Source organism: Bufo bufo, chromosome 1, assembly GCF_905171765.1.
Source record: "Bufo bufo chromosome 1, aBufBuf1.1, whole genome shotgun sequence".
In the NCBI taxonomy this organism is placed as follows: domain Eukaryota; kingdom Metazoa; phylum Chordata; class Amphibia; order Anura; family Bufonidae; genus Bufo; species Bufo bufo.
This window is the reverse complement of record NC_053389.1, coordinates 763933392-764000951: the sequence shown is the minus strand read 5'-3', so window position 1 is coordinate 764000951 and position 67560 is coordinate 763933392. Positions and strand designations below refer to the sequence as shown.

Sequence of the window (67560 nt, the reverse complement as noted above, 5' to 3'; positions counted from 1 at the left end):
GGCAAACGCAGTCTGATTCTCCCACAGCATGGTTTCAACTGCTCGCAAGCGGTCCGAACTGAGAGCCTTCACATCTATCTCCATTTGGTCCAAGATGGTTCTCCCATTCCATTCTGGGGTCGGCGCCTGTTCTGCGCTGGCAGTAACTGCTAGGGTCCAAACAGCCTCACTTACTGGAGCTAGTCACTTCTCTCCGACTCAGCACTTCTCACCGATGTACGTACACACGAGCCAGTTCCACTCCTGGGGTCAAGGAGACTTCTAGATGTCCCAGATTTAAAGCTCTTATGGGTACTTGTCCATTCTGGACCACTGCCAGTGTCCGGGCCACCAGGGCATCCTGGCATAGATCCCCTAGGTCTACTGGTTCAATAATCACCTACATACCTTCAAGTTTGCGGAAGATTCCCACGGGCAGTGTGAGTACAGTCTCCAGACCAGGAGGGAGGGTGAGGCTAGCCCTTCCCGGCACTTGGATAGTTCCCACAGACTGATGTTCTGGGACACTCTTCTGTCTTACAGAATCGGATCAACCATTGAAATGCTTTCTGGGTGGGTTTGTGCGGAGTGGCTTGCTTCCAATATACTGGGCCCCGTTTAGTGAACATGATCTGGTCCAATTCTCGCAGAATATTCATGCTCATTATCACCGGTACATCCTCTTTGAACGTCTCGGGGACCAGCAGCATACCTTTTCTCCCCACTTTCTGCCCACATAGCCGTACATTCATCCACACGACTCCCGTGACAGGGATCTGCTGTTGATTAGCCACTGTAACCCGGACCAATCTCTCTCGCTCTTGGCCAGCGCTTGAAAGTAACGGTTGAAGTATGACTCAGGCATAGTCATCACTGTTATCAATTGACTTACCTTTCTGTATACAGGTGAAACTCAAAAAATTAGATTATCGTGCAAAGTTCATTTATTTCAGTAATGCAACTTAAAAGGTGAAACTAACATATGAGATAGACTCATTACATGCAAAGCGAGATATTTCAAGCCTTTATTTGTTATAATTTGGATGATTATGGCTTACAGCTTATGAAACCCCAAAGTATCAATTTTGAGGTCCCCTTTGCTTGTGGGGTATGGATTAATTAGCTGACTAGAGTGTGACACTGAGCCTAGAATATTGAACCTTTTCACAAAATTCTAATTTTAAGCTGCATTAATGCAATTCCTTTTAACTTGCATTACTGAAATAAATGGACATTTGCACGATATTCAAATTTTTCGAGTTTCACCTGTAATTGTATTATGCAATTTTTATTGCTATGACATCATGGTTATTCACTGTTATCAGTTTACTTTGATCATGTTACACAATCTGACTTCCTGAATCATGTCCGTGTAGTATATTTAATCTAATTTGTGATTTTGGATATTTTTGGACTTACACTTGCACCGTATTGTATTTTTGCTGTTGTTTGGGGGAGGTCTCCCTTATTTTGGGTACCCCGGTATATCTTTTTTCCCTTTGTGAAAAGTGTTTTTAAGTGACCCAATAAAGTTGTTATTTTTAAAGGAGTGCATCCATTATATTGCCTGTTTTTCTTTTTTTCTTTGGTACCATTGTAGTGTCTTTTGACATGCTGGATGGCACCCATTTATGGATTAGGTGGTGCCCGCCCCATTTCAATGATAATGCCACCCTCTGGATAGGTCATCAGTATCTGATATGCGAGGTCCAAGACCTGGGACTCCCGCCAAACAGCGCCATACACTGTATAGTGGCCATGCTTGGTATCACAGCTCAGTCCCATTCAATTCACAAAGGACTGAAGACAGAACCATTTGGACATGACAGGTTCCTGCTGCAGCAAGCTCTCTCCCACCCAAAAATGAATGCTACCTGTGGTCTTTCAGATGGAAGGTGCCCTGGTTATTTTGCACCCTTTATATTGTGACATGGGACAGAACAGGAACTTGAGGATATCACTAACAGTGTTTCTGGTCCTTTGAGAATATTTAAAGGGGTTGTCCAAGTTATTATTATTGATGACCTATCCTCAGAATAGGTCATCAATGTCTGATCGGTGGGGATCCAACGCCCGGCACCCCTGCTGATCAGCTGGTTGAAGAGAAGACGCGCGCTGTGCCAGCGCAACCTTTTCTTTATTGTGTACCTGCTCGCCATCGCAACAGCAGCTGTGAGCAGTATAATTACAAGCCTCCCATTCACTTCTATGGGACGGCTCGCTCCTATTCAAGTGAATACTACAGAGCCGCCCCATAGAAGTGAATGGGACGGCTTCTTGTAATTACACCTGGTCACCGCTGCTGTTGCGATAGCGAGCAGGTACACAATAAAGAAAAGGTTGCGCTGGCACAGCGTGCGTCTTCTCTTCAACCAGCTGATCTGCGAGGGTGCTGGGTGTCAGACCCCCACTGGTCTGATATTGGTGGCCTATCCTGAGAATAGGTCTTCAATATTAATAACTTGGACAACCCCTTTAAGTAACGTCCTATTTAAAGTGCCCCCAGAAGTAGAGCTACATTTCAGATTAGGATGTCAATTTCCTAATATACATAGTAAGGAACAGGGGCGGGCTGGGAACTTAAAGTGGCCCTGGAAAAAATACTAAAAGTGGCCCCATTTTGTAATTGGGTCCAAATTGATGGAAGGCAGGGCCAGCAATACCATATTGTGGCACATTATAGCACCCCAACAGAGCCAAATACCACAGTGCATCACAAAATACTCCCCCAGCAGCACAAATTGTATCCCTAAAAACTTCCATTGGCCGGCCATGAGGAGGGCCCAGGCGGCCCCCTGGGCTTTGGCCCACCGGGAAATTTCCCTGTAAGGTCTGTGGCCAATCCGCCCTTGGTAAGGAAGCAGAATGCTTAGGGCTCTTTCACACTTGCGTTCTTTTCTTCCGGCATAGAGTTCCGTCGTCGGGGCTCTATGTCGGAAGAATCCTGATCAGTTTTATCCTAATGCATTCTGAATGGAGAGAAATCCGTTCAGGATGTCTTCAGTTCCGGACCGGAACGTTTTTTGGCCGGAGAAAATACCGCAGCATGCTGCGCTTTTTGCTCCGGCCAAAAATCCTGAACACTTGCCGCAAGGCTGGATCCGGAATTAATGCCCATTGAAAGGCATTGATCCGGATCCGGCCTTAAGCTAAACGTCGTTTCGGCGCATTGCCGGATCCGACGTTTAGCTTTTTCTGAATGGTTACCATGGCTGCCAGGACGCTAAAGTCCTGGCAGCCATGGTAAAGTGTAGTGGGGAGCGGGGGAGCAGTATACTTATCGTCCGTGCGGCTCCCCGGGCGCTCCAGAGTGACGTCAGGGCGCCCCACGCTCATGGATGACGTGATCGCATGGACACGTCATCCATGCGCATGGGGCGCTCTAACGTCATTCTGGAGCGCCCCGGGAGCCGCACGGACTGTAAGTATACTGCTCCCCCGCTCCCCACTACTACTACTACGGCAACCAGGACTTTAATAGCGTCCTGGGTGCCATAGTAACACTGAACGCATTTTGAAGACGGATCCGTCTTCAAATGCTTTCAGTTCACTTGCGTTTTTCCGGATCCGGCGTGTAATTCCGGCAAATGGAGTACACGCCGGATCCGGACAAAGCAAGTGTGAAAGAGCCCTTAGTTGGTTTTACTACTAATATAAATTTCCACATAACAACCAGTAGGTGTCAGTGTACACTAAACTTTTCTCATACCCAGCAAAGGCCTGAAGACAGAGCCAAGTAGCATGCAGAATGGACTTCCATATCTTAAAGCAGCCATACACATTTAGAGGTCAGCCTGACTCCTTTATTGAGGAGTCAGGCTAAATTGAGCTGAATATACTCTAGTGCTGGGTTTCTCAACTCAAGTCTTCAGGACCCGCCTACCAGTCAGGATTTGAGAATATGCCACAGAATGAATGTCTGTGGTAAGTCCTGATGCATAGACAGTAATTATATCACCTGCTCAATACTAAGAAATCCTGAAAACATGACTGGCAGGTGGGTCCTGAGGACTGGAGTTGAGGAACCCTGCTCTAGAGCCAGTATATAATGCTCCCCCTCTAGTGCCAGTAGGGGCGTAGCTATAGAGGAAGCAGCTGCTACGGGGCCCGAACTGAGAACAGGCCCACCCAGGACTAGGGCTAAAAGATTTGATTGTCAAGGCTGCCTTAAAAGGGGTTATCCAATACTATAAAAATGTCCCTCATATGGCGGGCCGCTCGCACTGATTCTAGGCTCCCCGCTCCCTGTGCCACTCCTGGTCCCCGTACTGCCGCTTCTCCCCGTGCGCAGATGAAAACATCCGGTGTCGGGTGAGCAGCCAATGGCAGGTGGGGACGGGGACGAGCCTCTCTGGTATCGCACTACTGGGGGCACTAAAGAAAGAGGTGAAAGGTGGGAGCATTATAGATCTGCCTCTACAGAGGGGGGTATTATATATTTACCTGCAATATGGGAGAAGCATTATATATACAGTACAGACCAAAAGTTTGGACACACCTTCTCATTCAAAGAGTTTTCTTTATTTTCATGACTATGAAGGCATCAAAACTATGAATTAACACATGTGGAATTATATACATAGCAAACAAGTGTGAAACAACTGAAAATATGTCATATTCTAGGTTCTTCAAAGTAGCCACCTTTTGCTTTGATTACTGCTTTGCACACTCTTGGCATTCTCTTGATGAGTTTCAAGAGGTAGTCCCCTGAAATGGTCTTCCAACAGTCTTGAAGGAGTTCCCAGAGATGCTTAGCACTTGTTGGCCCTTTTGCCTTCACTCTGCAGTCCAGCTCACCCCAAACCATCTCGATTGGGTTCAGGTCTGGTGACTGTGGTGGCCAGGTCATCTGGCGCAGCACCCCATCACTCTCCTTCATGGTCAAATAGCCCTTACTTTCAAAGTTTTCCCAATTTTTCGGCTGACTGACTGACCTTCATTTCCTAAAGTAATGATGGCCACTCGTTTTTCTTTACTTAGCTGCTTTTTTCTTGCCATAATACAAATTCTAACAGTCTATTCAGTAGGACTATCTGCTGTGTATCCACCTGACTTCTCCTCAACGCCACTGATGGTCCCAACCCCATTTATAAGGCAAGAAATCCCACTTATTAAACCTGACAGGGCACACCTGTGAAGTGAAAACCATTTCAGGGGACTACCTCTTGAAGCTCATCAAGAGAATGCCAAGAGTGTGCAAAGCAGTATTTAAAGCAAAAGGTGGCAACTTTGAAGAACCTAGAATATAACATACTTTCAGTTGTTTCACACTTGTTTGTTATGTATATAATTCCACATGTGTTTATTCATAGTTTTGATGCCTTCAGTGTGAATCTACAATTTTCATAGTCATGAAAATAAAGAAAACTCTTTGAATGAGAAGGTGTGTCCAAACTTTTGGTCTGTACTGTCTATATATACTTGGGGGAAGCAAAGAACTCAAATCTGTGGAGATGTCATCTGTAAGTCACTGGATTTGCCCTTGACTACTTCTTTTCAAATGTGTTTTAATCTCTTTATTAGGGCTTGGCCACATGGTTTCCTGATGCAGTTTTGGTAGCAAAACCAGGAGTGAATTAAAAGAAGAGGAGAATTCGTATCTGTTCTTTATTTCCTTTTATGATTCACTCCTGATTTTGGCTTCCAAAACTGCATCAGGGAACCTGACTGTGTGGCTGTATCCTTAGCAAGTAGCGTCATTTTAAAGGGACACTGACAGGCCTAATAAGCATATTTAGGTATATATATGACAGTACAGGTCTTATAAAGTGTATTAGAATCATCTAAGTATCCCCCCTGTCCACCTTATAAATACAGTAAAATGAAGTTTTATAACCTGCTTGAATCGTCTTCAATCTGCCCAAGGGGCGGCGTTTCATCTCCACTTGCGCCCAGCCAGCCTCGCCACAACTGCCGTTTTGAAGCGCCGCCCAGCTCATCAATATTCACTTCGCTGGGCGGCTACTACTGTCCCCGACGCAAGATCCGGCGCATGCCCAATACAATCCAATGGGCATCAGCCTCCGGCTCATCTTCAGCGCATGCGCCCGGCACCCTCACTGGCCGGGATCACATCGCGCCTGCGCACAGTCTGCATCTCAGAGGCCGATGCAGCCTCTGCTTTATGTGCATGCGCCGGGCACAGTTCAGAGCAGCGCTTCAGAGTAGCCGCCCAGCGAAGTGAATATTGATGAGCTGGGCGGCGCTTCAAACGGCAGTTGGGGCGAGGCTGGCTGGGCGCAAGTGGAGATCAAACGCCGCCCCTTGGGCAGATTGAAGACGATTCAAGCAGGTTATAAAACTTCAGTTTGGGGGGAAGGGGGGGGGCTCAATTTGACTGCTCCGCCTAGGGCACGGAAATACCTCGTCCTGGCCCTAGTGATACTATATACAGTGACATGACATACAGTATATACGTGTAGGAAACAGATGGAGTGGATCCTGGCCTGGTCGAAGGGAGCGATCTTGACTAGCCACAGGAGTTAGGGTTGCATGGGAGGAGGGGGATGCAAAGAAGTTGCTGGGGGGGCTGTTCAAAAATTGACTGTGGCTCCCACTTATTTCTAGCCACTTTGCCAGTATATAATGCTACTGGTCCACTAGGATGGCCTCTCGCTTCACCCCATAAAGCTGTACATTCCAGGCCATGCCCCCAGCTCCACTGAGCTAGGCCCTGACTCTGCTAGGCTGCGGCCACATCTGTAGTGCCAGTATGCATAATGCTTCCAGTCACCCCCCCCCACCCCCAAAATGTTGTACCATTCCAGAATATAATGCCCATCCATCTCCCCTTGTACCGCCAGTATATAATGCTCCTTCACCCCCCACCCCATTCCCCCTGCAGTGCTAGTATATAATGTTCCGGTTTGCCCCCTGTAGTGCCAGTATATTACGCTCCTCCTTCCCCCTGTAGTGCCAGTATGTAATACTCCCCTTGTAGTGCCTGTATATAATGCTTCCCCTGTAGTGCCTCCTGTTGTGCCAATATATATAATGCCCTCCCCATAGTGCCAGTAAATAATGCCCCTCTGCCCCCCCCCCCTCTGTAGTGCCAGTATATAATGCCTCCTGTAGTCCCAGGTATATATAATGCTCCATCCCCCCACCCCCTGTAGTGCCCCCAGTAGTGCCAATGTTAAAAAAAAAAAAAACACTCACATCACTCCAGTTTCCTGCGCCATCCACGATGTCGCGAGTTGCCTAGCAGCCTGAGGCCTATGAGGCTGAATGATGGGGATGGGAGCCAGAGTCTGCACTCATCTCACCTCATGACAGGTGCAGCCCTGAGCATATGGAAGAACATGGGAAACACATTTAAAGATTTAAGGTGTACGGTACACTATTTAACCAAATGTATGTGAACCCTCCTCCTAATTACTGAGTTCTGCAGCCACAGCCATGTAATCCCCATAGACAAACATTTATTGTAATACTCGTACTGAAGACTTAATGAGGAGGGCACTGATGGGGGCAGAATATTTCATTAAAACCTGTGGCTATTACATCACATTGTCATCCCCAGTGTATAAATGGTTAACCTCCAGCAATGCTTTCCTTGAAGCACTGACGTCCTGGGTTCTAATCTGACCAGGGCAGCGGCTACACAGTGTTTGTATGGAGATTATATGCTTCGTTTGGGAATCTATGGATTGCTGATAGCCATGTTGTTAGACGGAGGTGGCCCAGATACAGGGGTGAACTGGGAACATAAAGTGGCCCCAAGTTGTTTTGATAGGTCCAAATTGACAGAACGAAGGGCAGCACATGTAGGCAGGGCCAACTGAAGTATGCGTGGCCAGCAATATCTTAGTACAGCACAAAATCCTGCCCCAGCAGAACCAAATACCACAGAGCAGCACATAGTAGTCAGTCCTCCCTTCAGTAGTTACCGCAGGGCCATCGTGGTGACAGTAAACATGCAATAAGTAAAAATAAATGTTTATGGAAAAAATAAAAGATAATGAATCAAAGAAAGGATAAAATATAAATAAAAAATATATCAAACTTTATATATACACATATATATATATATATATATATATATATATATATATATACAGGACAGACCAAAAGTTTGGACACACCTTCTCATTCAAAGAGTTTTCTTTATTTTCATGACTATGAAGGCATCAAAACTATGAATTACCGTAACACATGTGGAATTATATACATAACAAACAAGTGTGAAACAACTGAAAATATGTCATATTCTAGGTTCTTCAAAGTAGCCACCTTTTGCTTTGATTACTGCTTTGCACACTCTTGGCATTCTCTTGATGAGCTTCAAGAGGTAGTCCCCTGAAATGGTCTTCCAACAGTCTTGAAGGAGTTCCCAGAGATGCTTAGCACTTGTTGGCCCTTTTGCCTTCACTCTGCGGTCCAGCTCACCCCAAACCATCTCGATTAGGTTCAGGTCCGGTGACTGTGGAGGCCAGGTCATCTGGGCAGCACCCCATCACTCTCCTTCATGGTCAAATAGCCCTTACTTTCAAAGTTTTCCCAATTTTTCGGCTGACTGACTGACCTTCATTTCTTAAAGTAATGATGGCCACTCGTTTTTCTTTACTTAGGTGCTTTTTTCTTGCCATAATACAAATTCTAACAGTCTATTCAGTAGGACTATCAGCTGTGTATCCACCTGACTTCTCCTCAATGCAACTGATGGTCCCAACCCCATTTATAAGGCAAGAAATCCCACTTATTAAACCTGACAGGGCACACCTGTGAAGCTCATCAAGAGAATGCCAAGAGTATGCAAAGCAGTAATCAAAGCAAAAGGTGGCTACTTTGAAGAACCTAGAATATTACATATTTTCAGTTGTTTCACACTTGTTTGTTATGTATATAATTCCACATGTGTTAATTCATAGTTTTGATGCCTTCATAGTCATGAAAATAAAGAAAACTCTTTGAATGAGGTGTGTCCAAACTTTTGGTCTGTACTGTATATATATATATATATATATATATATATATATATATATATAATTATATAAACCTGAGTGTATGTGTGTGTGTGTGTATGTCCACTAAAGGAATCCGCACCGTCGCATTTACAATCACGAAATTTGGCACACAGGTACATCAGGTGTCCGGGAAGGTTTTAGACCAGGTCTCGGCTCTCTAGGACGTACCTTTCCTGAGATATTCCCAAAAAAATGCATTAGCCAATAGAAGCTTGGTCACATGACCATTATCAGCCAATAGAAGCTCGCAGTTCCTCCAGCCTCCATATACACAGTTTTACTCCAGGTTTCCATAACAACCCAGCCATTTATCTTCACTGCTGTAGGAGAGCTTTAAAGGAAATCTGTCACCAGGATAATCGCTATTGAAGTAAAGCCATGGCCTAATAACACTTAGTACCTTATTTCAAGATGTGCCTTTGTTCCAGCAATAGATGTTTTTATCCGCTGAAAATCCAGTTTATTTGGTATGTAAATGCAGTGACCAGGAACGGGTACTCTGACGCTACTTATGCAGTGGGCCGGGATATGGGTGGAAAATAGTCTGTATTTGTTTGTGACGCCAATCGCAGCGTGCGCCGGGTACTACCCCAGGGCCCTTCCAAGGTGTTATAACACACGTCCCAGATTAGGAATGCCAGAGTGGTGTAATGGCCGATAATGAATCTATAGGGTGGGGATAATTGTGTCAACGGTGTCTCCTACCTGGGTACGGCTGGACTCTTGGCTCCTGGCTCACTTGCAATAAATTTGAGTGTAGTGATAGTAGGAGTAATAGAGGAATTTTGCAGCAGAAATGATGTCCAGACCTTTAGATGAAGTTCAAACGTTTCTTTACTGAAGATAACTTGTATCCAAGCAGTATACAGCTTTGGTCTCTGGTCCCAGCAGGTTTTAACAATGATTGGCAGGAAATAAATGCTTCTGCTTTAAATGTGGGGAGCTTGCAGGATAAGTCATCTCCTTGGTAGCTCTGTAATTGTGGCAGGAATTAATCTTCTGCACTTTTCTGTAACTTCTGCTTTGTGGGGACAGACTAGCTGAGGAGGAATGGCTTCTCCTAGGTCTCTGGACTTATCTCTCAGATGGTTTCTCAGGGGATGCTTTCTTCCTGGAACGCTGGAGGTTGTCTGTGGTTTCTGCTTCTCTTCATCCAGCTGAGACTGAAGGTACTCAGGCTGGGAATATGATCAAGTCTCAGCCGAGACAAGATCCTTGCTGTCTTCCCTGTGCAGGGGATCTCCTTACACACACACTGACCCTACCCCTAGCAGGGGGTGGGCTACACTAACTCTAACTTCCTTCTCCACCCATGCTGCAGGATGTGGGAAAAGTCCACACCTCCACAGAGGGGGAGTTAAGCTGGAATAATCCATTCCAGCCTAGATATACTAAACTGTAACTAGTACCTGGCCAATGCGTTTGTGGCGAAACCAACCTCGCCACTGGGTTTTGGAGGGGCCTGAGTACTAGCCTCTTGCCCCAGGATTATGGGCCCTCTCATCAGCCAGGCCTCATTTGTTCACAAAGGACTTGGACTAACTTGAACCCTGGTCTAATTCGTGCCATTTTGGGATGTTAAATGTCTATGTGTATTGAAAAGGGTGGGACATTGTATACGTTGAGTAGGGAGGTCTGTTCCATTGTCTCTCTGTGTGTATTGGCGATGTCCTTTGTCCTGAGAGATAATTGAATTACTTCTCTGTTGTCTCCAGGACAGAGGATATTGTGTATTCGTCTGCCTGTGATGATTGCATCAACCCAGTGTGAGGTAATTCTATCACGGACAGAGGGGAGGATTTTGTGTGGGAGTGTCTGAGTGTATTGTACGTGGTTATTGGCTGTTTTTACAAAACCCTGGGGTGGTAACTTTGTTGGAAGATGTGTATAAAATGCTTGTGTGTTAAAATAAAGAGAGTTCCTGTTTTATACCTTCATGAAGTCTTGGCTCATGTTTGGGGGATGGAATAACTACACTCTTGGGGATTGCTATATCACAATACTCCCCTGAGTATAAGCTCTTGTAAGAGCTTGCTCCTGGTTCCTGTCTCTGGATTTAGGAGAGGGTCACCCACTGGAAGCTAAAGCCCAGTCTTGGGTCCAGCGTGGGTGGAGGACGGTGAGACCCCAACCAAGCTGCGGCGGTTCGTGGGGTCTGCAGTGCGTACGGTGTCAAGTGGAGTGCTTGGAGTCCTCTGGAAGCACTAGGAGCATATATCGACGGAGGTACCCGGTCGGGGTGCTAGGCGTTCCGTTACATTGGTGGCAAGCAGTGGGATGGCGTCCTAGTGTGAGGAGAAGCAGCTCGGAGACACCGTTCGTGGAGTATATTGAGGGCAACGCTAGTATCCGTACAGCGCCCCTAGCTACAGCAATATGGATGCCGTTGGTTCCTGCACAGCATTCCATGAGGAAGATCACCCGGATTACAGGGATGCAGAGCGGAAAGGCGTAGGACACCAGGCCCTGGAGGACGTGCAGCGTCGGAGGGGTGAGAGTCTTCCCAGTGAGGAGCAGAGATTGCGAATGCGATTGGCGCTGCGACTACCTCTACTGGGAAAGCAACCATTGACGGAGTGGGTGTCAGATCTTGAGACACTGGTATGGCAGGAAACCTGGCTGGATGACGCTTACCAAGCACTATGGTGGGACACAGTACGACAGTCTCCATGGATGGAGGAGTACGCCAAGCCCGAAGGTGAGGAATATAATTGCCCTGGGTTATTGTGGGAGTCTTTTGAAGACATTGACTTTGGGAGCACAGAAGAGTCTAGATTTTGGGACATTACTTACTACAGGTGGGACTTGCACAATTGGCCTACAACTAGTGGGGTGAGGGCAGATCTGACCTTTCTGGTCCAAAGGGAGTGGGAGCTGGAGCAAGATTATCAACAGTTGTTTCGCTCCATTCAAGCCCAGTGCAAGATACAAGACAGTTGGATACCAGGCCCAGACCTGCAGCCCTACCCCTGGCAAGTCACAGCTGAGGTATCCCCTACTTCCTCACCAACTGTGGAAGTAGGGGACTTCATAGACTGGTACTGGGAGGAACCCCAGTCGGCAGGTGGAGATGGGACAGTAGTCACTCCACCGTCCCAACAGGGTGGCTGGGCAGGCGGCCCAGATCCCCAACTGCCACTGGGAGTACAGGAAGAGGAGATTGTTGGTCCCTCATCTCTGCAACAACCAGAATCACTGGTAGTGGAGACAGCCGGTCTCACTACCCAGCGGCAGTATACTCTACAGGGAGAGGAGACAGTTGGTCTCTCTCCCCAGCGGCAGATGGGGTATCCAGAGAAGGGGGTAAGTGATAGCCCCCCTCCACAGCTCTCTCCCAGCCCAATACTGAGTGTAGTGGGTAAGGCTTTAAACCCCACTGACCCCTCTCCAGCAGAAGAGCTGGCATCAGAACAGAGTGCCGCTGGCCTCTGCCCTAACCATTCATTTACTACCCAGCAGGAGTTGGCACCATGCACCCCAGCTGAAGCGCTGGCATCAGGGCAGAGCGCCGCTGGCCTCTGCCCTCCCCTATCCTCTTCTCCAGAGCCGGACTCCCCACAGTCTACCCCAGCGGAAGAGCTGGCATCTGGGCAGAGCGCAGTCGGCCTCTGCCCTCCCCTATCCTCTTCTCCAGAGCCGGACTTCCCACAGGCTACCCCAGCGGAAGAGCTGGCATCTGGGCAGAGCGCAGTCGGCCTCTGCCCACCAAGTACCTACAGCTCCAAGCTAGAGAACCACAAGGGAGCAAGGAGTTGCAGATGCCCACTCAACAGCTGGGGACATACAAAATTAAACAGGTCCAGTATTGGGTTGTGGTTGGACTGCCAGACTAACTCAGGTACTGACCGTGAGGTCAGGTATCTGGTTAGTCTTCCCTGGGAGGGGAAGATGTGTGGCGAAACCAACCTCGCCACTGGGTTTTGGAGGGGCCTGAGTACTAGCCTCTTGCCCCAGGATTATGGGCCCTCTCATCAGCCAGGCCTCATTTGTTCACAAAGGACTTGGACTAACTTGAACCCTGGTCTAATTCGTGCCATTTTGGGATGTTAAATGTCTATGTGTATTGAAAAGGGTGGGACATTGTATACGTTGAATAGGGAGGTCTGTTCCATTGTCTCTCTGTGTGTATTGGCGATGTCCTTTGTCCTGAGAGATAATTGAATTACTTCTCTGTTGTCTCCAGGACAGAGGATATTGTGTATTCGTCTGCCTGTGATGATTGCATCAACCCAGTGTGAGGTAATTCTATCACGGACAGAGGGGAGAATTTGTGTGGGAGTGTCTGAGTGCATTGTACGTGGTTATTGGCTGTTTTTACAAAACCCTGGGGTGGTAACTTTGTTGGAAGATGTGTATAAAATGCTTGTGTGTTAAAATAAAGAGAGTTCCTGTTTTATACCTTCATGAAGTCTTGGCTCATGTTTGGGGGATGGAATAACTACACTCTTGGGGATTGCTATATCACAATACTCCACTGAGTATAAGCTCTTGTAAGAGCTTGCTCCTGGTTCCTGTCTCTGGATTTAGGAGAGGGTCACCCACTGGAAGCTGAAGCCCAGTCTTGGGTCCAGCGTGGGTGGAGGACGGTGAGACCCCAACCAAGCTGCGGCGGTTCGTGGGGTCTGCAGTGCGTACGGTGTCAAGTGGAGTGCTTGGAGTCCTCTGGAAGCACTAGGAGCATCTATCAACGGAGGTACCCGGTCGGGGTGCTAGGCGTTCCGTTACAGCGTTGCTGCCACCTGCTGGTAAACCTGGAAAATTACAAGGAACAATTGTATTTAACATGGTTTATGCACATTTAATATAAATTATATCAGATGACAATATACAGGCTCTTAGAAGATAGTAGCGGGGTAGAGGCATGTAGTAACACAACTCTGGGGTGTTACACAAATAAACCAGTAAGGTGCCCAGAGGGGCGTCACAAGCCCCCTGCCACAATGTGTCCACCCTCAAAAGACTTAAAATCCAGATAAGCCACGCCCATTATCTGGTTAGGTCACGCCCCCTCCCACCCCTGAGTCGACAGGAATTTAAAAAAATGAAGGTAAAAATCAACTTCAACTTCCGCATTTTGAGGAACGGAACGTCTTTCCCTCTATAGAACGGTCAGATCCTTGTCCATAAAACAGACAAGAATAGGACATTTTTTTTTTTAAATTGCGGGGCCACAGAAAGGACATACCGTGTGCTGTCCGCATCTTTTGTGGCCCCATTGAAGTGAATGGGTCCACATCCAAACCACACAAAATGCAGGAAAAAAATATGTTTGTGTGCATGAACCCTGTGACACCAGCATGTGCAGCGTTAGGATGGCTCCATGCTAGTGACAGCATTGCCCTGTGGTCTGTTATGTGCATCCCCGCCTGCCGTCAGCTTCTGGTGACAGTCACATCGTCCTCTGGGCATCCGCCTGCTGCCACCACTGGCACCATAGATAATGACAATCAGCCCTGCAGAACACAAGCCGCTGGGGCAAGGAGACAATATATACAATTAACGTTATAAAATCCCATCCAGGGGCACCTTCCTGCTGAGCCGCCGGATCTAATCCCATCAAGGACAATACCCAGTACAGCACCCAGCAGCTCTGCCCCCCCCCCCCCCCCCCCTCCATCATAAAATGCATACTGGATTTTGCTATAAATTCTTTTAATTAGCATTTTATTCAGTCCTGTTAATTAGAAATTGCATTTCAACAGCTTGTGGTGAAGAGAGACGTGAGAACGAATCTTTCTGGCCCTTTAAGAACGTTAGGCGTCATGAAAAGTGAAAACATGTTTGTAGTCATAACTTTCCATCCTGCCGAGTCGGCGGTTAAATGCGCATTATGTGCTGCAGCGCTGACCGGTTCTGCTAATGAGCGGATGTAAAATACACGTCAGGCTTCAGATGTAGCAGAGCCGAGTATTAGATGCATTAGAGCTCAGTGCATCAGATATTTCAGAGGGATATGAATCAGAGAAAGCAGAACTGATCCTATCTCATATAACAAAGCAGGGTTTGTCCGGGACAGTAGAGCTGACACTATCAGATGTAGTATCAGATGTATTATGGCACGGCTAACCTTATCAGATATAGCAGAGCTGTGCATATTAGATGTGAAACCGAGTAATGTGTAGCAGAGCTGAGTTTGTCACTGCAACTATTATCATTATTTATGTCACCTATATCCATCTGACCGATGCAGCCAGTTAGTGACTAGTGATTGACTGTAGTGGTCACAGGTTATACGGCAGGTTATTTCTAATGGCATGGAAAGAGACCACCTCCGGTGTCGCCGGAGCAGTGGGGGACTGAACAGGATTCTTTTTTTTATCAGCTCTACTAGTATCAATGAGAAGAGGTCCTTGTCCTCTCCTGGTCAGCACCATTCAGCGGGGGTCCGCCACATTCAATATGGAAACCTCTCTGGTTTCTGCTGCGGAAAGGCAAAATCTGCTGTGTGAACTAGCCCTCAAAGCAGAACTAAGTGCTATATTACTGCCCCCTATGGGACAGAATATGGACCTGCACAAGTGTGGAGGCATATTACCAACAGTCATGAGTTGTGCGTATACATGCAGACCTGCAGGGAGCGCAGATTCCTTCCTGGAGACTAAGGGTATGTTCAGACGTAGGATTTTACTTGCGACAAAATCCGCTGTGCTGCGGTTTCTGCTGTGGGTTTTCATGCGGATCTGCTCTAGGTTTAGCGCCATTCGCTCTGTCTGAACATACCCTAAGGCCTCTTTCACACGAACGATACGGATTGTGTCAGGATACGTTCATTAGACGTTCAGTGAAGCTCGCACCATTCCGCAGCCAAGTTCAGTCAGTTTTGTCTGCAATTGCGTTCAGTGTTTTTCCGGGTTTTTTTACGACCGGGTGCAAAACTGTTTTGATGCGTTTTTCACGCGCGTGAAAAATAACTGAAGACTTACAAACAACATCTCCTAGCAACCATCAGTGAAAAACGCATTGCGTCTGGATGCAATGCGTTTTTCACGGAAGCCCTATTCACTTCTATAGGGCCAGGGGCTGCGTGAAAAAGCAGAATATGGAACATGCTGCAACGCAACGCAGAAATGAGGGGTGAAAAAAAAAAACGCTCATGTATGCAGAAACATTTATCTCAATAGGTCCACAAAAAAAAGGAAGTTACTCCGTGTGCATTTCGTTTTCGTAATGTCCGTATTTCCGTTCCGCAAAAAAATAGAACGTGTCCTATTATTGTCCGCATTATGGACAAGGATAGGACTGTTCTATTAGGGGCCAGCTGTTACGTTCCGCAAAATACAGAATGCACACGCACGTCATCTGTAGTTTTTGCAGATCCGTTTCTTGCGGACCGCAAAATACATACATTTGTGCGCTTGAGACCTTGCGGAAACGGAATGCACCCGGAGTAACTTCCATTTTTTTGCGGACCCATTGAAATGAATGGTTCCGCATACGGTCCCCCCCCCAAAAAAAAACCAGAACGGACACGGAAAGAAAATACATTCGTGTGCATGAGCCCTATACTGCGGATTTCACCCTTTCCAATGGAGAGGGTGAAATCCACTGGATTTTCCGACGCAAAAACCCCATATACATGTGGTTTTTCATGCATTTTTGCGGCGGAAACCGTTACGGAATTTTCCGCCATATTTTCCATCAGGTGTGTCTCTGGCCCAAAGGTTCGGCCACGCGCGTTTTGGAAACCAAAACCAAGAGTGAATTCAAAAAACAGAAGATTTATCTGTCTTTTATAATCCACCGTAAACCCGACCGTGTTGGCGTACCCTTGTAAATTTCTCTTTCTGCCTCCTGCGCGTTTAACAAGGCGCATTGCCATGGAGATGGAAGGTGGGGGCAGCACAGGGGATAATGATCGCATCTAAGACACGGCTTATTTGTCATATCTATCGTAGAGAACAAACACTGCCACCTAGTGACGGCAGACGTGAACTGAAATGCCCTGTCACCTTGAGCAGGGAGGGACAGGGGCTATAGATTATAGGTTGCTCCTGTGTGTGTCATTTTTGTCGCTGTGTGATATTACGAGGTGACACAGTTGTCTGGATGATCCTGTTGTGTGACCCAGTTCTGAGTGCGAGGCAGAGGTGGAGCTGGGAGTGAGGGACGAGACGTGTTTGCTGCGCTGCACCTGAGCTGTGTTTACCTGGAAGGTATTGCAGTATAAGAGGGGGAGCGGGTGACAGGGTTGGCGCATATACATGGATGCTTCTCTTATGGGTGGGGGAGGAGGGGGCTGACATCATGTCTATATGTGGTGGTGGCTCCGTCAGTGTAGATGGGAGTGGGCGGTGGTTCTCTTGATGAGGTTTTATTACATGGCGTACTATTTGTCTGGGTTGTATTGCTGTATTGCGTATGATCGTTATATGTGCAGTCTCCAAATTCCGCCATTCCCTTTACATTTACGTATTATTACCGTACCTTTTTATATAAAAGATTACTGTGATGTATATGTGTCAGTGGGACGGGCGTTGGCACCAGAAGAACATTAACCCCTGCCACAAATTGGGTTCCACGTATCCGCAGTGCTGTACCATAGGCTTCATGTTGCAGTATATTCCTTACAACATTATCTTACATTTATTACACATATGCTACGATATTCCAATGAATTAGCCCCCGGCCCTTTAAGGAGGTGAAAAAGAAGGCTGTCGGTAATTGTGGTACCGTATAATGCAGAGCTTTGATAAATGTGGAGCATATTTTACACTCTGTGAGGGAGATTTATCCAACTGGTGTAAAGTAGAACTGGCTTAGTTGCCCATAGCAACCAATCAGATTCCTCCTTTCATTTTTGACAGCTCCTTTGGAAAATGAAAGGTGGAATCTGATTGGTTGCTGTGGGCAACTAAGCCAGTTCTACTTTACACCAGTTTGATAAATCTACCCCCTATATCTTTTTACGTACTTGCTTAAATGTTATAGAAATTATAATGTTTTTATTGTCATTTTTGACAAGTGACGTGAGCTGCAGTACCAGACACAACCTCTAGAAAAGAGTGGTGCTATTTCTGAAAATAAGAACAGACCCATATTTTGAATACAATCCTACTTGTATTCATTATCAGTACTGAATAACTAATAATTATTACATTTGGTCCCTCATACTCTATGTTGTCCCCCATGCCCCCAATCACCCGTTTTCAAAAAGTGCCAAATCCAATTCAACTCCCATATGGTCAGACAGACACCCAACTTTCCTAGACTTCTGAACAGCAGATCTACCTACTAAATCGCAGTACAGACACCGGGAACGCTGCTGTACAGGGCAAACTGCTAACAAAACTGTGATTGAAGTACTGGCGGACATATTTGTTGACGCACATCCTTTCCGGAAAAGAGAGAAAAAAATGACAATTTTAAAGAAGACGACAACTTAATGGGAAGATTTATTAAAACTGGTGTAAAGGGAAACTGGCATCTTTCAATCTTCAGAGCTCCTATAGAAAATGAAAGGTGGCATCTGATTGGTTGATATGGGCAACTAAGCCAGTTTCCCTTTACACCAGTGTTGATAAGGGTGCATTCACACGACCGTAATTCTGGGTCCGCATCAATTTTCATTTCAATGTGGCCGCAAAAGATGCGGGCAGCACACCGTGTGCTGTCCGCATCCGTTGTTCCGTTTCGCGGCCCCGCAAAGAATATAGAGCAGGTGTTATTCTTGTCTGCAATCGTGGACAAGAATAGGCATTTTCTATATACAGTTGCAAGAAAAAGTATGTGAACCCTTTGGAATGATATGGATTTCTGCACAAATTGGCCATAAAATGTGATCTTATCTTCATCTAAGTCACAACAATAGACAATCACAGTCTGCTTCAACTAATAACACACAAAAAATTAAATGTTACCATGTTTTTATTGAACACACCATGTAAACATTCACAGTGCAGGTGGAAAAAGTATGTGAACCCCTAGACTAATGACATCTCCAAGAGCTAATTGGAGTGAGGTGTCAGCAAACTGGAGTCCAATCAATGAGATGAGATTCGAGGTGTTGGTTACAGCTGTCCTGCCCTATAAAAAACACACACCAGTTCTGGGTTTGCTTTTCACAAGAAGCATTGCCTGATGTGAATGATGCCTCGCACAAAAGAGCTCTCAGAAGACCTACAATTAAGAATTGTTGACTTGCATAAAGCTGGAAAGGGTTATAAAAGTATCTCCAAAAGCCTTGCTGTTCATCAGTCCACGGTAAGACAAATTGTCTATAAATGGAGAAAGTTCAGCACTGCTGCTACTCTCCCTAGGAGTGGCCGTCCTGTAAAGATGACTGCAAGAGCGCAGCGCAGACTGCTCAATGAGGTGAAGAAGAATCCTAGAGTGTCAGCTAAAGACTTACAAAAGTCTCTGGCATATGCTAACATCCCTGTTAGCGAATCTACGATAAGTAAAACACTAAACAAGAATGGATTTCATGGGAGGATACCACAGAGGAAGCCACTGCTGTCCAAAAAAAACATTGCTGCACGTTTACAGTTTGCACAAGAGCACCTAGATTTTCCACAGCAGTACTGGCAAAATATTCTGTGGACAGATAAAACCAAAGTTGAGTTGTTTGGAAGAAACACACAACACTATGTGTGGAGAAAAAGAGGCACAGCACACCAACACCAAAACCTCACCCCAACAGTGAAGTATGGTGGTGGGGGCATCATGGTTTGGGGCTGCTTTGCTGCGTCAGGGCCTGGACGGATTGCTATCATCAAAGGAAAAATGAATTCCCAAGTTTATCAAGACATTTTGCAGGAGAACTTAAGGCCATCTGTCCACCAGCTGAAGCTCAACAGAAGATGGGTGTTGCAACAGGACAACGACCCAAAGCATAGAAGTAAATCAACAACAGAATGGCTTAAACAGAAGACAATACGCCTTCTGGAGTGGCCCAGTCAGAGTCCTGACCTGAACCCGATTGAGATGTTGTGGCATGACCTCAAGAAAGCCATTCACACCAGACATCCCAAGAATATTGCTGAACTGAAACAGTTCTGTAAAGAGGAATGGTCAAGAATTACTCCTGACCGTTGTGCACGTCTGATCTGCAACTACAGGAAACGTTTGGTTGAAGTTATTGCTGCCAAAGGAGGTTCAACCAGTTATTAAATCCAAGGGTTCACATACTTTTTCCACCTGCACTGTGAATGTTTACATGGTGTGTTCAATAAAAACATGGTAACAAATAATTCTTTGTGTGTTATTAGTTCAAGCAGACTGTGATTGTCTATTGTTGTGACTTAGATGAAGATCAGATCACATTTTATGACCAATTTGTGCAGAAATCCATATAATTCCAAAGGGTTCACATACTTTTTCTTGCAACTGTAGTGCCGGCCATGTGGTGTCCGGTATCTGTGTTTTGCGAATCCACAATTTGCGGACCGCAAAACACTTACGGTCGTGTGAATGCACTCTAAATCTCTCAAGCGAGCTTGGCTATTTTCCGAAGTCCCATTGAAATGAATGGGAAGCGCACCACGCAAGTGCAACTACCGCTCCATTCACTTGTATGGGGCTTATGGAATTAGCCGAGCCAGCGCTCGGCCTTCAATGTCCCAGGTGGAACAACTCCAACGCGGATGACTGATGGGCTTCTGTTTACTAGTGTTGTGTTTTTTTGTTTTTTTTTAATCTTTAAGTGGAAATGAAGAAAACCACAGAAATAAGATAATAATGCACTTAGTAAAGTAGATGCAAGCATTATATATGGACAAAGTCCTCACTCTGATACGATAATATCTGAGACACTTAGCCAATATATTTTGATCAAAACACATCTGAGCCCGCCTACCAAGCGCCAAGGTGGTCTCAGGTCAGGCGGGTCCTACGCTAAACCTACCTAAGCCATTGGGCTTCTATGTTCAGGAGCGCAGACGCCGCACATATGGTGTGCTGCTCCTAGTCACCTCCATGTGCATGAAGCAACCAATGGGAGGAGGAGCACGCACAGCTATATGTACCACCTAATCAAGGTGCTCTATTGGATAGGAAGGGCAAAAGTGCAGAGGAATGCTATTCCCAAGATAAAATAGGTGCGCATTCACACTTGAAGGTGCCACTCCCTCAAGCAAATACTACATAGACAAAAAAATCACAGAAAAAACTAAGATAAAAACATCCTGCACGGTATGATATACAAATGTGCGGATGTCCCTGGCCATATTATTGAAGAAAACCACAGAAATTAGATAATAAGTGGAAATGCCCTTTAATTATGACACAGGCCAGCTCGGATACACGCCCTAATGCTTATTTTCAGATTTCAAGCTTTTAAGTGCCTGTGATCAGTATATTCAGGGTTGGGCCTCACTGTTCTGCTCCCCAAGGAGACAGCTATAATGGTTCACCTCCCATCCTGTATATAAACTGCCATAACTACCTCTACCTGAGAGGTTCAGCAAATCCATGAGTAATGGAGGCGTCTTCAGATATTATAGCGCTGGTCATCACGTTAACACCACTGATGAAGATGATGTAAGGCATGGGCTGCGGCACAGAACCTGTTTAGTTTTTGGATGTTTCACTTGTCATATTCTGCTATATTTTCCCATTTTAGTAAATGTGGCACAACAAAAAGTTCTTGAAAATAGCAGAATTGTTATTTCATGGGTAGCGCAAGTAGTTACTAAAACATACAGCAGAGAAGTCAGGTCCTAAGGGGCAGTTCAGGATTTTGTTTCGTAAAGGCTAAGGACACTGTTGGGACAGTTTTTGTTTTGATTTCATTTTGGGCTAAAAATCATTTTTGCAATTGGTCTTTAGTAAAACTTTTGAGCAGTTTTTGTGATGCAGGGATTACATTTCAGTCTATTTGCTGACTGTCACTTTCTGATATCTCTGATCTCCTGACCTCATAAACACTCACCAAACTAATAGCTAGTGATGGCCAGTTCGCATTGTTCGCCCGCGAACATATGCGGGCTGCCATCTTTTTTCACAAGTCCGGCGAGGCACAGGTAAGCCCTTACCTGTGCCTTTGCACGAGCCGGTTTGAAAACAAGTGCGGTCAGCGGGAGCAGGCAGTTCCGAGAACAGCCACCGGGGGCCTTCATCGGGCATTTCTTGGAACTGCCTGCTCCCGGTGACCGCATTTGTTTTCAGACCGGCTCGCGGCACAGGCACAGGAAAGGACTTACCTGTGCCTCGCCAGACTTGTGAAAAAAGATGGCAGCCCGCAACCACTGTATCACAAAAAGCGCTGAAAATTTTAATAAAGTCTAAATGCAAAAATGATTTTGAGCCCAAAATTAGTAGAAAGCAATAACTCAAAGACTTTTATTTTGTGATTCATACGGAATTATAGAAAATGATATGTTCTCCGCGCAAATACAGAGAGGACGGTGATGTCATCCCAAACAATTTGTCATCTCGTCAGGCTTTCATTTACCTATTATCCCTCTATTAGTACAGTTCACTGCAGATCAATGGGCTTTGTGTCTGCGCTACAGGTAGATAAAGGCCCCTTGCTTCCTCTTTGGACGGGATTCTACAAGTACAGGTCTGTGGCCATGCAAAGCACCTGCTCATAGCCTGGCGGCTCAGTCCGGTTATGCAAAGCATCTGACAATACCCTCACTGAGAGCCCAGAGAGGTAACTACAGGTGATGTGCCTCTATGTGTGCGCATTAAAGGCCTACGTAGCCTACAATCGGCAGTGATACAAGGCATATATGGAAGCATACTGCCCAGATCTGAAAGAGTGCGGTGCACACATTACGTCATGCCTCAAATCCCACCCAATCCCTGTCCATACCCGCAAAGAGTAATGATGTTCCCTTAGTACCCAGTAAGTGCCCCTCACACAGTATCATGCCCGCTAAGTGGACCACCTCACAGCATGATGCCCCCTTGGTGCTTTCCCACACAGTATGATGCCCCATTGTTGTGTCCCTACATAGTATGATGGCCTCTTAAAGGGCATCTGTCAGCAGGTTTGCACCTATGACACTGACTGACCCGTTACATGTACACTTGGCAGCTGAAGACATCTGTGTTGGTCCCATGTTCATATGTGCCCGCGTTTCTGAGAAAAATGATGTTTTATTATATGCAACTGAGCCTCTAGGAGCAACGGGGGCGTTGCCGTTACACCTAGAGGCCCTGCTTGCTCTCTCTGCAACTGCCGGGCCCTCTGGACTTTGACAGGGCCAGGTGTGATGACATTTACACTGCTTGGTCCTGTCAATCAAAGTGCAGAGGGAGCGGCAATCGATCAGCTGTTTGAAGAGTCCACAGTGCTCTGGGGACCACTGTGTCCTCCTTGCAGCTTACCAAGCACAGCGCAGTACAGTGGCTGCACATGGTATTACATGTCAGCCCCATTCACTTGAATGAACTGAGATGCACAAAGGGCCGTGTCCAGGGGTGCACCACCAATGAGGCAAGGTGAGGCGATTGCGTCAGGCAGCACCAGGTAGGGGCAAGAGCGGGACAGCAGAAGGGCCATGGGCAATGAGCACTTCCATTGTGGAAACGCTCATCTCTACATATTCAACTGCATCGCTGTACTCAGGACAGCAATACAGTTGAATACAGCGACGGGGTACGGGAGCAATGTCTTCATGGCCCAACACTTCCTCTAATAGGCTTTAGTCCTAATTCCTGTAGCCTATCAGAAGCCGGGGTCATCATTATCGCGCTGCCTGAGCCGGGCTGCATAGAGCTCAGGGCACAGACTAATGGAGGTAAGTATTTGAGTTTATTATTTTTATTTGTCAGCATGGTGTTGGGCCACAATGGGGTGGGAGTCATTATTTTGTAACTATGGGGGCACTGCAGCTGTAAAAGAGTATTTTTGCACTGGCAAATTATAAGGGGGCCATTATGGGGACATCTGTTCTACTGGAGGCACTAAAAGGGGGTAGTTTTTTTGTACTGACACGTTACAAGGGATCATTTTTTGTACTTAGCACACATTATAAGGCCTCTTGCACACTAACTTTTTTTTTCTTTCCCCGTTTCCGTATGCAGAACCATTCATTTCAATGGTTCCGCAAAAAAAATGGAATGTACTCCGTATTTCCGTATATATATCCGTTCCGCTGAAAGATAGAACTTGTCCTATTATTGCCCGCAAATAACGATCCGTGGCTCCATTCAAGTCAATTGGTCCGGAAAAAAATACGGAATGCATAAGGAACACATCCGTCTGTTATCCGTTTTTTGCGGAACCATGCCCACTTTGCCCATGTGTATACTGTTAAAACACATTACTGTACATTACATTAATGATTCAAAATTTATGTTTCTGTTTGCAATACGCAAACAACGGAGATTTTTTTGCGGAACTACGGAATGGAAACGGAAACACAACGGAAACAAAAAACTGAAAAACGGATCTGTGAAAAACGGAACGCAAAATACAGAAAAAGCCATACGGTCGTGTGCAAGAGGCCTAAGGGAGCATTTTTGTGTATTCTAAGGCCTCTTGTATACAAACTTTTTTTTTTTTTGTTTCCGTTTGTGGTCTGTATGCGGAACCAATAATTTCAATGATTCCACAAAAAAAACGGCATGTACTCAGTATGCATTCCGTTTCTGTATTTCCGTTCTGATGAAAGATAGAACTTGTCCTATTATTGCCCGCAAATAACTATCCGTGGCTCCATTCGAGTCAATGGTTCCGCAAAAAAAACGGAATGCATATGGAATGCATCCGCATATGTGTTCCGTATCCGTTCCGTTTTTGCGGAACCGTCTATTGAAAATTTTGCCCAGCCCAATTTTTTTATGTACTTTCTGCTTAAACATTATTGTATGCTTCCGTTTCCGTGTGCAATCCGCAAAAAACGGATCACAAATGGAAACTGAAACACTACTGGAACAAAAAAACTAGCAATTTTATGGGGTACCTGCTCAATAAAATAGTCCTCAGCCAGTGTCAATCTCATTGTCAGTATGCTTTCAGTCAGAACTGTTAGTGACGTATTCTGAGAACTTCCCTGTCACAGAGAACTCTGTCTTAGGCCTAATGCACACGGCCGTTGTTTTGGTCCGCGTCCGAGCCGCACATTGTGCGCCTCTGACCCATTCACTTCAATGGGGCCGCAAGAGATGCGGACAGCACTTCGTGTGCTGTCCGCATCCATTGCGCCGTTCCGAGGCCCCACAAAAAAATATAACATGTCCTATTCTTGTCCGCAAAACGGACAAGAATAGGCAGTTATATCAATGGCCGCCCGTTCCGTTCCGCAAATTGCGGAAGGCACACGGGCGGCTTCTGTTTTTTGCGGATCCGCGGTTTGCGGACCGCAAAAAACAGTACGGTCGTGTGCATGTAGCCTAAGCCTAGAAGGTCGCCCTTTAAAAATCATTTGAAACAATGGACACCAAGATCAACCTAGAACATGTTCCTCAACTCAAACAAGAATAGAGGGCTCAAAATGTCCTAATGGGGGTTATCACAAGCAGCCTAGCCTCACATGAAGATAACTAATTGCCTTTATTAGCTTTTAGATAGACTGCCCACTAGTACGCCTAGCTGGTAAATCTACATCCCCCACCTTCCTGGCTCTGCTCATTCATTGAAACGACTGAAAGAGGGGAGGGGGCTCTTCTCAGCCCATGTATGCAGTTTAGTGTATGTGATCGGATGAGACCGCCTGGGGATGCTTTACTACATGTAGTTAGCTGGTTAGGGTTCATAAGCTTTTTTAGCAAATATCAACTTGGTGTACCCACCTTTTGGGTCTTCACCCCATTAGGCCCTTAGAAGTATGAACTAAACGTGGTGGTACACATGAACAGCCATCTCTCCCAACTAGCACATAACTGGGCATAGGGAGAAGATATAAACCACTGCCGGGCACTTCTCCAACAACATATCAAACAAGTTGAAATCCAATCCTTCTTTTCCCCAACAGTAGATGTTGGCCTATCCAATAGAATATCCAATTAAGGATATTTTCGGCCTTACCAACCAGTTGTATCCATTACTATTCTTTAAAAGCAATGAGCATCTTGTGTGTGTGTTTATTTCTATATGATGTGATTTCAGAAGAAACCTCAGACATAGGTTGATTGTTCACCAACCTCATCTGGCTGGAGAGCTGTGTCTAATTTTGTGATGTTGGAGGATATACAACAGATCCACATACAGATCTGTTTACCCAGGCCACCAGAATACCAAACCAGACATCACTCTGGTAGCTTCACAGCACCTGGCATGGACGTACAAATCATTGTCAAAGATCATTTCCTCCTGTGAAATCCATATTATTTGAGAAATTTAAGGAGAAACTCATACAAAATGTTTTACCACGTGGCAGGCGCAGCACTATGAAGTGCCTTTTGCGCTGTGGCATTAGAAGAATTTTGGTATCTCTGACTTTTAGTCTAACCAGACTCCGCAGCAGATAGTCCATGTACATAACACGTGTTGAAAAGATATCACAAAATGGCGGTATGCATAAGATGGTGGTTCAACTGTTCAATCTTGTCATTCAACATAAAATGGTGGATATATTTCTCTCTTCAGTATCTGTGCTCCCACTTTAAGTTATTTAAGCACTTTATGATCTCTCTGAGAGGTATATCTGAGGTCTAACTAATAGTTCACTTGCTCTACTTGGTTTGCAGTTTGCTCTATACAATTGCTTATGATCTGGTATGAGCAGTTCGCAGTTGTATGCAATTTGTTTGGATTGTATGATCCATTGTGGAAGCGCTCATCTCCATAGTCATCTGTATCGCCATCCTCATGACGGCGATACAGATGACTGTCTTGCGGCGGGGCAGGGGAGGGAGAGGCGTCTCCCTTCCCTGTTCCTCTGATAGGCTGCGGGCCTTGTGCCGGAAGCCTATCAGAGGCCGGTCCAGGCGGCGCAATGATGTCATTGCGCCGCCTGAGCCGTACAGCTCAGGACACAGGCCGGAAGAGGCCTGCATCGCATCGCTGCCATGAGGAGGTAAGTATAGAGGGGGGGGGGGGGGGGGCACTTGTTATTGGCACATGATTTGGGGGGGGGGAGGCACTTGTTACTGGCACATGATTTGGGGGGGAGAGGCACTTGTTACTGGCACATGATTTAGGGGGTGAGAGGCACTTGTTACTGGCACATGGTTGGGGGGGAAGAGGCACTTGTTACTGGCACATGGTTGGGGGGGAAGAGGCACTTGTTACTGGCACATGATTGGGGGGGAGAGACACTTGTTACTGGCACATGATTTGGGGGGTGAGAGGCACTTGTTACTGGCACATGGTTGGGAGGGAGGCACTTGTTACTGGCACATGATTGGGGGGAGAGGCACTTGTTACTGGCACATGATTTGGGGGGGGGAGAGGCACTTGTTACTGGCACATGATTGGGGGGGAGAGGCACTTGTTACTGGCACATGATTGGGGGGCATCTATAGGGGCACTTTTTACTGCCACATTATTGGGAGGCACTATGGGGACACTTCTTACTGCCACATTATTGGGGGGCACTATGGGGACACTTTTTACTGGCACATTATGGGGGGCACTATGGAGAAGGGGGGGAAGAATCACTATGGTGGCTTCTACTGGGGGCCCTATATACTGGCACACATTATGGGGGGCACTATGGAGAAGTGTGGGGGAAAGGAGCACTAAATGCATCAGTGATCACTAAATGCATCTCTTCTCTTGATAGAGCTGGGCCCCATGGCAGCTGTCAATCATGCCTGCAGTTATGCCCATGGGTCCAGAAAAACTACTCACTCACACTTGGCTGTCCCAAAATAATGGCACACTGACACATAGTTCCACACCCTTACATAGGATATCTTGGGGACCCCCAATACTGGCTTCTATACAGACCCGCCCCAATTAATATCTGATTCCAGAATAGCAGTACATTGATATTTGGAATAGTAACATGATAACTCAGCCGCCTCCAGAACAGGGGTGCTAGGAACCAGCCAAGACTCACGGGGGCACATGTATCAAAAATATAAACCTTACCCCTAGGCCTCCTACGTTCCGTGGGCATTCCGCATCACGGATGCGGACCCATTCACTTTAATGGGTCCGCAAATCCGGAGATGCAGAACTGAACCCTACAGAAGCATTACGGAGTGCTTCCGTAGGGTTTCGTCCCGTACTTACATTCCGCAAAACGATAGAACATGTCCTATCTTTTTACGGAACGGGCGGATCGCGGACCCCTTAAAGTGAATGGGTCCGCGATCCGCTGCGGCTGCCCCACGGTCGGTGTTCGTGCACGACCACGGGGCGCACACGTTCGTGTGCAGGAGGCCTTACTATAGAAATGAGAGCACAAAGTCTGTATACTCCCTTCATCCCTAATCCGACTGTGTGACCGCGCACTGACTCATGGCCTGCCCTCGCTATGTACCAATTTGGGGGCTGGATGAGAAATGCCTTCTATAACGAAAGGAGGAGGCAATACACATAAATCAGGGCCTGTCTATATAAATCCCAGTCGCTGGCTGCCTGGATTACATACATAGCATCCTCCTGTATGGGGACAGACACTTCCTCCCATCCCCCTCCCCTCTATGGAAGGACCCTTTGTGCCAATTTGTATCACAACAACTTGAAGCTGCCTGCGTAATTCTAAAAGTCAGCGATGAAATCCTCTTATTGTAGACAGGCAGCCTGGCATGGGGGGGGGGGGGGCATCGGGTGTGTGTGGGGGGGTGTGGGGGGGTAGCGGCTTAGGGGGGTGGGTAGACTGGAGGCGAGGGGCTATTCAGCACTTGGGCGGCATAAAGTCTCCAGTGTAGATTGTGTGTTGTGTCAGTGTGGCTGCCAGCGTTGGCGCACACAGTGCCCCCTCTATCTGGGCTCTGCACCGTGTCGGCCAGGCCGCTCCAGCTGCTGCTGGTCCTTTGAGTAAGCGCACGGGGTATTGTCACGTCCTAGAGGAAGCTTTATTGATCTCCTTAGCCGTCTCTTTTGACGGATAATAGGGAGCGTTGATCTCCCCCTGGGAGGGTATGAATATTCACATCCTCCCCCCCAATAAGGGAGAGTGGGGGGAGCATGTCCAAAAGCTCAGCTCGCCTCCCATTGGACTCTTTCATTATCCCTGGTACCCAGTTCCCATCGATCTCCTTCTTCTTCTTCCCCTGGTGACACTTGCGAGGAGGGACAGAGGGAGTGACTCACAGGCACACTCAGACACACACGCCCGAGCAGCAGAGAGAGGTGAGTGCCGAGGTGCAGTACTGCCATATATATATATATATCTCTGTATAACGTGTTCATGTGTGTAATTGTATGTCTATACGTGCACCCTACAGCATGGTGTCCTGCACAAAGTCTATTCTTGCGGTGCTTTATTTTGCATTTAACCCTTGTGACTCTCTATCTATATACCGGATATATATATCTATAGCGTGTGATCGAAGTGTATAGAGAAGCCTGGGACTCACTGTGCTGTGTCCCAGGGTTTTGTGCCGGAGGGGGGAAGGGCGCACCCATTCAAATGCAAACTACTTGAATTGAAATGAGGGTCTTGCCTCAGTCCTGACACTTGTGAATAGGGGATGGCGTACGCAGGGATTTGTATCTGGGGCTATACAGACCTGTCACACACATGGATCTCGGCGGGGATATAGGAGCAGGGATATCTCAGTATGTGACGGTGTGGGAAGCAAATAGGAGGCTCAGGCAGCATCTGGCTTTTTCTGCATAATTAATACCTCTAGGACCAGGGAATACAATGCAAGATGAGATGCAGGGTGTCTGGAAGTTAACCCTGAACCTCTAGGAATAGGCTAAGAGTCTTCAGAGGGCGACAGCTCTTCCGAATGAGGAGGAATACTCAGCCTAGATCCAGATCGGCGGTCTTCGTTCCGGTATATAACCCTATCTCCTCTCCCTGCAGGCTGAATCACAATGGACTCCTCAACCAGCGGGAAACCCAAGGGGGGAACCCCGACTAGGCCTCTAACTTCTAGACCCTCTTTGTCTAGAAGCACGAAAACTGGAGGCTCCACTCCGTCTCCCAAAGTGGCCACAGAGATCCCCCGCCCGGCTTCTTCAAGGGGTGGAGGTAAGTTACTGAAATGCAATAAGCGATCAAATACGATAAATTGTAATTAGAAAATGGATCACAAGTTTTTAAATTCATATTTTTTTTGGTAATTTATGACAAATTATCATTCACTGTGAGGTACATCGTCACGTCAATGGAGCTCAACTGCTATACCAGACACAAACCATGGTCAGAGGGTGGCGCTGTTTTTCTCATTTTGTACAACCTGAGTGATCTAGCAATAGGGATACAAGGATTGAGATGTGCAGCGGCCCCAGGAGAGGATAGGAGTGGTAGTAGCAATTATATCTGCAGTAGTTGCTCCTCTCTCTGTATCTCCCCTGGGCTGTGTAGTTATCGGAAGGTTGCACCTTTTCTTCCTTTTGGGGGCAGTCCCTGGCTTTGGGGTTCTCCTGCCTGGTGGTGGTATGGGGTGCCCTTGAGAGTGACGGACTCTAAGGCTACTTTCATATCTGCGGTTTTGTGTTCCGGTTTGGAAAACCGGAGCAAAACGGTTCCGTTTGATTTAATGCACCAGGATGCATCCGTTCCATTCAGATGTGGTTGTATTAAATCGAAACTGAACAAACCGGATCTGGCATTAAAATCTTTGTAAGTGAATGGGTGACATAAGTAAAAAAAAAAAATGCAATTATATAAAAGAACAGCAGTGGTATAAGGCAGGGGCGTAGCTATAGGGTAGGCAGCTGCTTTGGGGCCTGAACTCAGAAGGGGCCCACCCAGGAGGAGGAGTAAAAGATTTTATTATCAGGGCTCCCTCAACAGTATTACACAATACATTATATACAGTGACATGACGTATAGTATATATACGTGTAGGAAACTGATATAGGGGCTGCTGAGCCTGGTCTGAGAGAGCGATCTTGAGGGGGTTGCGAAGAAGTTGCTGGGGAAGGGGGAACCATTCAAAAATTTTCTGTGGGGCCCAGTCATTTCTAGTTACGCTGCTGGCTACAGGGTAAATGTTATGTTCTTGCACTATGGGAATTGGATGGGCACATTCATCACCTTTTATTTAATTAGTTAACACTATAACATCCTTCACACTACTGTATTACAGCTCCATACAGCCTTCAGAAACTTCTATTTAGGCTCTTCAGTACCTCCATAAGCCTTTGATATCATACCGAGGCTTTCTGTCATGTTCCACCAGATGCCGTATATATACTCAGGCGCTCTCATCTAGAATCATAACATCTAGAGGAGGATATGTTCTTACTATGGTGACAGGCAGGATACGGTAGTACATAAGGTGCCGATGTGCCTCTTTACCAACTCGGCTATGTGCATGGTGCCTTCAACTGAGTTGACCGAGACAATTTGGACCTAGTTTTAAGCTACTTATTTTTCCACTCATTTTAGACAGTCAAAAATTCAGATTTAGACCATTTTCTTCAATTTGTCAGCACCTTTTTGTGGTATTGAAGGGTGTGACAGATAGTGGCCAAAGGCTGATATCTGTTTTCTCAGTTCTTTAGGTCCAGTCATTGTTGGAAAGTTGTTCCAGTGGACATGTGCCAATGGTTGTGAGCTCATCAACATTCACGGCTTCCACCCAGTTCCTGGAACAAGGCAGTCATTGATCTGTACATTGTGGGCATCAAAATGACAAATTTTTCCTACAAGTAGTTCACTATACAGCTGGTGAATATCACTAGTGAAAGGCCAGATCTGTACTTTGAGGACAATGTAGTGTCTAGTGCCAAATCTGTATTATGGTGTACTTGGGAGGACCATTCCAAAAATGTCCCCTACTTGGGCTTAGAGATAAGGACTTAAAGGGGTTATCCAAGACTATTAAATGTCCCCCATATGCCCGGGTCCCTCACAATGAATATTCTTACTTGGCTCCCCGCGCCGCTCCTGTTCCCCGCACCGCCACTGCCGCTTCTCCCCATGCGGGGATGAAAACATCCGGTGCCAAGGGGGAGCAGCCAATGGCAGGCGGTGATGGGGACAAGCCTCCCTAGCTTCACCCGCGATGCTAGGGAGGCTCGTCCCCATCTGCCATTGGCTGCTCCCCCCCCCGACAATGGATGTTTTCATCCACAGACGGGGAGAAGTAGCAGCGGCGGTCCGTTGACCAGGAGTGGCGCAGGAGCGGGGAGCCAGGTAAGTATATTCATTATGAGGGGTCCAGGCATATGGGGGACATTTAATAGTCTTGGATAATCCCTTTAAGGCTGTATTAGACAGTCCGATTTTGCAGGTAATTGTTGGGAGGGAAGCGTTCCTCCCCGGCAATTGCCTGCTTCCTAGCGGAGGAGACCGTTGCTATTACACGCAGCGATCTCCTCCACAGCATCGTTATGCCATCGCTTGTCCCCATGCTGTCCAGCAGATTGTGATTTGACACTACGATCTGCCACCAGCAAATAATACTTTTTAAACCTGTGAAAAGATTTGGATTGCCCCATGAATGAGCGTTTGCTCTTTCATCGAGTAATTGGCGGCAGTATTACACTGCCAGATCATCACTAATGACCGTTACTACTAATGTTCTTTAGCGATGATTGGCCCGGCATTTGCCTGGTGTGATACAGGCATTAAAGGAGGGTCTCACTAGAGCAAAAGGCAACTTTTGTCTAATATGCAAATTATCAATAAGTGCCCATTGTGAGGTCCCAGTCTCTCCCCTACATATCCTGCCCTGTGCCCCTCACCCATTTGCTGTCTGGCCTTTGCTGTCTGTCCGACTATGGGACAGCGCATGCACAGTACTCTCCAGTCCATATCCTTCGACTTCAGTGATAAAGGTGCATAACCGGGATGTCACTGAGCCTGATGGACATAAGGTGGTGAGTACTGCGCATCTGCAGTCCCACAGTCGCACACGCCATACACGAGATTTCAGTGCCACTAAGGCCTCATGCACACGACCGTTGTTATGGTCCGCATCAGAGCTCGGATGCGGACCCATTCACTTCAATAGGGCCACAAAAGATGCGGACAGCATAACCTGTCCTATAACCTGTCCTATTCTTGTCCGTTTTGCGGACAAGAATAGGCATTTCTACAATGGGCCGTCCGTTCCGTTCCGCAAATTGCGGAAGGCACTCGGGCGGCTTCTGTTTTTTGCGGATCCGTGGTTTGCGGACCGCAAAAAAACGGAACTGTCGTGTGCATGAGGCCTAGGAGTGACAGCAAGACAAAGGGAGAAGCAGAAGACAAGGAAGGTGGAGGAGAGACTGACCACACGTGGAGATGACGACTCTGACAGTCTTTCTTTAAATATACATTAGATGACTGTTGGCGATCCAAACTGCCTCCTGACCTCAGTATATCCGCTCCTTCACTCCCCCAGGATATTAGCCCCTGGCCGTGGTTTTACCTGTATTTTTAGAATAAACCCCAAATTTAGGTAAGGTCCCCCTCGTCATCTCCAGAGCTCTACAAAATGTGGACACCACCACGCAGCTCTCCCTATCTCATCTTCCTGAATCCCTATGAGTGTGACATGAGGGAAGAAGAAAACTGGGGTTAACTTCAGTCCCAGCTGAATTTCCAGGTTTTTAGTGGAATTAGCATTTGCATTGTAAATGAAGGAAGTGGATCGTTCAGACATCAGGCTAATTGGAGGAAGCGGTCTGCCAGAAACACTGGACGTCAGGAATACAAGATAATGGAACCTTGTTTACACTGGTTGTCGCTGAGGTATCTGCCCGATCTTAAACGTCACATCCTCAGTGAGGGCAGCAAAAAAGTAGTGACAGACATGGTGAAATCAGCGGTCTGCCACTTACCTGCTAAAGTAATTACAGTTTAAAGGGGTATTCTGGTTAGATTAAGTTATCCCCTATCCACAGGATGGGAGATAACTATTAGATCAGTGGGGTCCTATCGCTGAGAACAGGGGCCTCGTTCAGCCCCCCTGAAATGACCGGAGCGGCTGGTTGCTGGTTGCAGGGCCGCTCCATTCTTTTCTATGGGAGTTCCGGAGATAGTCGAGGACAGCGCTCACCTATCTCCGGAATTCCCATAAAAATGAATTGATGCGGCCACATGCATGCCTTTCATTTCAGGAAGGGGGGAGTACGGGGCTCCTGTTCTCATGGTCGGTCGGGGTCCAGGTTGTAGGACCTCTATCGATCTTACAGTTATGCCTTATCCTGTGGATAGGGGGTTGCTTAATCTAATCGGAATACCCCTTTAATCCTGGCAGAGTACGCTGGAGAAGAGTCCGGCTTATTCGTGAGTTCTCCCTCTCCCTGCCTCCCCGCTCCTTAATAATTAAGGAGAGAACTGTCAGTCATTAGCAGGTGGGCATTGAGAACTCATGAATATGCCCGACTCTTCTCCGTTGGGTGCTGCCAGGATTAAACACTTGGGGACACATTTATTATGTGATTTACGCCCCAAAAGTGGCATTAAAAAGTTGCAGATTTTGTTTCACGCCATATTTGTGGCAAAATCTGTGACTCTTGCCCATTAACACCACTTTTCAGAAGTGGCAAGAAAAGAGGGCATGGTAGGGGCAGGGAGGGGACGTCGCAGCAGGCCCGGCACGTTTAGCCAGAAAACTGTTATGAATAAAGAGAGAAGCTAGGGGGCTGCTGTCGTTTTCAGACTGTCGCATGGCCTGCTGTAGGATGAGACAAATCTATGAGAGGTGTTACCTCAACTATATCGCATCCTCCGGCAGAATAAAGATCGGCGAAAATAAAGGCAGTCTTGATAAATTTCTCCCTTGGTCCTTGGGGATGACATAACTTTAAAAGGTAAATGAAAGAACAATGATTTCAGCATGTCTGACACTACTTTATGCTGCCCTCAGTGACAAGTTCCCTTTAAAGGGGTTTTCTGGGAGTACAATAATGATGAGCTATCCTCAAGATAGGTCATCAGTATCTGATCGGTGGGAGTACCACTCCCAGCATCCCTACAGATCAGCTGTTTGAAGAGGCCGTGGTGGTCTGTTGTACGCTGCGCCATCTTCCTAGGCCAGTGACATCACGTTCGTCTGGCCTATGTGCAGCTTAGTCCCTGCAATACCAAGCACGGCCACTATACAATGTAGGGCGCTGTGCTTGGTAATTTGTGAGGAGGCCACAGTGTCCTCTTCAAACAGCTAACCGGTGGTCAGACCCCCACCGGTCTGATGTTGATAACCTATCCTGAAAAACCTCTTTAAGACCCCCATACACATTAGAGCACAGATGGCCGGCCCCATCTGATATACAACCTAATGTGTATGGAGAGTCCCTGATTCTGCGCTGACAGATGAAGCCGTGGGTGACGAGGATCTGATGCATTGAATTTCATCATGTTGTTCTCCTGGGACATCAACCACTGCCAGAAGTGTCTGGCAGCCACTATCCTCATTAAAAGCACATACACACTCGGATGAACTGAGCGCGGATGTCTATAAGGGAGTCAAGAGAGATAGCCGTTGCAGGTGTACGGGCACCTGTAGACCCCACTCTATAAGGTTCCCCACTTGGTCCTAAATTGGATTGGCCAGAAATATCCAGCCACGTCATGACTAAAGTATGCAGTTTGATGCACTTAAGGCTACTTTCACACTGGCAGTAACCTTTTCCGGCAGGCTGTTCCGGTGGGGGAACAGCCTGCCAGATCTGTGCTACCGCAAGTCCACCATGCCGCCGGAAGTGCGCTCTGGCTCCATTCACTATAATAGGGGAGGGGCGGATGTCCGGCCGCAGCACGGCAAACATGCCGAGAGGCGGGTGGACAAAAACTTCAACATGATGCCGCTTGTTTGCCGTGCTGTGGTCCGACTTCCATTATAGTGAATGGGGCTGGAGTGGACTTCTGGTAGCATGGTGGACTTGCGGTAGCACAGATCCGGAAGGCTGTTCCCCCACCGGAAAAGGCTACCACAAGAAGGGGAGCAACCACTGGCTGATCACTCCTTTTTGTTCACCATGTAGGTCAACACTACTGATCTACGCAGGTCATGCACAAGTCAAATGGATTGTCTCTTTGATTATCAGAAATGCTCTGCAACCCGTGGGCCAGAGTGGTTGCATCGGGTTAAATGTAGCATATTTAATTAGTGAATTAATGTTATGCTACCTCTTAGTAGTCTGAGGTGGAGGACGTCAGTCTAGCTAGACCAGATCTCTGCAATACAGTTTGTTTCTTACCGTCATTGAACTGTACAAGGCTCGTAGGAGCAATGAGCAGGATATTTAATTAGTACTCGACAACCCGAACAATATACAATTACAATTAATCAGCTCCCTTTATCTTCTTGCTGCACTCTGGTATTAGAGCGTCTACCACTGATGGTCTTCTGGACCCTCTATCATCTGATTAGACCGTGCCAGCTCCTGAATGATGGCCTATTACAGGAACCTAGCTCCTAAACCTTGTAATAACCCCATTATATATCATCACGGTCATGAAATGTTATTACGCCTGAAATATCTATCAGCAGGAACCTTTGGATCCTAATTCAGATGTAACATTTCATTACAGTAAGCAGCTGAAGAATCTGACCTATCGTGAGGATCGGTCATCAATACTAAAAGCCCGGAAAAACCCTCTAAGGCTCCATGCACACGACCGTATCATTTTGTGGTCCACAAATAATGCATATGGATTTACAGAGCCATTGAGAATTGCGGACATAGTCTATCTTTTTGCAGAACAGATGTGGAAATTATAGATAAATGATAAAACATGTCCTATAATTGTCCACAAAATGTGCCCCGAGGACCCGTTGAAGTTAAAGGGTCCTCAAAAAGTGCTGCTGGAACGCATCCGTAGTTTGCCAATCTGAGGTTTGCGGACTGCAAAACAGATAAGGTCGTGTGCACAAGGCTTAATTCTACAATATCTTATCACCGCAATGCTGATCCTAATAATAAAAATCCACACTTGAAGGGGTTGTGCGGTGCTCTGAGATAATAGAGGGGGATGTCCTCATCTTTTGGTCAGAGTGGTTACAAAGAGCGAATAGGAGAATAGGTTGTGTGGGTGCTCACCCATCCTAATATCATGCAAGGTGCTCTAGGTCTAACTGGCTCACCCAGCCAGTGACCGAGTTACAGAGCGATGGGTTTGAAGGGCGGACCGGCACACTCAATATCTGGGATACAGTGAAGAAAGAAGAATGAGGCGGAGATAATCAGTGTATTAAAAACTAATTTATTCACCTAAAATGGCATTTACGGATAAAATGCCAGGGGTAGCGATAAGAGTGGGTATACACTTGAGTAATAATAAATATACCGTATAAAAATCGTATAAAATAGTACAAAGGTCGTATAGAATAGTACAAATTGTTGCAAAAATAGTAAAATTCCGGATATAGATAGTCTTATAGTAGTCCAAAAAATGTGTGGTATTAGTTCAGTACAGCGGTTGCTGCATCCAAACTAGGTTGATGCGTTTAAATAGCCAGGATTAATACATAAGATCGCAGGTGGTGAGAGGTATGTGGCAGTCAGGTCAGGTGTACAGGTTTCCGGTGGCGTCCCACCCAGAAGACTTGCTCTGCCTGCTGTTACCTTTGCGGTGTCCCGTCAGTGCTGCCGATCCTTGTCGGTGTGCTGTAGGTAGGTTCTCCTTGTATCCGGCTGGTTACTTGGTTACAAAGAGCGTCTCTCACTCTGAAGGACCTGGTTTAAACGGGCAGCGTGCAATGCTTAACTTCCCCTGTGGTGGCGCTTTAGGGAAATGAAAACTTCCCGCCAGGTTTCCCCACTCCATGGCGTCCGTCAGATATCTGTTTAACGTGTACATTTTTTTGTATGTTAAACGTAAGACAGACACGGCATGTGAACCCAGCCTAAGGCCCCTTTCACACGAGCGAGTTTTCCGCACTGGTGCGTGACATGAACGCATAGCACCGGCACTAAATCCTGACCCATTCATTTCAATGGGTCTGTGTATGTGAGCATCAGTTCTGCGTTGTGTTCAGTTAAAAACGGATTGCACTCGCGCAGAAAAAACTGAACTACTGAACGGAATCGCAGACAAAACTGACTGAACTTGCTTGCAAAATGGTGCGAGTTTCACTGAACGCATCCGGAGCCAATCCGTATCGTTCGTGTTAAAAAATGCCTAAGAAGTAGGGACTGTCCAAGCAAATGAGAGGGAAAAAAGGATCCGATTGTTGAATTTCAACATGCCGGATCCTTCTGCTCTCAGCCATATGCTGCCTACGTATGACACCATATTACGGAGATATTCTCTTGTAAGGGTCCATACATTTGTACAGGTGCTGTATAGCGGCTCTATCCGACTAACGAGCCTAACGTTTAATAGTGTCGGCACCATGGAAACAAATGTACTGTTTAGCACTGAAAATGTCATTTTTATCCCACGTTATGGGGTAGCCGTGAAGTCTTGGCATCAGAAAAATCTAAAACTTTGGGACACAGGAGGAGTCAATGTCACAAGGTGTTAAAATTGCATCAGCGGCTGCTATTCCCGTCCCTGTGAAGCCTTATTACGGTTGTAATATCTTATTACAATTCACTGCTCTTCATTTCCATAGAATCCTTGTAATATCTGGTTAATCCTCCGGACCCCTGAGAATTCAACTCCGGAAAATCTACGCCCCCTGCCACACTGTGCAGTCGCCAGCATGGCCTCTGTAACATCTTATTAATGTAGCACGCGCGTCTCATCGCACGTTCCGTAGCTTCCTATTACGGATTATGGATCTGCATTGTGGAGAAGTGCTTGAAACGTAGATTTACTCTCATTATTGACCCACTTACCTTAAAATAATCAATTCATAAAAGTGTCCATCCCGTGACTGCCGCCGATCGATTTTAAAATTGATTGTTAACCCTTTCCCAACACAGCCATTTAGTTTTTTTCGTTTTCATTTTTTAAACCCCACCTTAAAAGAGCTAAACTTTTTAATTTTCCATTTAGCCAAATGAGGGGTAATTATTATTTTTTTTTGTGTGTGATAAAGATTGTACTTTCTAATGCCACCATTTAATTTTCCAAGCTGTGAAAATAAATTACCGGTATTATTGGGGTAAAAAACCTGATGGTGTCATAGTTTTAAGGGTTCTGTTTTTACGGCATTCATTGTGTGGTGAAAATAACACATTACTTGTATTCTGCAGGTCAGAATGATTACAATGGTACTAAAAACATATACGGTTTATTTTGTTTTAATGCTGTAAAAGAAAAATTTAAAAACTCAGAAAAAAAGTTTTCCTTTGCATCCCCCTATTCTGACACCATAACTTTTTATATTTCTGTCTACAGAGCTGTGAGGGCTCTTTTTTTATTTATTTTTTTGCGGCCTGTTCTGTTGTTTTTTTATTGCTACCATTTTGGAGTATGTATGACTTTCTGATAATTTTTTATTCAAAAGGAGGCAAAGTGAAAAAAAAATTCAGCTTGGCCACTTTGGCTTTTTTTTACTCGCATATTTTTTAAGTTCTGGCATCTTCAAACACAGCCATATCAATTATTGTTATTTTCATTGCTTATTTTTTATGTAATTTATGGAAAAGGGTGACATGAAAGCAAAAAGAATTTATTTTTTTTGCTCCTCTAGGGTACTTCAACATGCTATTACCATAGACCAGGGATGCTCAACCTGCGGCCCTCCAGCTGTTGTAAAACTACAACTCCTACCATGCCCTTCTGTAGGCTGTCCGGGAATGATGGGAGTTGTAGTTTTGCAACAGCTGGAGGGCCACAGGTTGAGCATGCCTGCCATAGACTGTAATGGCAGGGCTCAAAAGACCTGGAAGTCTTCAAAAGTCCCCAAGCTACCATAGCAATCAAACGGTTCCTCGTTGCAGGGGGCAGTTTAGTCACCAGAAGCAGTCTGCTCCCAGTAAATGACCCCCTAAGATGCCATGGTCCATGGCATAGGAGGAGCTAAATGTCCACGATCGGAGTTGTCTCTGATAACAGGCACTGCTGGTGGGTGCCTGCAGTGTGTCCATTTAGATCCTGAGTGGGCACCATCTTTATACACTCGATATCTGCTGTATATGTATGGCAGATGAAGGGAAGGGGTTAATGACAATGTGGTTTTGCTTCCAAAAGTGCTGCCATTACAGGTTTATTCATTAATGGGATTGTATCCTCAGACCATTCCGACAACTGCAAAGATTGTTTGGTATGGACTCACTCTGGTTTTTGCTTAGGGTGCGCTCACATCTACCATGGTTGCACTAGATTAAAAACCATTGACTGCAGCATCTACCAGATACCACAGTGCAGCACAATATACCGCCCCAGCAGAACCAGATACCACAGTGCAGCACAATATACCGCCCCAGCAGAACCAGATACCACAGTGCAGCACAATATACCGCCCCAGCAGAACCAGATACCACAGTACAGCACAATATACCACCCCAACAGAACCAGATACCACAGTACAGCACAATATACAGCCCCAACAGAACCAGATACCACAGTACAGCACAATATACCGCCCCAGCAGAACCAGATACCACAGTGCAGCACAATATACCGCCCCAGCAGAACCAGATACCACAGTGCAGCACAATATACCGCCCCAACAGAACCAGATACCACAGTACAGCACAATATACCGCCCCAGCAGAACCAGATACCACAGTGCAGCACAATATACCGCCCCAGCAGAACCAGATACCACAGTGCAGCACAATATACCGCCCCAACAGAACCAGATACCACAGTGCAGCACAATATACCGCCCCAACAGAACCAGATACCACAGTGCAGCACAATATACCGCCCCAACAGAACCAGATACCACAGTGCAGCACAATATACCGCCCCAGCAGAACCAGATACCACAGTGCAGCACAATATACCGCCCCAACAGAACCAGATACCACAGTGCAGCACAATATACCACCCCAACAGAACCAGATACCACAGTGCAGCACAATATACCACCACAACAGAACCAGATACCACAGTGCAGCACAATATACCACCACAACAGAACCAGATACCACAGTGCAGCACAATATACTGCCCCAGCAGAACCAGATACCACAGTGCAGCACAAAATACCGCCCCAGCAGAACCAGATACTACAGTGCAGCACAATATACAGCCCCAGCAGAACCAGATACCACAGTGCAGCACAAAATACCACCACAACAGAACCAGATACCACAGTGCAGCACAATATACCACCCCAACAGAACCAGATACCACAGTGCAGCACAATATACAGCCCCAGCAGAACCAGATACCACAGTGCAGCACAATATACCGCCCCAACAGAACCAGATACCACAGTGCAGCACAATATACCGCCCCAACAGAACCAGATACCACAGTGCAGCACAATATACCGCCCCAACAGAACCAGATACCACAGTGCAGCACAATATACCGCCCCAACAGAACCAGATACCACAGTGCAGCACAATATACCGCCCCAGCAGAACCAGATACCACAGTGCAGCACAATATACAGCCCCAACAGAACCAGATACCACAGTGCAGCACAATATACCACCCCAACAGAACCAGATACCACAGTGCAGCACAATATACCACCACAACAGAACCAGATACCACAGTGCAGCACAATATACCACCCCAACAGAACCAGATACCACAGTGCAGCACAATATACCACCACAACAGAACCAGATACCACAGTGCAGCACAATATACCACCACAACAGAACCAGATACCACAGTGCAGCACAATATACCGCCCCAACAGAACCAGATACCACAGTGCAGCACAATATACCGCCCCAACAGAACCAGATACCACAGTGCAGCACAATATACCGCCCCAGCAGAACCAGATACCACAGTGCAGCACAAGATACCACAGTGCAGCACAATATACCGCCCCAACAGAACCAGATACCACAGTGCAGCACAATATACCGCCCCAGCAGAACCAGATACCACAGTGCAGCACAATATACAGCCCCAACAGAACCAGATACCACAGTGCAGCACAATATACCGCCCCAGCAGAACCAGATACCACAGTGCAGCACAATATACCACCCCAACAGAACCAGATACCACAGTACAGCACAATATACAGCCCCAGCAGAACCAGATACCACAGTGCAGCACAATATACAGCCCCAACAGAACCAGATACCACAGTGCAGCACAATATACAGCCCCAACAGAACCAGATACCACAGTGCAGCACAATATACCACCCCAACAGAACCAGATACCACAGTGCAGCACAATATAAAGAACCAGCAAAACCAGATACCACAGTGCAGCACAATATACAGCCCCAGCAGAACCAGATACCACAGTGCAGCACAATATACCGCCCCAGCAGAACCAGATACCACAGTGCAGCACAATATACAGCCCCAACAGAACCAGATACCACAGTGCAGTACAATATACAGCCCCAACAGAACCAGATACCACAGTACAGCACAATATACAGCCCCAGCAGAACCAGATACCACAGTGCAGCACAATATACCGCCCCAGCAGAACCAGATACCACAGTGCAGCACAATATACCACCCCAACAGAACCAGATACCACAGTGCAGCACAAAATACAGCCACAGCAGAACCAGATACCACAGTGCAGCACAATATACAGCCACAGCAGAACCAGATACCACAGTGCAGCACAATATACAGCCCCAGCAGAACCAGATACCACAGTGCAGCACAATATACAGCCCCAACAGAACCAGATACCACAGTGCAGCACAATATACAGCCCCAACAGAACCAGATACCACAGTACAGCACAATATACCGCCCCAACAGAACCAGATACCACAGTGCAGCACAATATACCGCCCCAGCAGAACCAGATACCACAGTGCAGCACAATATAAAGAACCAGCAAAACCAGATACCACAGTGCAGCACAATATACAGCCCCAACAGAACCAGATACCACAGTACAGCACAATATACAGCCCCAACAGAACCAGATACCACAGTGCAGCACAATATACCGCCCCAGCAGAACCAGATACCACAGTGCAGCACAATATACAGCCCCAACAGAACCAGATACCACAGTGCAGCACAATATACCACCCCAACAGAACCAGATACCACAGTGCAGCACAATATACAGCCCCAGCAGAACCAGATACCACAGTGCAGCACAAAATACCACCACAACAGAACCAGATACCACAGTGCAGCACAATATACCACCCCAACAGAACCAGATACCACAGTGCAGTACAATATACAGCCCCAACAGAACCAGATACCACAGTGCAGCACAATATACCGCCCCAGCAGAACCAGATACCACAGTGCAGCACAATATACCACCCCAACAGAACCAGATACCACAGTGCAGCACAATATACAGCCCCAGCAGAACCAGATACCACAGTGCAGCACAAAATACCACCACAACAGAACCAGATACCACAGTGCAGCACAATATACCACCCCAACAGAACCAGATACCACAGTGCAGCACAATATACAGCCCCAGCAGAACCAGATACCACAGTGCAGCACAAAATACCACCACAACAGAACCAGATACCACAGTGCAGCACAATATACAGCCCCAGCAGAACCAGATACCACAGTTCAGCACAATATACCACCCCAACAGAACCAGATACCACAGTGCAGCACAATATACCGCCCCAACAGAACCAGATACCACAGTGCAGCACAATATACCGCCCCAACAGAATCAGATGCCACAGTGCAGCACAATATACAGCCCCAACAGAACCAGATACCACAGTGCAGCACAATATACAGCCCCAACAGAACCAGATACCACAGTGCAGCACAATATACCGCCCCAGCAGAACCAGATATCACAGTGCAGCACAATATACCGCCCCAGCAGAACCAGATACCACAGTTCAGTACAATATACCGCCCCAACAGAACCAGATACCACAGTGCAGCACAATATACAGCCCCAACAGAACCAGATACCACAGTGCAGCACAATATACAGCCCCAACAGAACCAGATACCACAGTGCAGCACAATATACCACCCCAACAGAACCAGATACCACAGTGCAGCACAAAATACAGCCCCAGCAGAACCAGATATCACAGTGTAGCACAATATACAGCCCCAGCAGAACCAGATACCACAGTGCAGCACAAAATACAGCCCCAGCAGAACCAGATACCACAGTGCAGCACAATATACCGCCCAAGCAAAACCAGATACCACAGTGCAGCACAATATACCACCCCAACAGAACCAGATACCACAGTGCAGCACAAAATACAGCCACAGCAGAACCAGATACCACAGTGCAGCACAATATACCGCCACAGCAGAACCAGATACCACAGTGCAGCACAATATACAGCCACAGCAGAACCAGATACCACAGTGCAGCACAATATACAGCCACAGCAGAACCAGATACCACAGTGCAGCACAATATACTGTCTGCCTAACCACAGTACTCAGCTCTATCACCGTCCTCAGGACAGTAATACAGTTGATTTCAGGAGGGAACTTGCATCCGTTGGCCAAGTGAATCAGATCATTATGTACTGGGCCACCATCCTTGAGGAGGCCTCTGGTGCCCCCTGGGCACACCACATTTTGCATCCTGCTGAAAGAACTAGAAAAAAAGGTCCCCCAAAAAAACAGGATGACTACCCTGTTGCCACTGACTTCTGTGGTACACAATATCAGCTCTATCGGTATGCTGCTCTTTTTGTGCCCTGTTGCATCCTGTTTTTATGGTAAATTTACCCAACAGAGAATAAACAGCACCTTTCAACAGGATGCAAAGCTGTGGTGTGAATCTAGCATTATTTGCATGAATTTCCCAGAATGGGACAGCCTCCTCAGTATGATCAAATTCCTGTAATAAACCCCCTTTTATCCAGAGCCTCCTTCTTTCATTTCTAAAAGCAACAGTCCCTGTCCTGATCATCAGCGGGGGTTTAGTCTTATAATTGGTCGCTGTTTTTTATCTGAATTGTTCTGTAACACTTATCATTGTGTCTTGAACAGGGCCTGTGTCTAAGCCGACATTGACTAAGGCGACTACAGCAGTAAAGGAAGCAAATGCTGCAAAGAGCAACGCCGTCAGGTAAGATCCTCCCTGAATTGATGGTCGGCGGTCTACGTCTTATGCTCAGGGATGCTGTGTCTAGCCGGTTGTAACAGTGTCCTTTGGGGTGGGATTGGTCCTCCACGTTGGAAAATCTCATTTTGTTCCCTGGCAATAAACATTGCACAGGGTATGCCACTCCTGGGACCCCCAGTAATCAGCTGAGGATCTCTGCAGCAAGTGGTCCATTTTCCTGCAGCGCCACCACAGGGGAGAAAAAGTATTTCACAGTTTTTATTAAAGAGCATCTGTCAGCAGTTTTGTGCCTATGAAACTGGCTGACATTTTGCATGTGCACTTGGCAGCTGAAGGCATCTGTGCCCACATTGCTGAGAAATCGGATGTTTTCATATATATGCAAATGAGCCTCTAGGAGCAACGGAGACGTTACCTTTATACATAGAGGCTCTGCTCTCTCTGCAACTGCCGTGCCTTCTCCCCTTTGAATGACAGGGCCAGGCAGTAAAAGCGTCATCATACATGGCCCTGTCCATCAAAGTGCAGCGGGTGTGGCAGTTGAAGAGAGAGCAGAGCCTCTAGGTGCAATGGTAACGCCCCCGTTGCTCCTAGAGACTCATTTGCATATATTAAAACTTCATCTTTCTCAGCAATGCGGGCACATATGAACATGGGATCAACACAGATGTCTTCAGCTGCCAAGTGCACATGTAACAGGTCAGCCAGTGTCATAGGGACAAAACTGCTGACAGATGCCCTTTAAAATCAGTAGGCTGTCCATGTAACACACAGATGTGCTAGGTCCTCCAGAGTTCCTTGCCGCTCTCTTATAAATTAGTGTCTTTTTCTGATGGAGAATATTTTAATAACAACCCCTTTACCTGAACAGTAAACCTAGACATTGATGATGCAACCTTGCCCACAGTTTTGTCATTCTGCAGATGTCTCTGCTCCTACAACAAGCAGTCTTCTAGAAATCCCACAAGGAATTTAGGAGAATTCGTTTCTTCTCGATTACTTGCATTTTCAGTTGGCAGATGGCTGGGGGATTGGGCTTCTCTACGAGTCTGCCTGCCCCGTTACTACAGATAGAACAGTGGGGGGCAGCGTGAGACAGAATATTATCACAGGAGAGGAGGCTATTAGCGGAGGAATGAATTTTTCTTTTTTTTTCTTTTTTATGCGTTTGTTAGATATCTGGATACCTCTGATGGGGATGGATTATTTAGGAACCTTGTGGAATCTTTAAAATAATTTTGTTCTTTGAAATATGTCCGCCTTATTATAAGCAATGTAACTTATATAAAAGTATAGGGGGTCATTTACTAAATGATATATTCCAGTTTTCTGGCATATATCTGTCGCAGATTGCGGCACAAAAATTAATTGCGCCAAAATCTCTGACTTTTTCCCCAGGTCTAAAAAATAAAAAAAAGAGCATAACACGGGCGAAGAAAGGGATGGACTGGTAGGCCCATCTCATTTATTATTTTCTACCCCTGTTTTAGGGGTAGAAAATTGTCAAAATGTAAGCCAGCAAGAGAGCTGTCTTACATTTAGGCTCCATTCACACGTCCGTAACGTGTTTTGCAGATCCGCAAAACACGGACACGGCAATGTGCGTTCCGCATTTTGCGGACAAGAATAGGACATGTTCTATTTTTTTCGGGAACGGAAATGCGGACCCGGAAGTGCGGGTCCGCATTTCCGGAGCCGGGCCGCACATTGTGCGGCTTCATAGAAATGAATGGGTCCGCAATTCCGTTCCGCAGAATGCGGAACGAAATTGCGGATGTGTGAATAGGGCCTTAGACTGGCCGTAGATACGCTGAAGTTATGTAGAGGCCTGTGGCTCTTCATAACTTCAGCGGATCCACCGCCAGCGCAGGGGTTATTATGATGGGCGTCTAAAACGCTGGTCTTAATAAATGACCCCCATAGTATTTTAGAACAGGTCATGCAACTTGCATAACATAGCGGCGAGATGACTTCTTGGTATTCTGTTTTTAGTATATTATTCCTAATATTGCAAGTTTCACCGTCTGGTTATCACGACATGATCCTTAGAGCCGCCATTACGGTTTACTGATGATATTCTACAGTATTAAAAAAGTCCATATGACAAAAGTGACCTCTACTCTCCAAATATACCCTATACGTTATACAAATGATATCATTGGTATCTACATATCATTTTTGGAATTACATAGATGACATCACTACAATGAACATTATATGAACATTTTAGCTATGTATATACTTGATGAGCACATACCACTATATATATATATATATATATATATATATACACAGTATTATATATGTGTTTTCTGTGTTACAGGACTGTAGCTGCTTCACCCATCAAATCCAAAACAGTCACACATAGAGGTAAGTCAGTATTAACTGCAGAGGTTCTGCCTAATCGTCCAATGTCAAAGGTGTAAATTTGGAAAATTGGCACATATGGTCCTTTTTCCTATTGATTCAAATGGGCAGAGAATGGGGTGTAATCAGAACCACATCTCAAAGCTTGCTACAGTCTCACAGTTACCGTGCTTCTTCAGAAGCAGGATTTGGGGTGGTACTATTTCTGCTTACGGAAAGCGCCTTAATTGGCAAGAGGAGGCTTATATTCCGTACATGCAGGGGCATGCACAGATCTCATAGGGCCCCAGAGCAAAACTTCCTACAAACCCCCCCTGTCGACAGTTTTCCCAGTATATGTGCATCAACCAACACAAAAAAACAACTGCTTAGATTCCTGACAAATGTACTTTTTATTTATAAAGTGGAAGAAACAGTTAAAGGGAACCTGTCACCGGGATTTAATGTATAGAGCTGAGGACATGGGTTGCTAGATGGCCACTAGCACATCCGCAATACCCAGTCCCCATAGCTCTGTGTGCTTTTATTGTGGGTTAAAAAAGCGATTTGATCCATATGCAAATTACCCTGAGATGTGTCCTGTCCCTGAGATGTGTCCTGTCCCTGAGATGTGTCCTGTCCCTGAGATGTGTCCTGTCCCTGAGATGAGTCCTGTCCCTGAGATGAGTCCTGTCCCTGAGATGAGTCCAGTGTGAAGGAGCCCAGCACCGCCCCGCATCCTCAGAATCTCCTCCTTGCTCCCCGACGTCAGACAGCCAGAGGGCCGCAATCTCACGATGCGCTAGCTAGCGCATGCGCAGTGTCCTCATAGTGTTCCTTCCCTGTGCTGGCATCAGCCTCAGGGAAGGAACAGCGCATGCGCTAGCTCGCGCATCGCGAGATTACGGCGCTCTGGCTGTCTGACGTCGGGGAGCAAGGAGGAGATTCTGAGGATGCGGGGCGGTGCTGGGCTCCTTCACGCTGGACTCGTCTCACGTACAGGACACATCTCAGGGTAATTTGCATATGGATCAAATCGTTTTTTTTTCCACAATAAAAGCACACAGAGCTATGGGGACTGAGTATTGCGGATGTGCTAGCGGCCATCTAGCAACCCATGTCCTCAGCTCTATACATCAAATCCCGGTGACAGGTTCCCTTTAAATAAAAATTGCAATAAAAAAGTCGCCCTTACCCACTTTATTTGACCAGACAACTGTCATAAATATATAACTAAATCTCCTACTTCCATTCACAGAGTAGGGAAGTAGGAGCTCAGTGCATAAGAAATGTATACAGTAACCATTGATATGAATGAAAGCTGAAAATAATTTCTTTGAGTTTCCCCCAGTGGTTACCGCCAAAACAGGCTGTGAATCCATGTCTGAAACAGGAAAAGCAGTTCAGCACTGGGCTCAGTGGAGTAACTAGAAATGACTGGGCCCCACACCCAGCAACTTCCTTACAACTCCCTCCTGTGGCTAGTCAAGGTCACTCTCTCAGACCAGGCCAGCGTTCTGTCCGTTTTCTACACGTGCATATATACAGTATGTTATGTCACTGTATATGTCATTGTATAATACTGTTGAGGGTAACCCTGACAATAAACTCTTTCAGTCCTCCTCCCTGTGTGATCACAGCAGGTCTCACCCTACGATATGCAGAATCGAGGGGCAGTAGTGCTTGCTGGAGTCACTGCAGTACTAAAACTCATCCACATCGCTGTTTTTGGTGCTGCAAATTCTTCCCATTCACATAAATGGACTGACCTGCCGTACCAGACACAACCTGACACACACAGATGTCCCTGTGTCAAGTACTATACTGACTAGAGAATCCTCATTGCCTTTCCGGTCTGAGCCCTAATTAGACATATATGCAGCCACTTTAACCAACTATTATTTTAGAAAATTCTATGCAAGTTGTCTCTTACTGTTCTTTATTAATTAAAATGTAATTCAGAATTAACATTGACACAGAAAATTCATAAGCCACCTAGCCCCAAACATTTCCTTGCAAGTCAGATAAAAATGTAATTGATTTCTTTATAGATCCAGCATCTGCAATGAAACCATCAGCCAAGCAAACAACTCGCCCTCAGAATGGAGAGAAAGGCGCTCAACAGACGGCATCTCCATTAGTCATAAAAAAAGAAGCAGCCAAGAAAAATGCTGAGGGAGCCCAGCTCGGTAAACCTAAATCTGGACAGGAACGAGGGAACACTACACCTTCAAAACAGAACGCAACTGTTAAAAGGGAAGTGGGCAAACCTCCAGAACATGGATCAGTGCCAAAAGATAAGACATTGTGCCTTCGACCAGAAAGTAGTACATCTGTGCCATCCAAGCCACTAGCCACAGCATCGAGCCCAACTAAAACTTTGAAAGCAAACTCTCTGTCTCATAAGCCAAAACAGATTGTGCCTCCACCAGAAAAGCCTGTTAATAACACATCATTATCAACAAAGGCAGCCAAAAGCCCAGTGGCAGCTACTAGATCAAGTGCCATGACTTCAACAGCAGCAAAACCCATTAGAACAGCATCACCATTGGTTAAGGCTGCTAGGCCTACACCAGCTTCAATCAAATCAGTAACAAAAACTCCAACATCGCCTGTTAAACCAGTGAATACACCATCTGTTCCACCTAAGCTACGCAATGCTACGCCTGCAAAACCACCAGGGAACACTGTGTCTACTTCTAACCAGGGTAAAGTACGCAAGCGATTATCAACCACAACTAAAGCGACGTCTGTGCCCGCTAAACAGGTAAACAATTTACCTACAGCAATCAAATCAGTAAAGTCATCTCCCCTGGCTCATAAATCAGTAAAGGAGGAGTGTGCTGAAGCCACACCAGTAGTGAATCAAGTCAGTCCAATTCTCACATCTGAGTCTCAACAAATCATTAATTCAGAAGTGGAGAATGTAGACATAGACAAAAATGAAAACATAGCTGTATCGGAGAAGCCTCAAGAACCAGTGATTGTAGCAGAGGAAGTAGTAGTTATACCTGTCAATAATGACACAGAAAATGCCATGTTAGACAATGCAAAGATTGGTGGGGGTCTATTAAAAGAGTCTGCGCTGCCTTTGGAAACAAATGAATCCATATCACCGGCTGAGGAAATTTCAGTAGAAACAAATTCACAGGATAAAGAGACTCAGATCTTAGTATCATTGGACCAAGGAGTAAAATCTCCCACAAAACAAGTTACACCTTTAGAGGAAGAGTTTAGTCCTTCAGTTGAAGAAGAACCAAGGTCTGAATCTTCAATTGTATCAGCAGAACCTGTTCAGGAGCAACCAAATGTTCTCAGTGAACATTTAGAAGAAACTTTAATTTCTCCTCTAGAAGAAATATATTGTACCATGGATGCTAGCAAACCTTTTGAGACCCAACAATATGTTCCTATCGAAGTTTCACCAAACAAACTCAGGTCTCCTCTTGAGCTAGCCATACCATCTGCAGGGCCAGACAAACCTTTGGAGGAAAAAGTAGAAAGTACAAAAGACCTGAAAGAAGACACAACGTCTTCAGAACAACCAGTTAATAACATAAGTGATGGGGTTCATATTTCAATCAAAACATTAGATGATGATGATGTTGCATCTCCCATTGAACCCTCAAATGAGACAGTAGAACCTGTAATAGAAGAAACTAGATATTTAGATGAAGAACAAATTGTTTATATGGATAGAGGAACCCATTCAAATAATTCAGAGAGAATGCCAATCAAACCCTTAGATGAAGAAACATTTACGGCAGATGGTGCTGAACCATTAGAAGATGTAGTGACATCTTCTTTAGAGCAAGTTACACCTTTAGAAGAAGAAGCTGTATTGTCAGAAGATGAGCTAGAACCTGTAGAACATAAAAGCGCACTGTTGGAGGAAGAATATAAAAATTCGCCAAATACTTTAGATCAACTAGAAGTATCTCCTTTAGATCCACAGGACCCACTAGAACTACTTACATCTTCGACTGAGGAATTAACACCTTCAGAAGAACTGGAGCTTTTAAAGGATGAAAAACAAACATTACAGGAAAGAGTATCATCCTCACAACATCTAGATATGACAGAAACAGAGGACAAAATGGACATAGCCAAGCCAACAGAGATAGGAGCCATTTCAATGGATCCATTCATATGTTCAAAGGAAGAAATCAACACTTCAGTGAAACACTTTGGAGAGACTATAATAAACACAGAGTCAAAAACATCTTTGGAGAAAAAAATACATTTGAATGAAATACTACAATCTTCATATGAAGTAGTTAAACATTCAGAGGAAGGAATGACTTCATCATTGGATTTATTACAGTCTTCAGATGGGAAAGCTAGATCTTTAGAAGAAGGAGCTGAAACATTACAGTCTTCAGCTGCCGAAGGCAGTTCTTACGAAGAGGACGCAATGTTATCAGTAGAACCCTTACAAGATTCAATTCAAGAAGTCAAACTTTTAGAGAAGGTACCCTTGTCATCAGTAGAACCACTACAGTCTTTATCACCTGTACTCAAATCTCCACAAGAAGACAAAATATTTTTAATGGAAGCACTGCAGGTTTCCGTTGGAGACATCAGATCTTCAGAAGAAGAACCAATGTTATTGGTAGAACCCTTACAGACTTCAGTTAAAGAAGTCAAGCTCTCAGAGAAAGAACCCTTGTCAGTTGAATTTTTCCACTCGTTAGTTGATGCAAACCAGTCTTCACAAGAACAACCAATGTCAGAAGAATTACAACAGCCTGCAGTTGAAGAAGTCAAATCTTCTCAGGTGGACCGAATGTTGTCAAAAGAACCACCATGTTCTTCAGGGGAAGCAGACAGAAATGTGGGTGGAGAACATACATCATCACTGGTAATGCTACAGTCTTCATTAGAACCCCTGGATCCTTTGGCAGAAAACTTACTTTGTTCAATTGACCCACTAACACAAACCAAAGAATCTATAACTTCACTGAAAGAAGCAACAACATTAGAAGGGTCACAATCACCAGTACAATTGCAAGACCTAAGTCAAAATGTGTCATTAGAAAACACTAAAGACGTGCCACATGAACTTATAGAAGAAGAAGGTGATGCTTCTTTAGAAAAGAAAGGAGAAGTAGTCCTATTATTGGAACAGCAAGGACATGTAATAGAGGAGGGTAATTCAATAAAAGAAACATTACAATATGAAGCAAAAATGCTTGGTTCTTCCACTGCAGAATCATCAGAGAATGTGGAGCAAACAAACAAAGCTGCAAACATACATCCAGAGGAATTTCAGGAGAATATTCCAGTTGGGTCAAAGCTGTTTGAAGAACCATTAATAATGATGCATGAGCCTGACCACGGACCACCAAAGCATATAATTGCAGCTGAAAAACAGCTAGACTCAGCAGATGTAAGGGTCGAGGGAATAAGTAATCCAATAAAAGTAGATCAGTCTGTCCAGGAATCTGTACTGCTCCCAGAGGAACCATTAGCATCCAGAGATGAGTTTAAAACTATTTCTGTGGAAGCAGTTGACTACCCAGAGAAACCAATAAAATCTTCATTAGAACAGGTCAAATGTGCAGATTATGATGAAGAGGCTACAAAACCATCAATACATGAATTAATGGATTATCGTGAGTATCTTATAACATCTCCAGAAAAATCATTGGACACAGTTATGTTTTCAACATCAAGAGATTTGGATGCATTTTCCTCCGAGACAGTGAATATCTACAGTATTGAATCAGCTTTACCAAATTACCAAGAAAATTTGGGAAAATTGGAACCAGCTAAGCCGTTGACATCAGAGGATTATGCATCTGAGACCTTGGTTGAACAACACGTGAATAAGCCATTAGTTTCAGATCTAGAAAAATCAATAGATTCAGATTTCTATGTGACTATGGATACAACAAAGCATGTTAGGAACCTTTGCACAAACCAAGTCATAGGCACGGATATAGAAGAAATCAAGCCCTCAACCACAGAAGTAGTCTGTGTTTCAGAAGAACCAATTTTTTTTACAGATGAAGAATCTTTGGAACCATTAGACAAGAGTACTGATGTTCTTGAGCAATACAATCCTATAGAAATTCTAGAACAAACTAAACCTGTTGAGGCAAAACCTGCCACAGAAGTAAGCTTTTCAGATGAATCTACCAGCATTTCACATACTGAGACTTCATCTCCAGAACATATGTTCTCTCCAGCCTCAAATACTATCTCAGTGCTGCCAACACAGCAGAATGTTGAGGTTAGCAAAACAAGTGATTTACATCCATTGCAGAATGAACATCCCTCCGAACACCCACAGGACACGGAAAGGGAATCATGGGTGCTAGTAAAGATGGATGAGTTATCAGATTTTAAGGAAGAGCCTGAAGAGAGACCACTGAGACCTGCAAGTCTAAATCAAGAGGCTGAGGTGCAGGATGAACAAAAGGCAGAGGAAGAGCAGATGGAAAGGGCTTCAGTCTGCAGTACCTTGAGTGATCCCCAACTGGCGGCAAAAAGTAGTAGCGAGACAAGTACTCCTGAAGAGCTGAAAACCTATGAAGATTCTAGTTCTGGGGTGGAGTCCCACTCAGATGATGCTGCTACATCCCCACAAACTACACTCACACCTGACCCAGATTTGGGTATTCATATGGGACAGGAAGAAGGAACAGAAACTCCAGCTGGTACACCAGCTTCAAACAACAAGGGGGTACCGCCTCCACTGCAGATTGTAGACATTGAGGGGAAGTCTCAAAGTACTTCTCTGTGTGGTATCTTTGAGTCCGCAGATAATGAACAAATTGTACGGAAAAAAGAAGTGACGACTTCTAGCGAATCAAGAGAACATGATTATGAGGAGACACCAAAAGAAAGAGGAGCCCAAAGAGGTAATGATGACTGACTGTGTAGTGCTTGGAGTAAGACACCGTAATTTTCAGAAAAACAGGGAGTAATTTAGAGCCACCCACTAGTTAGTGCAGGAGATAATGGACCATACCATGCTGAGACATTGACACAGGGGTGTGACCATCCGGTGATGTAACACTGAACAATACACATCATTAGACACATCACTTCATCTATCACCTTTTTCTTCGACATTTTCTCAGACCCCTCCCCCACCCCAGTATGTTTTGCCTTCTCCATTAGATCCGTGTTTTTTTTTTTTTTTTACAAATCTTATAATAAACATGGATTTATTTTGTACAACTGGTGACCCCTGTTTTTATTTAAGCATGTGTCATATGTGTTCTTTATTCAACGTAATTAGTTAAGGTCATTCTTCAACTTGTGTCATTTGTGAGTAGTTTGTGTGCTGTGCAATAGTTGTGACTTGTGCATTACTAGATCATGTGATGTGTATGTGTTACTGGTCTGCTTTATTCATATACTTGTGCATAGCTATACTGTAGCTTGTCCCCCGCGGAGACGAGAATGAATGCCTTACTTGACATTACTTCCTTGTACCAAACTGAACCTCATTTACAAATGTACACAGTCTCCATTTTTTGTGCAGTTGCCATTTCAGTCCGCTGGGAGGTCAATTGCAGTATTTTTCATGTGCATCACTGACAGTAGAGGTCCCTTTACCTGGGCCGGCAGAGCAGCAGATTGTTGGGAGGGAAGCGTTCCTTCCCGACAATCTGCTGATCGCTAGTGGAGGAGACTGGTGCATTTACATGCATCGATCTCCTCCACAGTATGGGGAGGAGAGATCGCTAATGCCATCGCTCGTCCCCAAACTGACTTGTTGTTTGTTGGCAGAAGATCTTGTTTCCACAGCACAATCTGCCGCTGGCAATCAATGATTTTTGTGTACGCACAATCAATACATTTACATCGCCAGACAATCCTTTAAAAAAAAAAAAAAAAAAGTTCTGAGAACCCCCAGAAAGTTTGTAAGGTTGGGATTTCAAGAAGATTTAAAGAGCAGGATAAACCCTATTAAAGTAGGCATTCTGTCTGGGAGAGTTGATCTTGCTGATTAAAATGATACCTGTCTTATGAAAATCCATTGCGGTGTTCCTAAATTTTTTTTTTATTATTAATGTAGATGAGGGCTTCAATGCACAGAGTGGTGGGTCCTAGCTCCTTGGTGCACTTCAGCCTTCCTATGATGGCCACGTCTTTGCTGTACTAAAGCCCTCATTTGCACAAAGGATACGTCTTTTTTTCTCTCCGCTCAAACAACACAACTGCTTTTCACAAGACAGGTATCATTTTAATCAGCAGGATCAACCCCATCAGGGATTATGTCTCGTTTGATAAAGTTGATCCTGTTGACAGGTGCTCTTTAAAAGGTGCTATGTCGTGGTTAATGTAAAAAATAAAAATTAGACATCATATGGTACATGAAAATCTGTTTCTAACAAAACTAGAACCAGCTCTGCACCTCACATGGACCCAGAGATCTCCCCATTGCTCCAATTGTGCTGTTAGATTCTGTTCAGGTTGGCAGCTCAGGAGGCATAACCTTTCTGCCACAGCTCTCCCTCTATCACAGCTCAGGCTGGTGACAGTTGAAGATTTAAACTGAGTGCATGCGACCACTTCATTGAGGTGGACAAGAAATAAGGAAAAGAGCACACAGCAGGTGGCGCCATACAGATAGATTCTATTTAATAGCACACTGCAATTATAAAAATATTCAGATCCAGGTTCTGGTTTGGAAAATGTAGAATATTTTTTGTGGAAAAGCCCCTTTAAGCAAGTCTTGATGAATCTGCAGATGCTCACTGTGTCCTACATGCTAAAATGTGGCAGCACTGGCATGACATGTCAAATGGTCACACTTTGATAAAGGCCAGTAATATATTCTTTTAGGCTCCAGAGGATACTTAGAAAAAACATGATTAGGGTCCAATCACACGTCCGCAAATGGGTCCGCATCTGTTCCGCAATATCAGGAACGGGTCCGGAACCAATTAATTCTCAATGGGGCAGGAATGGATGCGGAGAGCACACTATGTGCTATCCGCATTTCCGGAGCGCGGCCCCGAACTTCCACAACTTGTCCACAATTGCGTTCAATAGGCAGTTCTATGGGGGGTGCTGGCCGAGTGTATTGCGGATCCGTTGTGTGAATGGACCCTTATCCTGCAGACAAATATGCTACTACGTATGTAATTGAAGGCAGTCCCAATAACTTAAAGACAGTTTCACCAGTAGCCTGAGAATTAAGGATACCATCCGTCTCAGCCACACCAACCTTGGATCTTATGGTTTGTCTTAGGACATCATATTTTTTAGTATTTTCGGGTCCATGGCATTGCTGCCTACTTGTGAGACAACCAAGTAAAAAGGAACCAACTAGAATCAGTGGCAAATATTTCTAGTGGACACCACCATTTTGCTCCATTGACCTGAGCAGGACTGTAGGAACATCTCTTTAACTTGATGGCTAGAGGTGACCCAATGCCCCTTGCCCCAGCCTGTGTGTCGCATTGTAAATGAGGTCCATTGTTTGCTTTTCTGCATTGATCTGTGCTATTATCTTCTTGCATGTCTCCCCATGTTATTGCTGTCCCCGTCATCACCTCTTTCCCATATCTGCCACATTGCTCAGGGCTCTACCATCTTACCCATAATCAAGGTCACCACCACTTTCAGAATGTCTTGTACACATGCATAGTAATTCCCTCTACTTTCAAGAGTTATGAATGACTATATTAAGCTTTTTTAGCATGTTATATCTATTCTGATGTTGGAACTGACCTTGATCACTTGGCTGATTCGTACTTGCATGCTACTTGCACCATCTTGCAACTTTAACATCTAATATCTTTCTCCCACTCTCTTTACCTATTATTCCTTACACAATCCCCATAACTCATCATCCTCACGCTTCCATCGTTGGCATCACACTGCACAATTCACTGACTAATCAATGCTTTTCAGATGAGGTGTGGTCTGCTCTCACATGCTTCTGTGACATTTGGTTACACGCATCTATGCAAGCTTAAAGGGACCCTGTCACCTGGATTTCACTTACTGAGCTATTAACATCATCACACCAGTCTCCACGATTTACATTACAATATACTAGTATTACTGCCCTGTGTCTTGTAATTTGTCTATAAAATCGCTTTTATTAATATGCTAATTACCTTAATAAGGTTGGGCCGTTGGAGCCCAGCACCGCCCCACAGCTAATTTATTCACTGCTCATCACCGACGCAATGTGTTTGTTGCACCCGAAATCTCGCGCATTTCCAGGTCGAGCGAAGCTGGCGCATGCGCACTTTGTTCTGTGGGGCCAATGCCAGGACACCGCGCGGGCGCTGACATGAGTATCCACGGCGCATGCACGAGATTTCGGGCGCAACAACCACATTACGTCCGCGATAAGCAGTGAATAAATTAGCAGTGGGGCGGTGCTGGGCTCCAACGGCCGGAGGGACAGCCCCTTGGGCTCCTTATTGAGGCAATTAGCATATTAATAAAAGCGTTTTTATAGACAAATTACAAGACACAGGGCAGTAATACTAGTGTATTGTAATGTAAATCGTGGAGACTGGTGTGATGATGTTAATAGCTCAGTAAGTGAAATTCAGGTGGCAGTGTCCCTTTAAGCACTTTTACATACAGTACAGACCAAAAGTTTGGACACACCTTCTCATTCAAAGAGTTTTCTTTATTTTCATGACTATGAAGGCATCAAAACTATGAATTAACACATGTGGAATTATATACATAACAAACAAGTGTGAAACAACTGACAATATGTCATATTCTAGGTTCTTCAAAGTAGCCACCTTTTGCTTTGATTACTGCTTTGCACACTCTTGGCATTCTCTTGATGAGCTTTAAGAGGTAGTCCCCTGAAATGGTCTTCCAACAGTCTTGAAGGAGTTCCCAGAGATGCTTAGCACTTGTTGGCCCTTTTGCCTTCACTCTGCGGTCCAGCTCACCCCAAACCATCTCGATTGAGTTCAGGTCCGGTGACTGTGGAGGCCAGGTCATCTGGCGCAGCACCCCATTACTCTCCTTCATGGTCAAATAGCCCTTACTTTCAATGTTTTCCCAATTTTTCGGCTGACTGACTGACCTTCATTTCTTAAAGTAATGATGGCCACTCGTTTTTCTTTACTTAGCTGCTTTTTTCTTGCCATAATACAAATTCTAACAGTCTATTCAGTAGGACTATCAGCTGTGTATCCATCTGACTTCTCCTCAACGCAACTGATGGTCCCAACCCCATTTATAAGGCAAGAAATTCCACTTATTAAACCTGACAGGGCACACCTGTGAAGTGAAAACCATTTCAGGGGACTACCTCTTGAAGCTCATCAAGAGAATGCCAAGAGTGTGCAAAGCAGTGATCAAAGCAAAAGGTGGCTACTTTAAAGAACCTAGAATATGACATATTTTCAGTTGTTTCACACTTGTTTGTTATAAATGTATATAATTCCACATGTGTTAATTCATAGTTTTGATGCCTTCAGTGTGAATCTACAATTTTCATAGTCATGAAAATAAAGAAAACTCTTTGAATGAGAAGGTGTGTCCAAACTTTTGGTCTGTACTGTACATGGTTACATGTAGAAGGTGGTCACAAAAACAAGTCCTCAACAGAGTGAATGAGTGGGAATGCTACTGCTTAGCGCTTGGCTGGAGTTGTATAGAGGGTAGGAGACCCATTAGTGCCTGATAAGTAGTGCTGGACATGTACACATTTCATGGTGAATGTACAGTATATAGGAAGGATATAAACATACTCTACAACATTTTGGCTGTCTACAACCCCTTCCTAACTGCTAAAGACAGGTGTGGTGGTCTTGATGAAGGCAGAACTTGTGAATATATTGTGAGGACAGGACTGTATGTGACGCCGGCAGTGTCATTATTGAGACAAATGTAGGACCAATGGTTGGCCTAAATCTGTAACAGACAGCAGACTATTAGGTCTAAAGTAAGGCATTCAGGTAAAAGTTGAATCAAATGGCTGAAATCCCATATGCGTACACAATTATATACTAAAGGTGCCTAAAAACATTGGAGCAAAGTTGATCAAAGTGGCCAAATATCTTCTATGTATGGTGGGCTCCCAACTCTCCCCCAACAGATGATGTCAGGGCAAAGAAGGATCTTCTTTCCCCAAGGAAGGTAAGCTAGGGGCAGGAGTGTCTGGCAGCAGCTTACTCCCCTCTCCCCATTGATACAGACACGATCAGCTGAGTGTGTTGATACCAGACATAGCATAAAATTACACATACTGGGCGACAGTCATGATACAGTTAAACCCAATGGTCATCACCTAGCCTATGGTATATATAAAACACTTCTACCCCCCATTTGAAATCAGGTCTAAATTATGAATGGGCCATAACCATTTTTTCTCCGAGTACATCAGAAAATGCTTTTAGCATGTGAGAAAGACCCCAGACGTCCAAAAGATTGTTCAGACCACTTGATCATAAGACATAAGATGTAGGTGTAGTACCAGTGACAGGATGAGATCCCAATTCACCACCATATTCAGCTCGTGCATTTCCACCAATTTTACTGTACAGCTGGAGGGTCCCCTAATGTTTAGAGGTCTCTGTCCAGTTATAGTCAAAGATTTATGTAGCAAGATCTTTTTAATAAGCCAAGATAACAAACTTAAAGGGCTTCTGTCACCCCCCAAAAGTAATTTTTTCGTTTTTGGGCTACTTAAAATCCTTATACTGCAATTTTTCTATATATAGTGCTGTTACCCTTTTTTGTTCACTAGTTTCTTTAAAAACTGCACTTTTATAATATGTAAATTACCTCTCTACCAGCAAGTAGGGCGGTTACTTGCTGGTAGCAGCTGCATCCTGCTTTCAAAAAAACGCCCCTCCTCCTGTTGATTGACAGGGCCAGTTAGCGCTCTCCTCCTCTGGCTGGCCCTGTCTGCATTCTAAATCTCTCGCCTGCGCTGTACCGGTCTTCAGTCGGCGCAGGCGCACTGAGAGGACGACGCTCGCTCGGCCGCTCCTTCCTCAATGCGCCTGCGCCGATGACGTCACATCTACACCTGCCGCAGGCGCACTGAGGAAGGAGCGGCCGAGCGAGCGTCCTCCTCTCAGTGTGCCTGCGCCGTACCGGTCTTCAATCGGCGGAGGCGCACTGAGAGGAGGACGCTCGCTCGGCCGCTCCTTCCTCAATGCGCCTGCGCCGATGACGTCACATCTACACCTGGCGCAGGCGCACTGAGGAAGGAGCGGCCGAGCGAGCGTCCTCCTCTTAGTGTGCCTGCGCCGTACCGGTCTTCAATCGGCGGAGGCGCACTGAGAGGAGGACGCTCGCTCGGCCGCTCCTTCCTCAGTGCGCCTGCGCCAGGTGTAGATGTGACGTCAGCGAGATTTGGAACGCAGACAGGGCCAGCCAGAGGAGGAGAGCGCTCACTGGCCCTGTCAATCAACAGGAGGAGGGGCGTTTTTTTGAAAGCAGGATGCGGCTGCTACCAGCAAGTAACCGCCCTACTTGCTGGTAGAGAGGTAATTTACATATTATAAAAGTGCCGTTTTTAAAGAAACTAGTGAACGAAAAAGGGTAACAGCACTATATATAGAAAAATCGCAGTATAGGGATTTTAAGTAGCCCAAAAACGAAAAATGACTTTTGGGGGTGACAGAAGCCCTTTAAGCCTAGTCCAGCTCCTGGTACCCTCGCCGATTAGCTGAAGAAACCAAGGTGTACAAGTTAACACCAACAATAAGATACTGGTGGCCTATCCCAGGGATCAGCAACCTTTGGCACTCCAGCTGTTGTGAAACTACAACTCCCAGCATGCTCCTTCCACTTGTGTGGGAGATTAGAAAAAAGCCAAGCAAGTGTGCAGGATGGGAGATGTAGTTTCACAACACCTGGAGTGCCGGAGGTTGCTGACCCCTGGCCTATCCTGTGGGAGAATGCAAATAAATAAATAAAATAAAATAAAATAAGACCAGCACCTTATGTAATAAAGTGCAGGAGCATGCTACCATGGCTGACATGCAAGACACAGGCAGACAATTGCATTACTGCTATGCTTACTATATATCAACATTTGAAGCATCTGCCCATGGCTTTTAAATGGAGTATACTATAGCTGGATCCTACACTGTCCTTAATGTTGTAGGCTTAAAGCCTAGGAGAGGCAAATATGATAGCGTTAGGGTTCCATCTGCAGAAGTCACCTTGTTGTTGGTAGATGGGCCAGACACAATTTTGATCAAAATGTACACAAAGAGCTTCAGATGTTCATATATAATAAGTATAGCAATAATGCAATTCAAAGTAACTTAAATGTTCTGAAGACTTGGAGTGCCGCAGTTTTTTCAACTAAGTGAAGTGGGAGTTCGGAAGGTCGGGACTCATCACTGCAGGAACCGCCACGAAATGGCCTCACTGAGACGTCTCAGAAAGTAGTAGTGTCTTACTACATTTACTTTGGATGCAATTCAAAGTAATCCATTTTTCTAGTGTTTGCATGTGTCTTTCCGCATAAAGCAGGGTGCTGCTATCCTAAGGATAGGTCATCAATATTTTCCTCTTGGAACAGCCCCTTAAATCTCTGGAAACCAGTACAAGCCCAAAAATGTTCAATGTCTATTGATACAGTCATCCATTGCCCAAGTTGCCTGATTTGCTACTTTCACACTAGCGTTCGGAGCGGGTCCGTCTGATGTTTCATCAGACGGATCCGCTCCGATAATGCAGACGTTTGCATCCGTTCAGAACGGATCCGTCTGCATTATAACTTAGAAAAATTTCTGAGTGTGAAAGTAGCCTGAGCGGATCCGTCCAGACTTGACATTGAAAGTCAATGGGGGCGGATCCGTTTGAAGATTGAGCCATACTGTGTCAGCTTCAAACGGATCCGTCCCCATTGACTTACATTGTAAGTCTGGACGGATCCGCTCGCCTCCGCGCGGCCAGGCGGACACCCGAACGCTGCAAGCAGCGTTCAGGTGTCCGCTCACTGAGCGGAGCGGAGGCTGAACCCTGGCAGACTGATGCATTCTCAGTGGATCCGCCTCCACTGAGAATGCATTAGGGCCGGACGGCTGCGTTCAGGGCCGCTTGTGAGCCCCTTCAAACGGAGCTCACGAGCGGACACCTGAACGCAGGTGTGAAAGTAGCCTTAGATTGACCTCTTTTACAGTTGTCTAGATGGGCAGCCAACTATAGGTAGCCTTAGATCATCTCGCCCTCCTATTGTAGGGCATGAATTTAATTATCTTCATGCAAGTAAATATTTTTGACATTTCATTGCAGATAATTTTTTGTGACAAAATCCAGTTTTCTATTAGTGGGGGCTTTTACATCAAGATAACGCTCTTTCCTAATCAAAACCTATGCGTAATAGTCTAACCTGCTGTGCCTGGGAACAAACACGGGGAATGCCTTAGCAACGCGCTCAGAAATGCCACTTGAGCAGATGGCAGGGTGCTGCGGTGTACGCTATTGAAGAACATCATGTACAGGAGAAAATGGGGAGAACTAAAAATGGCAGAGTGCCAAACAACCATTGTGCAACCCCCTAATGCCACTACCCAACTACCATGTGGACCATGGACAATATGGTGATAGAAGAATAAGATTTTAGATAGTTCAAGGATCTTAGGTGGCTTATAAAATAATACTGACAAGGGTCTAAGACCAGGGATCAACAAACTCCGGCACGCCAGCTGTTCTGAAACTCCAACTCCCAGTATCCTCCTTTCACTTATGAGAGTTAAGCCAAGTAAGTGTACATGCTAGGAGTTGTAGCTTCACAGCAGCTGGAGTGCTGAAGGTTGCCGATTCCTGGTCTAGACAAAGGCAGTTGACATTGTATGAAATAAGGACTATAGAAGGAAACCGCAGCACTCCAATTTCTTCAATGTTTTCTTTAGTTTATTCCACCAAATTCCCAGTGAATTTGGTTGAATAAACGAAAGCAAACATTGAAGAAATTGGAGTGCAGCGGTTTTCTTCTATAGTCCTGATAACTAAGGGGTTCAAGGCCAGAACTCCTCACTGCAGGCACTGCCACGGAATGGAATGACTGCTACAAGTCAGTGAGTAGTGCTGTCTTACCTCTTAATCTATGTACTACATTGTATGAAATAACACATAAGGGCAACAGGAGGTAGTATATTATTTTTCAGAGCAAAAACAGATAAACAAACCAATTGCAATGTCATCAAATACCCACCATGAGTACACGTGAAAGTGGTATAATCATCACAGTAAATAATGATATTTAGTTTTCCCTGCCCCTTTTTCTAGGTGAACCCTTCCCCATTGCTACTCCTTCAGATGGGTTATATACAATCTACGAGTCAGAGCGAGGACCTCAAGAACGCAGCCCAAGAGGGGCAGAACTGGGGCTGGTGGAGCAGATCATCGGAAGAACGCTGTTACTGGCGGCCTCAGAAGGGGGGATAAAGGGAGGTATTCGAGGGGCAGAATTGGGAAAGTGGGCAGAACTCTTGTCCCCAATGGATGAGTCACGTGCTAGTATCACATCTGTCACCAGTTTCTCTCCTGAAGGTGATGCTTCTCCACAAGGTGACTGGACAGTAGTCGAAGTAGAAACATTCCACTAAGTTAACCTCCATCTATGTGGAGAACTGTGCTGAATGTAATATGCAAGGTTCATGCCCATGCGGGACATTGTGCGATATGGGTAGGACAGTGGTTCCACCCAAGACACTGCAACACATATGAGTCATTGTGTTAATTATGTGTCTGTGTGGCTCCGCTCACGTAGAGAGCTTTTTGGAGTGAGAAAGTGGCAGCTCTCTTGCAGAGCATATTTCTGAGTGAGTGAAGCGATGGCTCCACCCATGCAGAGCATTTCTGACTGATGTGGTGGCTCCACCCATGCAGAGCATTTCACCAAGTAAGACAGTGGATCTACCGGAGCTAGGCAATGTGCTATGATTGTAACTGTGGCTCCACCCATGAAAGTCATTTTGTTGTATATGAAGGAGGCTCCACCAATGCATGGCAATGTGATGAATGTATATGACAGTGGTTCCACCCCAGAGGAGCACTGTGATGAATTATACAGGAGAACACTGTATGGATTGATGTGCAATATGAGTCTATTGTTTCTATAAGTGTGGAGCTTTGCACTATTGTCAAATGGATCAATGTTTTTTTACTATTAAAGCTTGGGACATCCAGTTGATGAATATAAATTTGTCCAATGAAGAATATTCACAGGAATGTTTGATATCGATGAGTACTGACATATGCTTAGATAGATATGCGCTTAGCTAGACAGATCGGATAGATCTCGCAGGATCCGGCGTTGCCAGACTTCTGCTTTGCCTCCGGATCCCCATTGTCTGTAACGAGACCCAGTGGTGATCTGAATGCTTTCCAGCATAAATACCAGGTTTGGGCTGGACAAAAACATGCATGCAAATTTTTTTTGTCTGGCTGACAGCCAGCATTCACACCAGATCAGGAAGCCAGAGATGTGAACAAGGTCTAATGAGTATGGGAGCCTCCTGACTCTCCCATGGCGGCAGATAAAGATAAGATGCCTGATCCTTCTGTTCTCGATAAGATAATCCATTGCCAGGTGTCTGGCAGCAACGTACTTACCTTCTTAGTGTGCTTGTGTATAGAGGGTCGGTGGCTGAACACTCAGGTATCTAATAGGTATGGACAACCTTTTATAAGTCTCCTTTAATTGACATTATGGGAAAATATTTTACTATCAATCTTGGGGTTGATTTCAAAATGAACCTCTCACGATGTCAGGTTTGTGTCGATGAAGATATTTTTGTACTGAATGCCAACTGTGTCTGCTGATTGCAAACGCTCAGACTGAAGGTTGGGACACAATATGAAGCAAGATAGATGCTATTTAGACAATGAGGAGCCCTTCTGACCGCTCCTCCTTCCTAACAGGTAATTACAAATCTAGGTAACACCTGGGAGTAGCCTAAATAGCTGTAATCCCTCTTAACCATCTGCTCCCAGCAAGGTCCCTCTGGTGAGGTGACCATGACGTGAAGACACCACTGAAAGCCTGGATATTATAGATGACATCTATACCTCAATAAAAGCCAGTGGATTTTAGGTCACAATGTGTACATACGAGGAAATGCACTACAGGTGTTTAGTTGATGATGTCTGTAAACCACAGAAGAATCCAAATGCAAGTGCACAGTGATTCTAAGACCTAGTATGTGGATTATGGACACATGGTTTTGCTAAGGGGACTGAAGCTCCAACAAAAATGTGGTGAATTAAAAGAACATAATGGAAATAATTCAGGAACGATGCCAAAGATTTGTAAAACAAATACAACGAAGAATATCACAGAGGCAATGTTCTCTGCAAACATGCCCGGGCACCGGCTGCTGATCAGAAGCCCAGACAGACCCCTGCTGAGATGGCATCATATCTATTATTCTCCAGCTTGGCACCACTCTTATCATCATTCAGTCCCCACCTCTATAGTGGGAGCAGCCAGACAACCGGCTACAGAGAGAGAACACAGGCACTTAAATCACCATACAATATTGTGGTAATAGTGGACTTCTGCCCTTTATCTGTACAACTGAATACATTACTACATGTCTATACGGTAGGACAATACAACCGCACTACATGTCTATACGGGAGGACAATACAAGCGCACTACATGTCTATACGGGAGGACAATACAAGCGCACTACATGTCTATACGGGAGGACAATACAAGCGCACTACAAGTCTATACGGTAGGACAATACAACCGCACTACAAGTCTATACGGTAGGACAATACAACCGCACTACATGTCTATACGGGAGGACAATACAAGCGCGCTACATGTCTATACGGGAGGACAATACAAGCGCACTACATGTCTATACGGGAGGACAATACAAGCGCACTACAAGTCTATACGGTAGGACAATACAACCGCACTACATGTCTATACGGGAGGACAATACAACCGCACTACAAGTCTATACGGGAGGACAATACAAACGCACTACATGTCTATACAGGTGGACAATACAACGACACTACACTTCTATACAGGAAGACAATACAACCGAACTACATGTCTATACGGGGGGACAACACAATCACACTATACATCTATATGATAGGACAATACAACTGCACTACAAGTCTATACGGGAGGACAGTACACTCGCACTACATGTCTATACGAGAGGACAATATAACTGCACTACACTTCTATACAGGAGGACAACACAACTGCACTACACATACATACGGGAGGACACCACAACCACACTATACACCAAAGGGCCTTGCAAAAGTATTCACCCCCCTTGACTTTTTTCGTATTTTCGTGCCTCACAACCTGGAATTAACATGAATTGTTTGAGAATTTGCATCATGTAATTTACAGAACATGCCGACAACTTTGAAGATGTTTTTTTTATTTTTTTATTGTGAAGCAAACAACAAATAGGACAAAATTGCAGAAAACGTCAATGTGCATAACTATTCACCCCCCTAAAGTCAATACTTTGTAGAGCCACCTTTTGCGGCAATCACAGCTCCAAGTCGCTTTGGATAAGTCTCTATGAGCTTGCCACATCTTACCAATGGGATTTTTGCCCATTCCTCCTTGCAAAACTGCTCCAGCTCCTTCAAGTTGGATGGTTTGCTCTTGTGAACAGCAATCTTTAAAGGGAACCTGTCATGTGGATATTTGATTATAATCTAACTAATTATATACAATCATTAACTACTAAAAAGTACCTTAGATGTATTCACTTACTGGTGTGACAGATGGTTACCTCATAATATACACACAAAGATGCCACATGCCGCATGCTAATGAGCTGATTGGAGTCCGGCGTGATGTCATTGAGTCCAGCGTATATTTAATTCAGAGCTATAGCCACTCCCCTGCCCACCTGCTGCTGATTCATATGGAAAAAAAACTCATTCAGCAGCAGGTGGGCGGGGAGAGTCAGGAGCTCATGAATATTCATGACTCATCATTATCAGCTGGAGCTTTTCAATACAAGATGTTGGCAGATTGACTGGGTCAATTAAAGAAAGTGACCCAGCATTGTACTAAGAGAATCAATCACTTATTTATGTTGCTCTTAGTTAGGACACCATAAAACTGGTGACAGGTTCCCTTTAAGTCTGACCACAGATTTTCTATTGGATTGAGATCTGGGCTTTGACTAGGCCATTCCAACACATTTACATGTTTCCCCTTAAACCACCAAAGTGTTGCATTAGCCGTGTGTTTGGGGTCATTGTCCTGCTGGAAGGTGAACCTCCATCCGAGCCTCAGATCACGCAGAGTGGTACAGGTTTTGCTCAAGAATATCCCTGTATTTAGCACCATCCATCTTTCCCTCAACTCTGACCAGTCTCCCAATCCCATCCCCACAGCATGCTGCTGCCAC

The 67560-nt window shown here is 45.5% G+C and overlaps 1 protein-coding gene across 2 annotated transcripts; it reads left to right on the top strand.

The window, feature by feature from the left end:
- The first annotated feature begins 16973 nt into the window (after nucleotides 1-16973).
- Nucleotides 16974-54142, top strand: LOC120986230 (mucin-17-like). Of its 2 annotated transcripts, XM_040414678.1 has the most exons (5): nucleotides 16974-17098; nucleotides 29765-29932; nucleotides 44815-44893; nucleotides 47214-47260; nucleotides 49288-54142. In XM_040414678.1, the coding sequence occupies exons 2-5, from the start codon at nucleotides 29776-29778 to the stop codon at nucleotides 54114-54116; spliced, it is 5112 nt and encodes a 1703-aa protein (XP_040270612.1). In that variant the 5' UTR covers nucleotides 16974-17098; nucleotides 29765-29775; the 3' UTR covers nucleotides 54117-54142. The 2 variants fall into 2 exon arrangements, with proteins under 2 accessions (XP_040270612.1, XP_040270613.1); XM_040414679.1 differs by lacking the exon at nucleotides 29765-29932 and having other exon boundaries at nucleotides 17006-17098.
- Nucleotides 54143-67560: the final 13418 nt, after the last annotated feature.

Coding starts and splice junctions, on each gene's coding strand:
- LOC120986230 (XM_040414678.1), top strand. CDS start 29,776: ATGGACTCCTCAACCAGCGGGAAACCCAAGGGGGGAACCCCGACTAGG. Junction 44,894..47,213: donor GCAAAGAGCAACGCCGTCAG/GTAAGATCCTCC, acceptor TCTGTGTTACAG/GACTGTAGCTGCTTCACCCA. Junction 47,261..49,287: donor CAAAACAGTCACACATAGAG/GTAAGTCAGTAT, acceptor ATTTCTTTATAG/ATCCAGCATCTGCAATGAAA.